Source organism: Papaver somniferum, chromosome 3, assembly GCF_003573695.1.
Source record: "Papaver somniferum cultivar HN1 chromosome 3, ASM357369v1, whole genome shotgun sequence".
Taxonomy (NCBI): Eukaryota; Viridiplantae; Streptophyta; class Magnoliopsida; order Ranunculales; family Papaveraceae; genus Papaver; species Papaver somniferum.
Window position 1 is genome coordinate 191695780 of NC_039360.1, and position 72089 is coordinate 191767868.

At 36.8% G+C, this 72089-nt stretch overlaps 2 protein-coding genes across 7 annotated transcripts; one reads left to right on the forward strand and one right to left on the reverse strand.

The window, feature by feature from the left end:
- The first annotated feature begins 36133 nt into the window (after nt 1-36133).
- On the forward strand, nt 36134-36973 carry LOC113360462 (uncharacterized mitochondrial protein AtMg00310-like). Its single transcript, XM_026603970.1, has one exon. It carries the CDS (start codon nt 36134-36136, stop codon nt 36971-36973), a length of 840 nt encoding a protein of 279 aa, XP_026459755.1.
- Nucleotides 36974-38261: 1288 nt separating this feature from the next.
- Nucleotides 38262-44382, reverse strand: LOC113358316. 6 transcript variants are annotated; one of them, XM_026601850.1, is made up of 10 exons: nt 44211-44382; nt 43844-44053; nt 43228-43539; nt 42912-43134; nt 42564-42710; nt 42351-42475; nt 41503-41707; nt 41045-41298; nt 40287-40428; nt 38262-38684 (listed from the first exon to the last, which is right to left on the reverse strand). In XM_026601850.1, the coding sequence occupies exons 2-10, from the start codon at nt 43957-43959 to the stop codon at nt 38505-38507; spliced, it is 1704 nt and encodes a 567-aa protein (XP_026457635.1). In that variant the 5' UTR covers nt 43960-44053; nt 44211-44382; the 3' UTR covers nt 38262-38504. The 6 variants fall into 6 exon arrangements, with proteins under 6 accessions (XP_026457635.1, XP_026457633.1, XP_026457632.1 ...); XM_026601848.1 differs by having other exon boundaries at nt 43832-44053; XM_026601847.1 differs by having other exon boundaries at nt 38263-38684; nt 43228-43542; nt 43832-44050.
- Nucleotides 44383-72089: the final 27707 nt, after the last annotated feature.

Genomic DNA, 72089 nt, shown 5'->3' on the forward strand with positions numbered 1-72089 from the left:
ACCGCCATACAGGTATTGGCGTGTTCACCACTGGCCCAATATGGGTCCTACACGATCGACCTCTCTAGATGAGGAGTGTAGGGTGCATTTTCGGTCGGCCAAACTAGCATGCACGCAACCGTCCGGAAACCCTAATTAGGGTTTGTGACATGCATATGTCGCAAATTGATCGCGAGCGTCCATTTTCGCCAGCTTGGATGAAGGGTCCAGGAATAGACTAAGCAGGTCCGGAGAGTATCAACATGATCAATGTGGACCCATCTATCTCCATGTCCGACCGACCAAGACAAACCATGGCTAGGTGTCTCGATTCGTGCGCCCAAACTAGGCATGGTCGCGCGGTTTTCTATTGCAAACTGATCTCGACCACTCAAATTTACTGGACAAATGAAGTGGCTTAGATCACATATCCATGGGACAGCGAGGTACGGACGTGTACACCGGCATGCCGTCTGCATGCATGACCAACCGGTCTTGCCAAAAACGCTTCCCATGCTTGGATTCGACCAAGCTAAAGGTTGGTGTTTGAGAACCTCTTAAACCCTAATCCAACGGTCGCAGATGTGGTTCGCAAGTCATCTTGTCCGTCCAACTTCGCCAGCTTGGATGGTCAGCCTAAGACAGGAGTTAGGCGACCAGTGAGGCATCACCACGATCACCGTCCACCACTCTTCCACACAGAGTGATCGTCCAAGTCAGGGCTTACCTGTACAGCCTCCAAACGATCACTCGAAGATGGTCGAACGTGATGCTATTTTAAGACGCTTAATCGTGACTTACTCCATTAAGCCTTAAATAGCGATGCTTCATACGTACTAAATATATTCGATGCATTACATGCATAGAATACACACGATATTTCATAAATATCGACTTCCTAAATAACTTAGTTATTTAATCTAGCATCACATGCTACCTTTTGTGGGTCTCATGATCCACACACTCGAGACATTAATCATGTCACAAACTGGGGGATACTTACTGGGGTACTGGTCTGGCGGTTTACAGCGTGCAGCGCACAACGCGCCATCATAAGAACGTGTCAGGAAGTCATGGACGGTTAGTGATGATGGGAGAAGTGGGATTTACCTGATCGTGTAACAATTACCACGACTCCACTACTCCATCACTCCACTTCCCATGAGAAACATGGGTTAGGCGCAATGACTTGTATGAATAGGTTCTCCTCCCTATTTCCGAACAGGAGACGAGACAGAAGCCAAGTGTTGACACAATCGTATTCCAACACCAGAACTGATAGCTTTCATTCTGCAAGCCAGTTCAGCTTTCTGATACAAGTCATACACAGCCAACACCTTCACAATCTCAACACCTTCTTCGCTTCCCTCCCGAAGATCAACCCCATCTCCTTCACTTTGTGACCGAAGCAAGTCTGGAACGACCATTTCTTGGTTTAGGCCAGAGTTGTACAGATTGATTTCTCGAATCACAAGCACTCCCGTGCAGTGCATTTGTTTAGGGTTTAGATTCATTTCTCATCCACACACCCCAAATTACCAAAACCGGCAGAAATAGTTTTCACCCATAAACAACATGTAATTCAAGCGAAGATTCTAACTGGGCACAAAAAAGGGGAGACCGTGTTGCTACCGCGAATATCGTTTCAACCATCAATTTCGGAGTTGAATATAAACATGACAAGACGTCAGTTTCCCGTTCGGGTAGCCTATGCGATGACAATTAATAAATCACAGGGGAAATCAACAAAGTACGTCTGGATCGATTTAAAAACTTCTGTATTTAGTCATGGCCAACTTTACGTAGCTTTGTCAAGATGCACCGCTGCCAGTAGAATAACCGTATTGCTAGAAGACAGTGTCGAAGAACTCGAAACAACAAACATAGTATATCCAGAAGTTTTATTGTAGGTATTTAAACCATTAGTTCGTGATAATCTGGGAATTAAATAACTAACAATCGTCTCATATGATATCCTCCGTAATTAGCTTTTTTTAAGTTGAAATACTATATGATTTTTGGATGTTTGAGCTTTATCCTACTATCAAAAACCCGACACCAACTATTCCAAACCGCATCTGTGCATATTTTGGTGTTACCATCTTTCTGTCTTCTGATGTTGTAGATGTCTTAATTAATCCGGATTGCTGATTGCATTATATTATTGTGTTACCATTTTTTGTCAAGGCACTAAGACATAATCTCATCACACTTGAGACAAATAATTTGTGTTCATTGATATGGATTTTCAGTGTGAGCAGTGATCAGGCTACATTTTTATTTTCAAACCACTTGGGTATTTATTTTTGTTTTCAATCCATTGCCATTCTCTCGATCACATGGGTTATCTGCTGGATCCTATGCAATTGTTGAAAGTGGTGGTCATATTTTTTGAGGTGGATTAGGTCTTTTATATGGTCTTACTTAGTTGTTGGCAATTTTATTGATGCGATTCCAATCAATGCTAATGGGCGTAACAAATGCCTTCTATAATCTGACCAAAAATGGAGGAAGGCTACCAAGAAAATGAAGTACCCAAGCAAGTCTAATTCTTTCTCTTCAATTTATCGCCTATGCTTTAATTTCCATCACTAAATTTTGGAACTTGGAAGTAATTGAGACTACAGAACGGACAGAAAAAAAAAAAGGCACATGACAATTCCAACGGCAGTTAACAATTGTCCAACAAACACTAAATCATATCACTGTTTCACCTTGAAATCATCGACATCACCAGCTTTACAAATGAAGACTTCCTCACTATTAAATTTAACACATTGCCTAATACAACACATAACTGGTCAGCAACAATATTAATGGGAGACAAATCACCATGCTACTTTAAGACCCAGACACCATTCTTAACATGAACAGCACTCTGTTTGAACATTGATCCCATTTTTCATGCCCAAAAAGTATTAATAGAGGTTGAGCCCCGGCCGTAGGCCGGGATGATACCTAGTTATAAAATAATTTTTACATTTTTTTTGTTGTCTTTTGCTATAGTCTGAATGGAGATTTATTATTTTTAATGACACACATGTGCATTGCACGTGCTCCTTTAACTGAGCAGTCATCGCACATCCTGATTAAAGGGGTTTTTACCTATTAGCAATTTAAAAAAGGATATGCAAAATAGGTATCTTTTTTGAGGGGGAAATGCAAAATCCCCCTTTTAGTATAGAATGTATGTACTCAGTAATTCTTATATTGCATACCCATCTATTTATTTGTGAAAAAAATACTTTCAAATATTCGACCCAATCTAGTGTCATTACTCTGCAACCTCCATCCGCCGGGAAGAAGATGAAAGTAATGTTGGTTTCACGTATCATTTTATTTATGCTTAGGGGTATTTATTGTATTTTATAAATAAAAATTTAACCATTATTTTGTTTTAAACACACGCGTGTGGAAAATGATTTTATAAGCAGGATATAACGGCAAAGTTAACAGAAGGCAGGTTTTACCAATTACGAATTGATAAGGGAGGTAATGCAAATTAGCATATTATTCAAAGGGGGTAATGCTAAATCCCCAAAACATTAAGCAATAACATGGACCTATAATATATCAATTGAATTCTTTGATTGTTATTTATTTTATTTTAGGAGTGGACAGAATGGAGTGGACACATCATTTCTTTCAGGAGCGACTCTCAACCCACTTTCCCTGTTGATGATAGTGCGGTTTTTGTAAATACAACAAAGTTCATTGTAGATGGGGAAAAACGATTTGCTGGCTTTTAAGGAATTGAGGAGATGACCGTACGGAGGAGACTCCTCGAACCGAGCAAAATGTTAAACCTCACACAGATGCACCGCTGTAAAGGGGGTGCTTTAGATTCGATAGATCAATCTGTAGTACTCCGGCCTAAATCAAGACAATGACCGTTCCAGAGTAAATTCGGTCACAAGAGAGGATGGGTTGATCTGTAGGAGGGAAGCTGAGAAATGTGTGGAATCAATGGTAATCAAAGATTGTGGGTGTGCGAATTCTGAATATGATAAGCTCTGAATGATTGAGTTGCTCAATTGAGAGTAGTTTCTCAATTGATGAGTTGATGATCTCGTGTTGTCAGTTTGACGTGAGATTGATGATACTGATGATGCTGATGATTCAATCATGATTCAGAGACTTGTTTATATTGCTGGAATTTTAGACACCATGATCCCATGAAGTGTGACATTTGATGGAATCAAGGAGTGGGGAAGTGGAGATCGTGTTCGAAACCAATTGCTCAATCGTGTGGAGACTTGGTCGATTTTCCACCCACTACCTCGTGAATTCCTTCAACTGATTGCGACTTGCTCACATTCCATCGTGTGTTTGAACACACGTGCCGTAGACCTCCAGACTTAAGTGATATCTCCCAAAGTGACACGATTGACGTCTCGTGGTTTGTTAGTCAATTGATGACTTCGTGGTTTGATGGGACGATGAGTCCATGTGGTTGCTGAGTTGAACATGATGTTCTGAAACTCATGAATTGAACATGTCATGAGACAGAGGTATAGTTCTTACGATGAAGTGAGCGAGTATTGCTCATTCGATGGATCGTTGAATATTGATTGTTGAACCAATATTCCTTGGTTTGAGAAAATATTTATCATCTGAGCAGTGTTGCTCATGTGATGAATTGTTGAATATTTGATCGTCTGAGCATGTGTTGCTCATCTGATGGATTACTGGCAGCGTACCAAAAATATTAATTAGAATACTGGTCGTTGAACCGAGCATAATTAATAAAATTAATGACCATGAGGTCGTCGTAAAATTATTAAGGTTGGAATCTGGAATGATGATCCTTGGATTCAGAAACCCTAATTTGATCAATTGATGATCAATTCATGGTTCGTCAGAATTTCAACCTTGGGACGAAGGAGGGAGCGACTATATGGGACCGTGGATCAACCATGTAGTGTCCATATGCTCACCTGAGAAAATACGAAGAACTCCTGAAGTGTTGACGATTTGTTGGTGGAAGAATGATTAAATGCTGGCTTAATCATTTATTCAAAATGCTCGTCTGAGCCTTAGGAGAGAAAACCTAATTAATTATGACGAGGCGAGGGACCGACCATGGAGTCATGAAACCGGCCCTGGGTTGTCACGTGACTGCCTGACGATCACTTCATGAAAATCCAAAGTGTTTGGAAGATTTTTGGACCTAATACGAGCAATTGTGCAAATTAGGTCAAAATTGTGAAAATTGATGGGACCGGCTTCCGTGAGCCAAAGATCCAATCTTGATCGGTCAAGATAGCGTGATCGTGTCCCCAAGGCGTCCACGTCTCAGTTCTGAGAATTTTGATATTTTCTGGCGTGCAATTGAGCATCCATTCGAGAAAATATGCCAAAATTAGGGTTTCGACGAAACTGAGGAAAACACCATGAGATGATAAAAAAATAATTATAAAATAAGGAATGAGGAGGCGTGGGACCGCCGAGGTCAAGGCATAGTCATCCGGTCGTGATCACGGTCCCGTGGTGCCTTTTCCTTAATTTTATAATATTTTGATGATTTTATAAAAAATTCATGAATTTTTAGAAATTTGATGAATTTAGGGAATTTCCATGAATTAAAGGAGTTTTCATGAGTTCAGGGAAGCAAAAAATATTAAAATAATAAAAACAAGGGCGTGTGGGACCGTGGAGGCGCAGCCGGTCGGCTAGGGCCCAGTCCCACGAGTTTCCCTAATTTTTTAATATTTTTAGGTATTTTTGATGATTTGAGGGAATTTTTCTTAATTTGAGAGAAATACCATAAAATCAAGGAATTTGATGAATTCAAGGAAAAATATGATAAATAATAATAAAATAATAATGCAAAAGGCATGTGGGACCGTCTAGGGCATGGCCGGCCGGCTAGTGGCCTGATCCCACAAGTTTGTCATAATTTTATTTTATTTATTATTATATGATGATTTGTGCAAAATACCATGAAATCAAGGAGTTTTTTCATGAAATTAGAGAAATAATAATAAAATAATAAAGAACCGTGGGGTGTGGGGCCGGTTGGGACCAAGGCATGGCCGGTTGGCCAATGGTCACGCCCCACACTCCTTTTCTTAATTTTATATTATTTTTTATGGATTTATGGAAGTACCATGAAACCGAGGAGTTTCCTCGAGACGAAGGAGATTTGATAAAATGAGAGAATTTTCATCAAATCATGGAAAATAATAAAAATGCATTAAAAATATAAAACTGGCGTGGAATTGACCATGACACGGTCGGTCGGTCGTGTGTCCGTGCTCCCAGCACCCTGGTCAATATTTTTAATTTTTTATTATTTTCTTCTCTATTTTGCATAGGTTCATCGTTTCGTTGTATTTTTTGAAATACTCGTTCGTGCGGTGACTGTTAGTGTATCGTCGTTGAATACACCTTCACCATTTGAATCGGGGCTTACTTAGAGGTATCTCAGACGCCCGGTTGTTGATTATTTATTACTAATTGTGGAATTCGCTGGAGAATAATCCACAAAACTGATCAATAAGATGTTTATTATTAATTCATAAAATCAGCTGAGGATTGACTACGAATTCAGAATAATAAAGTGATCATTACCATTCCACGGGATCGTAGATTCGACCATAGAATCAGAGTAATTAATATTTATCTATTACCATTTATGAGACCAGTTGTGGATTCGATCATGAAATCGGAGTAATGAGATAATATAGTTATTGCTATTCTATGAGATCAAGCTGTGGATTCGATCATAGAATCAGAACAATTGTTTATTGCCATTCCGTGGGACCAGTTGTGGATTCGACCATGGGATAGGAGCAATTTTTATTTCCATTCCGTGGGACCAGCCGTGGATTCGACCATGGAATAGGAGCAATTTGTTATTGTCATTCCATGGGACCAGTCGTGGATTCGACCATGGAATATGAGCAATAATAGATTATTCTGAGAATTCAGTAGTGAATGTCACGGGAGAATTAATCTTAATTAGGAATAATTAACTTTGTGGCTCTATACTAGCAGAGCAAGCTGTCTAGGAGCATAATTATCCCGATATGAGCTTGTCGGTAAGTCATATCCTTTATATAGTCAGGGTAAACTTGTTGTTTGTTCCTGAAGACGTTATCGCTCTATACTAGCAGAGCAAGTTGTCTAGGAGCCTTCCATCTCGTGATACTATATAGAAATAATCACCGAAAGTATTCAGTATTCATGAGATATGTCGTTGTCCAGTCGTGAGACTACATATCTACATGTACTCTGAGAGAAAATACTCTCCGTTGAGAATTCGATGAGAGACCCGTGTCTCGATACACACTTCTGATTGCTGAATCATAGCTTCGTATAATTATGAGTTTAAGATTTTAGCCTTTGTCGAAAATCCACCATCTACATTAAGTCCCCTGCTTACTGAGGAAAGCTGTGTTCCTCAGTCAGCATTAAATGGTGATTTTCCGGCCATAAATAATAATACCAATAATTGAACTTAGTCGTAAGTTGAGACGTTACCGGATTTAGAGAGCATGATCAAACCACGACTTGATAAAGGCTTCAATGTCATGATTGGAGCATCGTTTGATGAGCATAAATTGGTGTTGAACCACTGGTTTGGACGATGGGACCTTGGTCGTTTAGGATTCGCGGGCCGGGCCCAAGAAAGGAATCCTTTTTAGCGCAAACGCTCGTTCGTTCATTTTTGCAGACGCTGATGCGAGCATCTTTATTCCATGATTCATTGTTTTGCTGAATCCTGCGCTTTGTATAAATGATGCACTGAATGTTATGCATCTGTCACAGCCACTTTTCAAGAATGACTGACTCCCATGATGACACTTTCAAAGACGATGTTTCCAGGGATGACATCTCTGTGGGTGTAACTTCAAGAAATGGTACTTCTGGGACCTCTGAGTGATGGTGAGAGATCCTTCATACTGAGTTGTACTCCTGGTTATTTCATCAACTATACCACAGGATGATCATGTAGTGAGGTTTCAGATCAACGTAGACTCCTCGGAAATGGAAGAAAGTCTTCGGGGCGGAGCACCCAGAAGTAAGGACTGCAGGATGTTAGCAAATGACGTGCAGTCCCCAGCCGTTTCTTTGGTGAGTTGTTAGCGCTCCTTGTGTCATGACTTTTTCCTGCCCGTGCAATTAGGATCACGAGACCAAGGTTTTGTTATTTCTTTTCAGACCTTTTCTCCATCGATTGACGGTCTTCAACTTGTTCCCAGGCGAACAATCCAGGAATCCAGTACTGATGAAGAAGTCGATGTAAATATCTCTTTCGTGCAGGTGATCGCGGCATCTCCTTGAATGAAATAATAATAATTTTTGTTGATGAATCCAGGAATAAATCATTTTAGATAAGAATCATTTTGATGAAGCGCACTCTTCTTTGGGAGATGGGAATATGGAGAATTCCCGAAATCCCGAACCGAATGGAGATAGCAGTGTTGTCAACAGAGATTCTGGCATCGTCGAGCCTTCAAATGATTTAGGGACTCCCTTAGTAAGCATATCTCCTGTAATTTCTTCAAAGAAGTATTATATCGCTGATTCGTGAATGAATGAATGAAAATCCATGTGAATTTATGGATAACTTTGCCGAAATACGTCACCTGAAAATTTCAGACTTCATATTTTACTAGAGACGCTGTATAATCTTCGTCCGAAGTCGGATTTTCGAGGTTTGCATATGTATCTTCAATCCCAGGAAATTTCCAAGCTTTAGAGAAGAATCTCTTTGAAGTTTGAGCATGTTTAGGGCCTGAAAAAGGCGAAATAGTGAACTTCCAGGAGACTTTCAGAACTTTTTCAGATGGCATGTTGCTCCATGTTTTAGCCACATCTCTTTTCTCGTTCATCATGTTGTCATGAAATTTTGATAAGTTGTAGAGGATATCCATACGAAGAGAATGGTATATAACTCATCTACAGTTCCTCGTAGATTGCCCCCAGTTCGTCTTTTAGTACAGGGCAGAGTACAGTTTCTTCAGACGAGGTTACCGTAAAACGTATTTTCATGACTTTCATGCTATTTGCTCGTTCCTTGAGTGTATAATGATTAATATTGATAATGTTGGATTGCTTGTATGATGTATTTTATGATCTCATTTGGTTTCAAGCTTAAATGACTCTAACCTCATGTAATTTTCGTATTAGGTGCCAAATACCGAAGTTGAGGATATTGAAACCAATGAGGATAACTCAAAATTCCCTGGAGTTGTTGATGAAGAGACAACCATCTCTGAACTTCAAGGCCATGAGAAGTTTGTCATTGAAGTCTTGGAAACTCAGATTATTGATGCTTCAGTAATAGAAGAAACCGAAACACCAGTAGAGAATACTGAAGAAACTGTTTCCCTGGAGGATGCTCCAGTAATTGAGAACCGTATAGTGGTGCATGAATATACAAGTGCAGGAGTTGCTTTTGGTCCTCCGTTCGATGCTTCACTCCTGTATCATGAACTAGTTGGCGGATTCAGTGTTCCCATTGGATATGCAGGCTTGTACGAGAAACCGTGGAAGATGTATGGGCACATCGTCGTTACCAAGGATCCCGAGCATAGTTATTTCTTGACGAGGAAAGTGGAAGCCGTATTGCGTGTTATAAATGATATCCGCATCACAACTGGAAATACTGTCACCCGGGATGTACTTTTTGATTGGGAGTACAACTTGAAGAAAGCTGAAGAACTTAGCTTCAATCTGAAGTGGCTTCGTCAAAAGATTGATGCTATAAGGAAAGCGGTGGAAGGTGACACTTCTTTCACCACCAGTGATGACGTGTTGAAGAAGATGGATGAAGAAAAGCAGAAATCCTATTTTGCTGACTTTCTTTAGTTTTCTTTCCATGATATCTTGAACCTTGGACTTCTGAGAGATGTGAGGTTTTATTCTGGTCTTGATTTCTTGATCGGTTTTGGATTGTGAAATCGATCGTCTTGAAAAGTGGACCGTCAGTCCCCAGTATTTTGTTAAGTATCTCCCTTTCGTTTTCCCTTCTTCTGGTGAGACCTAGATAGAGGACCCAGGTAGAAAAATTGATGTAAAAAACCTAGGCGGTCGAAGTTGGAGGTACCTTGATGAAGGATTTAGCGGAAGGAACTGGTGGAGACCGATCGACTGTGGAAGTTATGAATCCCGTCTAAGAATTGCTGCATGCATGTTTTATGCTCTGGAAGCTGTAGGAACCTCATACGACGTCGGAATTTGATGTTTGACCCCAACTTTTGAAGCTAAGAGACTGAGTTGTATAATGAGACAAGAATCACTCAATTTGGAGTTGTAGAGGTAATCCAGCGAAGCATGCACATTTGTAATTTGTAATCCCGTACAAATTTTTTAGATTTCGTAGACCTGACGGTAAAGGCCATATCTTTCATCTCGTATGTGCGATTGACGCACCCTTTTGGTATGTTGTAGAAGAGACATAGACGAACATCTTTCGTTGAGGAAACATTGTCCCATTCCTCACCCATTGGTACTTTTTTGAAAACCCATGGCCTGAAGTGTGTTGTATCTCATTTGTAGAGGTGATGAGAACATCTTGTAGAAGACTTTGGATTATGCCCACCAGTCGTGCCAGCTTTGGGAAGACTTTCATGTGAGCATGTTATCAGGTCTACACATCTTGATATGAATCATTGGTCTTAGAGAAGTCTGCTTCATGTGTAACACTTCAGAGAATGATTAGTTGATGAAGCCCTGAGGATGTTGCTCCTGAGACCGTTGTTGGTGCTGAAACCATGAATGATTACGCTCCAGAGATCCTTGTCGATGCTAAGATCATGGATGGTGCTCCTCTGGAGATTATTGTTGATGTTGATACCATGGTTGAAGTTGCTCCAAAGACCGAAAAGGCTAGAACCATGATTATAGATATAAACTTTGCTCCTTCATCCAGTGAGCCTTTTACATTCATGAACTAGTTGATGAGTTGAGCGTCCGTAAGATGAAGGTGTACTGAGAGTTCAACCTGAATGCTCCTGAAATCATAACTTTACCACGATCTGGCTTTGTCAGTGAGGCAACATTGTTGCGGTAGATAGCATCAATAATTTTCATACTGGATGTGATTGGTGAAGAGAGAAAGTTCCTCAATCATGCAGGGGCTTGTGATATAGAGAAAACCCGTTGATGAAGTTTCACGGAATCACCTCAGGTTTCCCAGTATATATATTGAAGGAGTTAGTGTCATCCATGTATGAATGATGTTGCATATGCTTCAAAAGTCTTATCATGGGATAATGAAGACTTATTGTTTAGTTACACTTTGATCGTGCTGGTGTTGAATCAATGTGTCATCATCGAGATATTTGTGCTGAAGTTGTACTCTTTGATTGGGAGTACAATTTGATAGCTTTTTTAGATGCTTGAGTGTTGAAGCGTATATTCCTTAAGCATCGAATATCTTAAGGGTTTGATCGTCTCGGCCCTGGAGTATCTTCTGTTGATTCAGCATCCCTTTCGTTGCAGTAGTGGGATTCGACACTTGTGCAGACATTAGAGCTTTCTGATTTTGTGGAACACATGGACTAGCAGGAGAAACGCCCAGAGTGTTCTTTGCCATGTTTGGACGTCAGTAATGAATATTTCAGTGCTTGATTCGGAGAAACGTCAGATTCAACCACTTGGTAAAATACTAATGCGGTGAAGCTACCATTCATAACGTCTTGTAGAGTTGCTAGCAAAATTAAGTCCCCATGCTAGGATAGCATGTGGGTAAATAAATGACATATACATGGAATGAGACTTTCCTGAGCGCGGAACCTCTTGATGAATGTCTATGCATATTTTGCAGGTTCTTGCTTCAACCTCGTCGAAATTCCTCAAAGTACTCTGATGATGGAATGTCCGTCAAATCTTCTGGATCAGAACTTTCTTCGTTGGAGAGATGTGTAACCAAAGGCGCTTTGTAAGTACCCATCTTTTCAGCGTGGATCCACGCTCGTCTGAAGGACATGTCATATCCTGGATCTTCCTGATTATGTGAAACTTGGTTTCTATCCAGGTTGAACTTATGTTCACTTTGAGAATGATGTAGCCATAAGTATTTCTGAGCGCTCCTTCAGGGTCTCTGATTGAGATGGAGCATGAGTATCTTCTTGTCGAGCGATGCATGTGGATCCGATGGTTTTCGGTGGAATGTTGTTGATGGCGGTGTAAGCATCGATCAACGTTCTTCCAAATTTATTTCTTATGAGATTAATTGTGGTAAGAAGTCCCCAGTCGTACATCTCTTGGTCCATGGCTGGAGGCTCAAGAAGTATTTTCGGAATGGACTTCTTGACACGATGTGGTTCAGTACTGTGAGCATGTCTCTCCTTTGTGCCTTCGATAGATAACGAATTCACGTTCGACCAAGGATTGAACTACCGTTTTGATAGGTTGTTCAGAGAGTGTAAAGGTTCTGACTGGGAGAGGATTCTTGTGTACTCCTTCAGTCCCCAGTTTAAGATATTATGGATCAACCTTCTCTTTGAAAATGTGCTTTAAAACTCCGCAGTCGCTTGTGGGATGATTGACGAACCTGTGGAAGTCACCTCTTCAATGGATAAAGGAAATTCAGGTGCTTCTTGATCAGGAACTCTTGTGAGTTGGTCAGAGGCTTGTGCATCTTGATTATCATTCCTTTGTGCTTTTGAAGGAGCTAAGGTATGCTTGCGCGGCGGTTTGGCTTTCCGTTTGCTCCCTTATGCAACAGTGTTTTTGGAAGGCTGGAGGTTTTACTGATTCTTGATCAGACGTCTGCTACCTCGAGTGTCTCACGGCTCTTCAGCCTTTGTAGCTTTGCTCTTTCCAAAAGAGCGGGTGCAGTGGTTGCTGACCTCTTCGCAGCTTCGTGAAGCTCTGAGAAAGTCTGGAATCAAAGGTTCTCCAGCAAGGCCCTGTAGACCGGGAGCATGCCATCGATGCAAAATTCCACCACTTGTTGCTCCGTGACGTTTGGGTCATGAAAATCCAGGGCTTGGACTCTGAACCTTTTCACATAATCATTGGGATTTTCACTGACCCTCTGAAACATTCTTCCAAGGTCGGAGAGGGTGACTTGCTCTGACACGAAGAAGTATTTCCTGTAGAATGCGTTAACCATTTCTCCCCAATTGTTGATAGTCCCTAGTGCGATGTTGTTATACCAGGTGTATGCTCTTCCTTTCAGAGACGTTGAGAATTCCTTGAGACTAACAACATGATTATGTTCATATTCTCTCAGGGCTTCGAGAAAATGAGAGACATGTTCCCAAGCATTGCCAGTTCCATCATATAAGGTGAAGGTTGGAGAAACGTAACCTTTGGGGAGTGGAATCCTCTGCGTAGCGGCAGGATAAGGAGGTTGATGACAATGGACATGCGATGTTTTGTCTTTTCCACGGTTCTCCAAGAGGTGCTCCAGATCCTCGCGAATGATGAAATTCGATGATCCCTTCACTGATGAGTTGTCTGCAGCAGTTTTGCGTACTTCGTCGTCTTCTACTGTATGGATTGGAATTACTTCAGGATCGTCGTCTGAGGATTTCTCCTTCTCCTTTCCCTTCTCTTGAGTTTTCCCTGACATCTTGTCAGTAAGAGTTTTGAGATAATTACACAGCTCATTCTGTGTAGCAGCCATGTCAGTCTGATTTTTTGCAAGAGTCTCCTGCACTTTGATAAGATCAGCAATGGTAGGTGGTGGATATCCTCTGACTTCTTCAGGGTGTCGTCCGGACAGTGGATGACCTTCGACGTGAGGAGGAGTAATGTTACCACCATCAGTGTTGGAGGTCGAAATTTTCTCCGGGAGATTCTGATTGTTGTTGTTGCTAGTGCTAGCACGGTTTGTGTTAGGATTCGTAACTGAACCTGACCTGAGATCAACCATCTTGTGAAAATGTGAGATTGCAACAGAGAGAATGATCTCCCACTATGGTCGCCAATATGTAAATGGGGAAAAACGATTTGCTGGTTTTTAAGGAATTGAGAAGACGACCGTACGGAGGAGACTCCTCGAACCGAGCGAAATATTAAACCTCACACAGATGCACCGCTGCAAAGGGGGTGCTTTAGATTCAAGAGATCAATCTGTAGCACTCCGGCCTAGATCAAGATAATGACTGTTCCAGAGTAAATTCGGTCACAAGAGAGGATGGGTTGATCCGTAGGAGGGAAGCTGAGAAATGTGTGGAATCAATGGTAATCAAAGATTGTGGGTGTGCGAATTCTGAATATGATAAGATCTGAATGATTGAATTGCTCAATTGAGAGTAGTTGCTCAATTTATGAGTTGATGATCTCGTGTTGTCAGTTTGACTTGAGATTGACGATACTGATGATGCCGATGATTCAATCATGATTCAGAGACTTATTTATATTGCTGTAATTTTAGAAACCATGATCCCATAAAGTGTGACAGTTGATGGAATCAAGGAGTGGGGAAGTGGAGATCGTGTTCGAAACCAATTGCTAAATCGTGTGGAGACTTGGTCGATTTTCCACCCACTACCTCGTGAATTCCTTCAACTGATTGCACGACTTGCTCACATTCCATCGTGTGTTTGAACACACGTGTCGTAGACCGCCAGACCAAAACCCTAAGTGATATCCCCCAAAGTGACACGATTGACGTATCGTGGTTTGTTAGTCAATTGATGACTTCGTGGTTTGATGGGACGATGAGTCCATGTGGTTGCTGAGTTGAACATGATGTTCTGAAACTCATGAATTGAACATGTCATGAGACAGAGGTATAGTTCTTACGATGAAATGAGCAAGTATTGCTCATTCGATGGAACTTTGAATATTGATTGTTGAACCAATATTCCTTGGTTTGAGCAAATATTTATCATCTAAGCAAGTGTTGCTCATGTGATGAATTGTTGAATATTTGATCGTATGAGCATGTGTTGCTCATCTGATGGATTATTGGCAGCGTACCAAAAATATTAATTAGAATAGTGGTCGTTGAACCGAGCATAATTAATAAAATTAATGACCATGAGGTCTTCGTAAAATTATTAAGGTTGGAATCTGGAATGATGATCATTGGATTCAGAAACCCTAATTTGATCAATTGATGATCAATTCATGGTTCGTCAGAATTTCAACCATGGGACGAAGGAGGGAGCGACTACATGGGACCGTGGATCAACCATGTAGTTTCCATATGCTCACGTGAGCAAATACGAAGAACTCCTGAAGAGTTGACGATTTGTTGGTGGAAGAATGGTTAAATGCTGGCTTAATCATTTATTCAAAATGCTCGTCTCAGCCTTAGGCGAGAAAACCTAATTAATTATGACGAGGCGAGGGACCGACCATGGACTCATGAAACTGGCCCTGGGTTGTCACTTGACCGCCTGATGATCACTTCATCAAAATCCAAAGTGTTTGGAAGAGTTTTGGACCTAATACGAGCAATTGTGCAAATTAGGTCAAAACTGTGAAAATTGATGGGACCGGCTTCCGTGATCAAAAGAGCCAATCTTGATCGGTCAATATAGCGTGCTCATGTCCCCAAGGCATCCGCGTCTCAGTCCTGAGAATTTTGATATTTTCTGGCGTGCAATTGAGCATACATTCGAGAAAATATGCCAAAATTAGGGTTTCGACGAAACTGAGGGAAACACCATGAGATGATGAAAAATAATTATAAAATAAGGAATGAGGATGCGTGGGACCTCCGTGGTCAAGGCATGGACGGTCGGTCGTGATCACGGTCCCGTGGTGCGTTTTCCTTAATTTTATAATATTTTGATGATTTTATGAAAAATTCATGAATTTTGAGAAATTTGATGAATTTAGGGAGTTTCCATGAATTGAAGGAGTTTTCATGAGTTCAGGGAAGCAAAAAATATTAAAATAATAAAAACAAGGACGTGTGGGACTGTGGAAGCGCAGCCGGCCGGCTAGGGCCCGGTCCCACGAGTTTCCCTAATTTTTTAATATTTTTAGGTATTTTTGATGATTTGAGGGAATTTTTCTTAATTTGAGAGAAATACCATAAAATCAAGGAATTTGATGAATTCAAGGAAAAATATGATAAATAATAATAAAATAATAAAACAAAGGGCGTGCGGGACCGGCTAGGGCATGGCCGGACGGCTAGTGGCCCGATCCCACAAGTTTTTCATAATTTTATTTTATTTATTATTATATGATGATTTGTGCAAAATACCATGAAATCAAGGAGTTTTTTCATGAAATTAGAGAAATAATAATAATAATAATAATATAATAAGGAACCGTGGGGTGTGGGGCCGGTTGGGACCAAGGCATGGCCGGTTGGCCAATGGTCACGCCCCACTCCTTTTCTTAATTTTATATTATTTTTTATGGATTTATGGAAGTACCATGAAACCGAGGAGTTTCCTCGAGACGAAGGAGATTTGATAAAATGAGAGAATTTTCATCAAATCATGGAAAATAATAAAAATGCATTAAAAATATAAAACTGGCGAGGGATTGACCACGACACGGTCGCTCGGTCGTGTGTTCGTGCTCCCAGCACCCTGGTCAATATTTTTAATTTTTTATTATTTTCTTCTCTATTTTGCATAGGTTCATCGTTTCGTTGTATTTTTTGAAATACTCGTTCGTGCGGTGACTGTTAGTGTATCGTCGTTGAATACACCTTCACCATTTGAATCGGGGCTTACTTAGAGGTAGCTCAGACGCCTTGTTGTTGATTATTTATTACTAATTGTGGAATTCGGTGGAGAATAATCCACAAAACTAAGCAATAAGATGTTTATTATTAATTCATAAGATTAGTCGAGGATTCGACTACGAATTCAGAATAATAAAGTGAGCATTACCATTCCATGGGATCGTAGATTCGACCGGAGAATTGGAGTAATTAAGATTTATCTATTACTATTTATGAGACCAGTTGTGGATTCGATCATGAAATCGGAGTAATGAGATAATATAGTTATTGTTATTCTATGAGATCAAGTTGTGGATTCGATCATAGAATCAGAACAATTGTTTATTGCCATTCCATGGGACCAATCGTGGATTCGACCATGGAATAGGAGCAATTGTTATTGCCATTCCATGGGACCATTTGTGGATTCGACCATGAAATAGGAGCAATAATAGATTATTCTGGGAATTCAGTAGTGAATGTCACGGCAGAATTAATCTTAATTAGGAATAATTAACTTTGTGGCTCTATACTAGCAGAGCAAGCTGTCTAGGAGCATAATTATCCCGATATGAGCTTGTCGGTAAGTCATATCCTTTATATAGTCAGGGCAAACTTGTTGTTTGTTACTGAAGATTACAAGAGCTAATGTATCAACAAGAAATGCTCGTTTAATTTTATACCTTCAAATGTGATGTGACAAATTTGTCTGCAATCATATCCATTAAACCGCGGACTCAAAGATGGAGAAGCAGAAAACCTAATCGATGATAAGTAATTGTTGTTACTAAATATTTTTATTGATGAATCCTAAGATTCAATTGTTGTTGGTGATTTCATTTACTATCCACATCACTATCAAGCTAATTCTTTGAGAATAGATGTCGATGATGTCGGATTCAGGCTTGCTGAATCAATTGCTAACTGACAATCAGACTTTGGTAGCAAATAGAAATCTGTGATTCTTTATCAAATACAAGGATAATAAACTTGGATGGTACCAAAGACCAATATCCAAGGATCAATCAATTTCCAATCAACAACCAAAGGTTGGATTTCACAATTGATCGATACAAACGCACAACCTGTCATTTTTCAATTATATAACAAAATATAATGCGGAATAGAAATAACACAGACACCAGAAATTTTGTTAACGAGGAAACCGCAAATGCAGAAAAACCCCGGGACCTAGTCCAGATTGAACACCACATTGTATTGAGTCGCTACAAACACTAGCCTACTAAAAACTAACTTCGGTCTGGACCGTAGTTGAACCCTAATCAATCTCACATTGATTCAAGGTACAGTTGCGCTCCTTACGTCTCTGATCCCAGCAGGATACTACGCACTTGATTCCCTTAGTTCATCTCACCCACAACCAAGAGTTGCTACGACCCAAAGTCGAAGACTTTAGTAAACAAATTTGTATCATACAGAAAAGTCTACAAGGATAGATAAATATGTCTCCCAAAGATAAACCTAAAAGTTTTGTTCTGTCTTTTGATAAAAATCAAGGTGAACATGAACCAATTGATAAACCGGACTTATATTCCCGAAGAACAGCCTAGTATTATCAATCACCTCATAATAATCTAAATCCTAAGGTAGCGAAACTAAATATTGCGGGATCACAAACGATAAGACGAAGATGTTTGTGATTTCTTTTTATCTTTCCCTATCGGAGATATAATCTCAAGTCAATTATTCAATTGAACTCGTATGATAGAAAATGGCAAGATCAGATCGCTCAACTACAAGAGAAGTAGTTTCGTTTGGCTTCAAAATCCCAATGAAGTATTTCATTTGTTAATCGACAGGGTCTCGAGAAGAAACCTACGATTAAAGGAGAATCGACTCTAGCAAACCAACTAGTATCACACAGGAGGTGTGGGGATTAGTTTTGCATAGTTGCTAGACGTCTCCTTATATAGTTTTCAAATCAGGGTTTGCAATCTAGGTTACCTTGGTAACAAAGCATCCAATAATCACCGTTAGATGAAAAACCTGGTTTATCCAAGCTAATAACTTTCAACCGTTAGATCGAAACTTAGCTTGTCACACACAAATGAAATGTATTTATTTAGGTTTGAGTGACCGTACCTAAACGTGTATATTGGTTGGTTAACAAATGGTTGACGAATGGTTAGCCATATGAGTGCTTTCATATTAACTGCATTCATCTTTCTCATAACTAATTCAAAATGACTCATAATAACTGGTTCAAGAGTTGTTCAATTGCTTAGGTCTTTATAAATAAACACAATTGAAAAAAATCAGTTTGATTCATTTGAATCAATTCATGAAAAATATACCCACGGTTTGCAAAGATTGCATTCCTTATAATTTATTGTTTTAAGTCCATGAACTACCGATTTGAGAAATAACTAGCTTGGGTACGCGTACGGGTATGCGTACCTTAACTACCGGATTTTGAGTTGGTTTTTTCCAAACTCAACAGACTTTTTCAAGTGAAAAAGTTCTGCCAGTACGTGTACGGGTACGCATACCTAAGGTGACTGATTTTTGATTTCGTAAACTTCAAACTCAGCAGAATTTCACGGACGTGAATTTCCTCCAGTACGCGTACCCAACCTGTCTCCTTCACCAATACCGCATGCACACATATGCACGCACTTGGTTTCCGATACATGGATTTATACACTAATGTGCGAACACACTATATGCTTACATCTATAGGTGGTTACATATTCTCAACTCTACATTTCAATCATTGAAACATTCTTTTATAATGTTATAACACTCGTTAGACATAAAGAATCGACTATCGTCATCAAAGCTATTTTCAAGATTGAAACGTCATCATGACTTTCGTCATGGGTAAAGATGAAAATGGTTAAAGAAAAAGCTTACCAACACGTATTTCGAGAAAAAGATAGGCGAGTAAACTCGGCTCAAAATAACAAATGTGTATGTATGAAAACTATCATACTTATACGACTTTTTCCTCAGGAGTAGGAGATAGAGTAGATAGACTTTTGAGTGACAAGATGAGTTCAAGTCTCCACATACCTTTTGGTCGGATGAAGTTCCACTGGTTCCTTGAGTAGTTCTTCGTCTTTGCAAGATAATCGACATGGAGTATGGAGATCAACTATTCCTAACTATCCTAGACCGAGACTTAGTCATAAGTATACTAGAAATCAAGACATATAGTTTTGATCACTAATATTGACAAACATGCTTGAGATAGCAACGCATGCGAGTTCGACCGAGCAATGCTTTAACAATCTCCCCCTTTGTCAATTTTAGTGACAAAACTATCAATACATATGGATTACAAAAAAATAAAACTTTGTAGCTTCTCGTTCACATGCTTGATCTCCTTGGTGCTTCAATGTTACTTGAAAACTTCGTCTTTTCCAAGTACTCCCATGATTCCATAGATGTTCAATTCATCATCATAGTTGTTGAAGTTTCGTAGCCATAACAATGAGAAAATAAAAGTTCTCGATCATTGTTATACAATGTCATAGTATTATTACACAGCGTCAAAGTTATCATATCACAACTTCCAACAATACTATGGTGATATGTATCACTCCCCCTTAGTCAATACTTTCGTATCAACATGAAAACCACTCCCCCTTACATAATGACCCGTAAAGCACGTAGATCATATGTATTTGTAGTGTGAACTACACATTAATTCTCCCCCTTTTTGTCAATAAAATTGGCAAAGGTACGAAAACGGGATCCTAATGAAATTTCCACGAAGACGCTTCAACACCAAAGAAAAGTACATATCAACTTGTTTAGATGCAATCATAAAGCCGAGGCTAAATGCATTCATCAAGGAGTTTATAAAGATACAAGATAACCCCTAAATAATTTCACAGACGCACTCCCCACAAAGATATGGAAATTAAGTGCAAGTTCAAAATAACTCTCCCCCATTTGATGTCATTCCCAAGAGAACAACATGAGCGACCTTACTTTTACAAGAAAAGAAGGATTTTATTGGACCCAAAAACCATAAGGAATGATTTTCTATATCCAAAAAGAGAACCCATGACTAATTTAATCGGAATACACAACCAAAATAACCACAAACTAATCTATGATTAATCTAGTTGGAAATGATCGACATAAGAGAGCTTACGGAGCTACGACTAAGTTCACCATAATAGAATGATTAAATCAATCGTCTTATGCTCAACACAATAAAAACTTATGGAGCATTGCAGTATACACATAAGATATGGATCAGGGAATGATCAATACTGCGGCATATACAAGGATTCATTCTATTTTCCATCACATTTGCACAATGACATACAATAGACACAATCCTTGTAAACAAAAGATTTAACCTATCTTCCATCAATAATTGACATAATAGGCTTAAATTTTGTTTGTCAAAAGTTCATCGATCTTGTATCAATACTTGCATATCGACATATAAAAGAGATAACTTTTGACATCGTATGGGACAATAATAGTTCACGGACGCAAACACACATATCCCATAACATATTGCAATATATAAAACCAAAAAGATTAAAATCGCAATCATCATCTTCCAAACAATTTTTAGAATTTAAATAAATAAACCTAAAAAATAAAGATAAAAACAAAATGATGGACATAGCTATGTGTACTCACAATAATGGTTATTCCAAACTCTAGTTATTCTTCTAAACAAGAAAAAAAAAATATTTACTAGACATAAATAATTTAAACACCAATATAAAGAAATACAAGAGGCTACTCATCATCTTCATCTTCGGAGATCACGAATGAGGAACGAACTTTGTCCATGTCTTCTTTAATATCGGGATACTTGGTAGCAATCACAAGTAATTTTTCTTGAACACAACTTACTTTGGTATTCGATTTACAAACACCTTTGTAAATTTGGCGAAGAAGCTTCGTAGAAGAATCACTCGAGCCATTAGTTGTGTCACACCATTGCCTCTTGCAAGCATATTCCCTCATTCGACCAAAAGTACATGGCCGAACAAGCTTGGGAGTTACGATGGAATTTCCAATGGGCTCAATGGAGAAATTGCGGAAAATACGCTCAATCAAGCAAGGGTAGCCCAACTTCTTGTCGATGGAAGTCATATCCAACATTTGACAAACAATAAATCCACAAATGTCAAGATTAATGGTTTCCTTCTCAAGGTAATATACCAATTCCGCAAACTCACGGATCCAACGAGAATTTTCAATTGTTGAAGGACAAAGGTTAGAAATCCCCAATTTTCCAAAAGCTTTCAAGGGAAAATTTAATTGACTAGTGGGAAATTTTCCTTTATTCCACACAACACTTTTTCCGCAAAGCTCCTTTGAAATGACTTCTTGTGAAGGTCGTTAATCGCTTGGTCTAGGGAGGCGAAAATCACCCAAAGGAATTTCGGTAATTTTTGAAATCAATTCTCTATTAACTAGAATCCTTTTTCTATTGACCATGGTCTTGAATTCCATGTCTTCACGAACAATATCATAAATGTTGGCATAAAAAATTCTAGTAAGAGTATCAAAACCTTCACCAAGGCCATCAAAGATGTTTCCAAGCTTGAATTTTTCAAAACAAGATAAATCCTCCTTATACCCACTTGTATCATCCAATTTCTTTTCTAAAATAAACCCAGTAGAAGAAATCTTTTCAAATACTTTGCTTCAGGATTCATCCACAAATTTAATCCTAATAGAATTTTGTTCAATAGGAAGATCCATGGAAGAGGATGAAAAATTTAGGTTATTTGAAAAACCTTTTGAACCCCTAACACTCTTCATAATTCTGGAAGAAAACAAGGGAGTGGGTAAGAAAATACTTGCTTGACTTTTTATCTTGAAGAATCCCTTAACTATTGTTCTTCAACAAGCTTTAATGGAGAGAAAACATGAACCCTAGAATAGTTCACGTACGCGTACTGTTTGGGGAGGAAGAAGAGTACGCGTACTTCAAACTTCTTTTATACCCACTCATGGGCTTGGACCCGTACACGAACCGCGACCCACTAAAGGTAAGTAGGTTTTTGAAGGTACAAGCATTATTTAGGAAAGTACCTACTGAAAAGCTTCTTATAAAAAAAAGAATTAAATCAAAATCAACCCGTTACTTGCCCCATCTCAAGTTATGTACACATGGGGTGTAGCCAAAACTCACATCAGGTGTTTGGAAACTGCAGAGAATTTCTCATGCGAGTTTTTCGGTTGACATTTGTAGCCAGAATCAGAAGTATACTGATAATACTTAGAATCATCTGGGCTCCTTTCCTTATGACCAGGAATTGACCTTTTCTGATAAATGGTTCCTTTGTCAATTACATATGAACTCTTATTGACTTCACATGAATTGGTGTTGGGAACAGTTTGTTCATAATCAAAAGATTTGACAGGCACAGGACTTTTATCAGAGCAATTCAAATTTTCCAGGGAATTTAGATTTTCTAAGAATTTTAAAACATTTTCAAACGCTCTAAACAGATCTTTGTCAATTGATCCTTTATGGTAGTATTCCTCAAAGAGATTAAGAGTAATTCTTGTGAGAGTCCATACTATTGAACGTTGACTATGTTTTCTTTGATAATTCTTTTTAATTTTTTCCTTAGATTGTTTTATCACATCTAGATTTTCCGACATACTAGATGGAATGTGATTATTATGAGGGACCGTAGGTCTAATAAATAATCTTTGAACAATCTTTAAGGAGCTCTGGTGTGCGTTACAGATGCCATGAGCAAGTCTCCCAAAAATATTTCCCATAGGGATAGACTTTTGAGGATCGAACAAACACAAACTTATAAGGTTTTAAGATGTTTGCCTGCTCTGATACCAATTGAAAATGCGGGGGTATAACAACCTCACCCAATATTTCGATTAGCAATCTGTATGGACTAACTCCAATATACTTTCTAGAGAATCAACTAGACAGTCATGCTCAATCTAGAGGAAAGTATATCGAGGAGTTAATATCTCTCTCTTGATTTGATTTTACTCAAGCAAATAGAAATCTGCGAGTCTTTATCAAATACAAGGATAATAAACTTGGATGGTACCAAAGACCAATATCCAAGGATCAATCAATTTCCAATCAACAACCAAAGGTTGGATTTCACAATTGATCGATACAAACGCACAACCTGTGATATTTCAATTATATAACAAAATATAATGCGGAATAAAAATAACACAGACACCAGAAATTTTGTTAACGAGGAAACCGCAAATGCCGAAAAACCCCGGGACCTAGTCCAGATTGAACACCACACTGTATTAAGCCTATAGACACTAGCCTACTACAAACTAACTTCGTTCTGAACTGTAGTTGAACCCTAATCAATCTCATACTGATTCAAGGTACAGTTGCGCTTCTTACGTCTCTGATCCCAGCAGGATACTACGCACTTGATTCCGTTAGCTGATCTCACCCACAACCAAGAGTTGCTACGACCCAAAGTCGAAGACTTTAGTAAACAAATTTGTATCACACAGAAAAGTCTACAAGGATAGATAAATCCGTCTCCCACAGATAAACCTAAAAGTTTTGTTTTGTCTTTTGATAAAAATCAAGGTGAACAAGAACCAATTGATAAACCGGACTTATATTCCCGAATAACAACCTAGTATTACCTCACAATAATCTAAATCGTGTGGTTGCGAAACTAGATATTGTGGAATCACAAACGATGAGACGAAGATGTTTGTGATTTCTTTTTATCTTGCCCTATCGGAGATATAATCTCAAGTCAATTATTCAATTGAACTCGTACGATAGAAAATGGCAAGATCAGATCGCTCAACTACAAGAGAAGTATTTTCGTCTGGCTTCACAATCCTAATGAAGTATTTCAGTCGTTAATCGACAGGGTCTCGAGAAGAAACCTACGATTAAAGGAGAATCGACTCTAGCAAACCAACTAGTATCACACAGGAGGTGTGGGGATTAGTTTTGCACAGTTTCTAGACGTCTCCTTGTATAGTTATCAAATCAGGGTTTTCAATCTAGGTTACCTTGGTAACAAAGCATTCAATAATCACCGTTAGATGAAAAACCTGATTTATCCAAGCTAATATCTTTCAACCGTTAGATCGAAACTTAGCTTGTCATACACAAATGAAATGTATTCATTTAGGTTTGAGTAACCGTACCTAAATGTGTACATTGGTTGGTTCACAAATAGTTGACCAATGGTTAGCCATATGAGTGCTTTCGTATTAACCGTATTCATCTTTCTCATAACTAGTTCAAATGACTCATAAGAACTAGTTCAAGAGTTGTTCAATTGCTTAGGTCTTTATACATAGACACAATTGAAACAAAATCGGTTTGATTCATTTGAATCAATTCATGAACAATATTCCCATAGTTTGCAAAGATTGCATTCCTTATAATTTATTGTTTTAAGTCCATGAACTACCTATTTGAGAAATAACTAGCTTGGGTACGCATACGGGTATGCGTACCTTAGCTACCGGATTTTGAGTTGGTTTTTTCCAAACTCAGCATACTTTTTCGGGTGAAAAAGTTCCGCCAGTACGCGTACAGGTACACGTACCTAAGGTGACTGGTTTTTGAGTTCATAAACATCAAACTCATCAGAATTTTACGGACGTGAATTTCCACCAGTACGGGTATGCGTACCCAACCTCTCTCCTTCACCAATACCGCATGTACACATATGCACGCACTTGGTTTCCGGCACATGGATTTATACACTAATGTGCGAACATACTATATGCTTACATCCATAGGTAGTTACATATACTCAACTCTACATTTCAATCATTGAAACATTCTTCTATAATGTTATAACAATCGTTAGACATAAAGAATCCACTATCGTCATCAAAGCTATTTTCAAGATTGAAACGTTATCATGACTTTCGTCATGGGTAAAGATGAAAATTGTTAAAGAAAAATCTTACCAACACGTATTTCGAGAAAAAGATAGGCGAGTAAACTCGGCTCAAAATAACAAATGTGTATGTATGAAAACTATCATACTTATACGACTTTTGTCTCAAGAGTAGGAGATAGAGTAGATAGACTTTTGAGTGACAAGATGAGTTCAAGTCTCCACATACCTTTTGGTCGTATGAAGTTCCACTGGTTCCTTGAGTAATTCTTCGTCTTTGCAAGATAATCGCCATGGAGTCTGGAGCTCAAATATTCCTAACTATCCTAGACCGAGACTTATTCATAAGTATACTAGAAATCAAGACATATAGTTTTGATCACTAATATTGAAAAACATGCTTGAGATAGCAACGCATGCGAGTTCGACCGAGCAATGCTCTAACAAATATATTATTAAACATGATAACTGGGTAAGCTACGGTTTAAGAACTATGTTAATTTATCTAAACATTCAAAATTAGAATGAAGATGTAATGATGTGCCGAAATTCCACTTATGAAATATATGGTACTTTTCTATCGATGCATGATGATGGGTTTGTTTGCAAAATTCATAATTTCGAGGAATTAATAATTCTATGGGATTAAAAATTCTGGCATTCATGTAAATTCCTCATGTATTTGGTAACTCGGTTAAGATTCTTAGGATTTGTAGAGTTTTCTTTTTTTAAAGTCTATGTACTGTTTGGTACTTCCCTTAGAATCTTTTTTATACACATATAAGATTTAGAATTGAGGATTTAAATCCCTTGATAAGTGGGTCTATAAATTCTTTGATAAGTTTCCCAACAAATCTTAAGGGGAGGAGTCGGACTCCATATTGAGGATTTGGTGGAAAGTGATTCTCATAGGAAACGTGATTCCAGGAATTTAGACAACTAAAATACCAAAGGAAACATAATTCCACCAAATTCCATTGACCCATAAATCCCATCTTTAAAATTCTGCATCCAAACGCACCGTCTGAGAAATCTCTTTTAAAGCAAAGGAGTTCAGTTAGTAAAATGTTGCTACTGTCCTATCTATTTAATAGTCAAATACCCTGATGTGACCCGGGAGATTCTGTTAACTACCCGTGTTTGTATTTTTATATGCTTCAAGCCTTCTAGCACCCCTGGGCCCTGGCACCTCAATGACCTTCATAACAGCTTCCACTCATTCAGTGCCGCATGAATATGGGGTGAATCTGCTATCCATTGTTTGAGTTCAAGTGTAGCCATCTGAGGTTCTAAGAGCATCTCTAACGGGGTGCTAAAAATCTTACGTGGAATTTTTATGTAGATCCTTATTTATGGGGTTTTGTATATGTGGTAAAAATAGCAATGCTTTGCTCATGTACCATCTCCAATGGTGAAGGGTCTTATTTTTAAGATTAGTTGTTTGGATAAATAATAAAAGTGATTTCTTTTTTTCTATTGGTTTAGAAAAATTTATTTGGAAATAATAATTAAAAAAGTTGTTCAATTGATGACATGGAGGTCATTTTCAAGGTCTAAATAAGACTTTCTATATGACCTTCTTATTTATTTTCACACCCTTCCTTTTCGTAGGACCTATTATTAGAGATGAATTTGTGGAAAATGGGTGTGTAAAATTTTATGTGTCATGAAAAATAAATAATTTCACCCACTATTGGAGATGCTCTAATGGTCGAATCTAGTCAAACTATAGACTGGAATAAAAAAATGATAGTAATTCTTTCCAGAAATACAAGGAATGTTTACAAAGAATTGGTAAGGTATAAATTAATCAAATATGGAATCCCTAAAGCTTCCTAAATGGCTAAATCTATACCAACAAAAGTAATAGATTATGCCAAAGTTTAGGGATATTTTGTGTTTCTTCCCCTGTAAAGATAGCATTACCTTCTCTAAAAATTTAATTAGATACCTTCCGTCGTCACTTTTTTCATCCAATTCTCTTTAGTTGACTCAGCAATAATGCATGTGTGGCAAGTATAAAAATATTTTCGACGAACTACCTAAAATACCCATGTATTCATATATTGCGATTACTAACTAATAAGATGAGGATAGTTTGGAAAAATTCACCGAATTATTTTTATATTTACCACGTGTGCACCATTGCTGAGTCAGACTAATTATAATTGGATAGAAAAACTAACAAGAGAGAAGGTATCACTAATTAAATCTCTCTAGGGGAGGTAATACAAAATCTTTAAGGGAGGAAACACAAAATACCACAAAAATTTATTAGGGTCTAGAATTTGGAAACCGGTCCTCACATAAAGTAGAAACTTTAAGCATATTTCTCAGACACTTTATTTTCATGTTAATGGAGGTGATTAAGCCTATTTCTCAAACACTTCTTTTTCATATTAATGGAGGTGAATTTGGCACGTATTGTTTTCGGGAAAATCATACATATACAAACAAAGCTTATCTAATAAAAATGGCAGTTCTTGATTTTGAAAGAGTTGGAACGATGAAAATTAAGATAATATAATATTAATAAAAATTAAGTAAAAATAGCTAAGCCATGTAAATATTTGGAGTATTGTACTCTGCAGAAACATCTTGGCATGGTATCTCTTTGCCGACCTAGTCACCTCTTTTCTTCTCTCGATAATACAGCCTAGAGCTTCTCCAATAGAATGTACAGTAGAATTTTTCTAATTAATACTCGATTATTTAATAAACTCTCTTAAATAATATTTTTGGTTGGTCCCGAGTCGGGGACAACGTGCTAAATTAATAATTCGCTAAAATTATAAGATAATACTTTTTTTATTACCTATGTAGGCCCCATATGAAATATAAATTAATAATGCATTATATATATATATCTATTCAATACATTAATGATTTACAAAGACTTTTTGAAAAATGATTTAATTGTCTTCTGTTTTTTGCTAAAATCAATATCGCATTGAATTTCATCTCTAATTTGTCTTGTCATTGCAAGAATTTTTGGTGTTGTTGGATTATCCTTCTTGTGCTTGAATAATGCTCTACGAATTTCATCGATCATTGTTGTTTTTGTATTTTTTTTTTTGATAAGTCAAAATTTGTATTAATAGATAACAAATTTACAAAGAAGAGTTTACAAGAAAAGACGTCAAAGCAACCCCAAAAACTTGTAAACTACTTGAAACGATAATAAGAAACATTTTGATATTCAACTGAAGTTAAAAAATGAGGTCTTCCATCATAATGCAATCCCACTTCATTAGCCAATAAACATCCACGCTTAGCCATTTTATCCGCAGAAAAATTCACCTCCCGAAAAGTGTGAATGAATCTAATAGACTCACAATATCTACAAATTTGCATCCATCTCCTCCTTGAGAACCAAGGGATGGTAGAATGTTTGAAAGCTTGAACAACATCAAAAGAGTCTGAATGTACACAAATTCGCCCAAAACCCGAACGCATAGCCCACTCTAATCCAACAATAATTCCATATAGCTCCGCTAAGTAATTTGAAGTAACCCCAAGGCCGATACTCATAGCTCCAAGGACTGAACAATTTGCATCTCTGGCCACCACTCCAGCTCCGGCAATGCCTGGATTTCCTCGCACCGCGCCATCACAACAAATCTGGAGTTCATTGTCATCCGAAGGTTCCCAAAACACTTCAACAGGTTGTTGATGCTTGACACTTCTATGGACCACTCGGAAATAATCAAGTAGCAGCACATCATCCACAAAGTTATGCATATGACTCCTTAGCCGGACTGAATAGTCTTGAATCATCTTCAGCACTCGCTTATAAAACAGGTTCCAGTTAGCTTTCTTGTGTTCAAATAAGCATTTTTTACGCATGGCCAAAGTTCCGACCTGACGACCAGATTTGCAACCAACCACAAGTCATGGACCATTTTACTTCTACTCTTGGCTGCCTTGAATGAAACAACAAGATTATAATTAGCTGAAAGACCAAAAATATTTGAAATCCAAAGTCAAGCACGAGCTGCAAAAGTACACTGAAAAAGAATACGCTCCAGCGATTCTTCCTCAGTGCCACACAACACATTGTTGATTTTGTAACACATTTAAGATGAGAAGCCATATTTGTGTGTATGATTTGTTTGTGTTAATAATATGATTTCATATTGTAGTTCTATATGAAATATTATTCTTTTTGATAAAAATTTATTTAGAAAACATGATTTTATATTGTGTTTATTTTTGTAGGGCCTACGGCCCAACCAGAAGCCTAAGGGTTTCTCTTTACATGTATATAAAGGATACTTTACCTATGTAATAGGCTAATCAATAGAAATCCTTCTCTTCTCTGCCTATTCCTTTTTCCCCTATTATTCTACTACAACACGTTATCATGCACGAAGCTATACCGCGGAGCTATATTGGATCAGTTGATTTTTTTTTTTTGGATGCGTTTCCAGGTATTTCTTTTGAACAAAGAAATTTCGTGTCATAGTATATATTAGGGTTCCACGAAAGCATGATTATCAAACTATAGATTTGACCATTAGATTTTAATGAAAATTTAGTATGTTCAACCCAATTAGTCTCTATTTTCTCTGTTAAAATTCCTATCAAATCGGAATATGATGCAATCTCCAAATTATGATTTTAGTAGAACTGTCTTCGTTTTGAAAACCCTAATTATAACAGCGTCGAAAAACCTAAGTTTCGTATAGTTTTAACCGTTGGATTATTTTGTAATTTTTATATGTGGTATATGTTATCCTCATGGAGATACTGTAAAAATTTCATAAAGATCCAGCCATGGAAAGTAGTCCTAAGTACGTGATATTTGCTTCTGTGTCCACATAAACGTGAATTGGAACAATTATACAGCGTCATAAATATCTTTTTATCTAGCCATTGGATGTCTTTGAAATTTTAATATGTTTGTCGAAATATTGTAGTAAATCTACATTAAAAACTGCATCATGGATTCATGATCGGACTATGATGCATTTGTCTGTCTATCAGAACAGTTGAAAGAAGAATTTTTTTCAATTTTTTGGGTTAACGATATGTTTTGGGCTCATATGCTAATAGTTTCACACTTATTAGTATTTCATATGTAATGGACCATATATCTTTAGTTGTTTATATTCATTAAACATGACCTTGTCAACCCAATGGACCGGGTCTTGACCAAATAGTTGACCAGACTTTGACTAAACCAATTCGACTCTAATTTGACCATTTGAACTCAGAAGTACTTGAGTACCACTAAAGAGTCTATGATGTCGAAGTTTGTGTACATAAGTACAATACTTTCTTCATAAAATTCTTCAACTTATAAAGATACACCTTTCAAAGAGGAATCCATACCTTCAACATTTCCAAGGCGACATATTAACTTCAAACGATGTATTGCTTTGAAGGAAGTTTGTCGAAACATTCATTTTCCCCGAAACTTGAATGTTAAGTGGGATGTAATCCACCTGTTAGACTATAATGAGTCAATAACTTTGACAATGATATGTTGTAATTAAAAGCACACCTCATGTTTTGTGGAAAGAAACTCACAAAAGTTTCCATGAGTCAGAGATGTAATTCTGTCTCCAGTAGTAATGATACAAAGTAAATGTATCTACCTATAATGGGACAAAGATGTAATTCTGACTCATACCAATGAAAGTTTCAAATCTTGGTATAAGCATTTTACTGAGAATGATTCAAGCGTTGTAATGCAAGTATCATATATTAATAGTCAACTACAAGAGATATAGGGAGTTTAAAGGAAAACGAACACATTATATTCTTGGAGAAGGTCATGCCCTAGACATCAACATTAATGGAAACAAGAAATTTTCCAAGTCAATACACTTACCCATCTTTTTCCTTACCTTTATTCAATCGAAATCGTATGGTTAGATTCTACATTTTGATCCTAAATTGTTGTCTACATGATAGTTTGACATATATTTCATTAGCTAAAATAAAGAATTTTTTTTTGCGAAGAATTAAATTCATTTTCTTCACTTATGGAATGAAAAGTATATCATTTTCATGAGACTTAAATACTCTAAAGAACTTGAGATATACTCAAAAGTACTTGAGTTATAAGGATCATTCATACATTATGATGAAAAGTATATCATCTTCATGAAGGGTGACACTCTAAAGTAAATGAGATATATTTTCCTTTGTTATGTAATAAGGTCACACCACTTATTACACGAAACTCTTAAGGAATTTAAATTAGTTGTTGAACTATTTAATGTGACTACGATGATTGGATCATCCAACGAAGCGATGCTCAAATTTTGTTTCCAACATGGAACAAAGATTAAAAGTCACAAAATCTCTACATATACTGAGAACTAATCTAATCACCTTGTTAAATTCCAAAGAAACCCATGCAAGTGGATATCATATGGAAACTCACAATGATGAGAATGTAATTGATTGCATCTTTTGTAGTCTCTAATATATTTGGAAGGAAATATATCTTAGAGAAACTAATGAGTCAATCTAGTGAAATGTAAATCACTATAATATTTGGATTGAATCCATATTGACTTCGACGATGAAATATTTGGAATTGACTCATACAGACTTTGACATAACCATAAAGGCACTTTGGTTGTGACATGATGTTTCGTTTTGAAAGGACTCATACGTACATCACTGTGTTTGAGTGGACGAGACAAGGGGAAAAAGATTGACAGGATGTACAGTAACAACATATCTCTCAATAAGTGTTCTCTAAAGAACTAGATGCAAAACCCCCCTTCCCGTTATGCTTTTAAGTAAGAGAGCATATCACTCGTTTCACAAAACCTTCAGTAAAATAGGATCGAGACCATCCTAAGATGCAAATGGTAAACAATCCATATTACAAAGAAAACGAGGTGATATTTAGAAAAATATCCATGCAGAATGCGGACCATTAAAGTGACTTATGGCTCTCGTGGATTTTTGACATTTTGGACTAGTTATAGTTCCCAAATAATGTTGCGTTTGGAAAACTACTAGCAAACATTATACACGTAAGGACTCACCATCCCTTGTAAATGCTAGAGAGTATACATCAAAAGGACTTGATGTTTATTGCATGTTTAATAGGATCAATGTAGAGCATCATATACCCTATGGTCTCGCAAAGTCTATCATCAAAGGTTACATATGGTGCCTACGTCATGGTTATGCGTACAAACCTACCTTTAACTTATTGGGGAATATGCTATATTACACGCATCTTCACTTATTCGTTTTATACTCACAATTGGTCAACCGTTCTTTGTGTACCAGTTGGTAACTGGATATCAGCCTGACATTTTGTGTTCTTACACATTTTTGGTTGCACTATATATGTGCCCTTACGACTCCACATCGTACTATGATGGGTCATCGAAATGATTAAGTGATTATGTTGGACAAGAATTTCCAATAATTATCCGCATTTTAAAACCTTTGGCAGGAGATCTTTTAACGCTAGATTTGCGGGTTATCACTTTAATGAGACAGTCTTCTGGTCGTTAGGGGGAGATACGAAAAAGTATTTTCTAAGGGAACGACAGGAATTGTCGTGGTGTGTTCCCACTGTGTCTCATATTTATTCTTGTACTCCACAAATATAAATGCGAAGTGAAAGAATAATCGATTTTCAGAAAGTACATTGATTTCGCTAAAGTGATGAGATCACACATACCAGCTGCAAACCTACCTGCAAGGTTACAAATCCTCAATAAGGGATATACACCATAGACTAAGGTGTTCAACTACACTTAGTGGAAGTGTGGTTGAGGTCGTATCTCCATAAAGGAAGTTGGAGAGACCACTTGGTTCAATCAATCCTCACCTAGAAAGGAAGTAGGTGAGGAAGGCACAACTTACTTATATCATAATAAATCATTTCATAAGATTGTCTCTGAATATGTCCATGAATCAAACTGGAGGACGCTCCGAAGTTTACTGATTTTCGAGAACAATGACATCCCAAGTGGATTATGAGAATGTGCACGAGTCAATGGAAAGATCATGCGAGCATCTTGATGATTAATTTCATATACACTTGCTTAAGGAAATAGAGCAAGATGAGATCGAACCCCTTGTTGCTTAATGTCAACAAATAGCATATTTGGCCTATACAATCCAGGTAGAACTTGGTTCTTTGACAAATACATAGGTATTTGGTGTGGTAGTGCTAACCAATCAAGTGTAAAGTTTATTGAACATACATGATTAATTTTTCATAAAGCATAATGAGAAGAAAGAAGTCTTAAAGTATAAAGACTCGCCTTGTGGCACGAGGTTTCTCACAAAGCCCTGGAATTGTTTTGTAATGAACTTTATAGTTTTCGGCTACTCAATTAGCTTGGTAATTTCAAAAGGACTTGAAATGCGGCATATGTATGTGGTTGTTACGTATCTCTGAAAGAATCAAGAGATAGAAGATATTTACAAAAGTGCTTGATAGCCTTATGGATATTTACCACATAGAGCGTTTACAGTTAGATGGAACGCTCACTTATGGATAGAAGCAATCAGGCGGATGTGGTATACCCGTCTAAGTGGCTATTTGATTTGGAGGGGATAGACAAGTAAGTTATTTTTCCTTGCGTATTCACAAGAAAGTTCCTGATTTGGAATTGTAGCTACCTATGTCGATGGTACAGACATGATGGGTACTCTTGATGTAATAAGAGACCTTAAAATCTATTTGAAATCCGAATTTGAGATTAAAAATATGGGAAAGCTCGACTGAATACTGAGCTTGTGGTATATCATTCCACCAGTTTGCATATGTCTAAAGTTGTCAGGCAATTTAATAAAGACATGCATCCTGATAGCACTCCCATGATTAGTCGAGGTTCAAATGTAAGTAAGTGACCATTTTGTCTAAAGGAAGATGACGAAGATGTGTTGGGGATGAAATTCCCATATATAAGTATAATATACGCATTGTTGTACTTAATATAGTAATATACTCGATTAAATTTTACATCCTCATGGAACTTGTTAGCTAGATATAGCTCAGCGCCAATGCAACGTCATTGGAGGTACAATGAATGTAATCATGTACTTAAAAGTAACCACTGACATGAGTTTGTTTTATCCCAGCAAAGACATAAAAATGAATGCTAAAGGAACTATAATCCAAAGGTTGTTGATTATGAAGGAACAATGATCTCTTCTCCAACAAAAGTAATCGTGGGGAGATATCGTAGACTATTTTCTAAGTCATTACCGATATTCAGTTTCGAAAAGTACATGACTAAAGAAACTGTCTGGAACAACTCTGAAAGTAATCAGGGGAGATGCCGACATCAGGGGGAGGATCCAAGGATATGATGTCAACATATTTTACTTCGAAATTGAAGCTGTGTTGTACTATTTTTCCCTTCGATCGAGAATAGTTTTTCCCAAAGGGTTTTGTTACTCGACAGGTTTTTAGCGAGACGACACTAAAAACATCAAGTATGTTGAACGTTGAAGACATAGAGATCGCGTTGATGTTACTGAAAATATCTGAATCAAAGAAATGAAACGCGATACTCTCTTAAGCAAACATAACTTCCAGAATCAACAACATGGTCTTATAAACATTAAAGTCACCAAAGTAAAGTGTGATAAACTCCTTTTGAATGCATTAGACTAATGAAAATTATCGGACATCAGGGGGAGCATCTAATGGTGTGTTCAACTATTTTCCTTCACCGAGGTTGCATTTTCCCACAGGGTTTTGTTACTCGGCAAGGTTTTTAATGAGGCAACATATTTGAGTCCATCTATGTTCTAAGTTTGCTTAATATTGTACTCTTTTTCTTTAGTTCAGGTTTTGTCATTCTGGGTTTTCCTGACGAAGTTTTAACGAGGCAATTAACTTAGACTCTTCGATCTTTGAAAATTGTATTGCATGTGATGAACTACATGTAAAGTACGTGACAACATGTGAAGTATTACATGTGAAGAGTTTTACCAAGGTTTTATCCCACTGGATTTTTCCTTGTCAATGTTTTAATGAGGCGATTGATTTCGGCACAAGTCATCAAGAAGAGGACGACATTTGAAGACCTACATTCGAAGCACTATACGTGAAGCACTATAAACGGAGTTCTACTGGACTACACAAGGGGGAGTGTTGTAGGGCCTACGGCCCATTGATGTGCGGCCCAACTAGAAGCCTAAGGGTTTCTCTTTACATGTATATAAAGGATACTTTACCTATGTAATAGGCTAATCAATAGAAATCCTTCTCTTCTTTGCCTATTCCTTTTTCCCCTATTATTCTACTAAAACATTTATAAAAAAATACGATTTAATATTGATATTGTGTCTATATAAGAAATTAAAAATATGATTGGATATTGATTAGTAAACCTAGTGATGAATGAGTGATAGTAATCAATTACACTTAGTTTTTTCTTACTATTTTTGTCAAAGTTAAGAAACCCCATTAATTTTTATCACCTCAAATCATGTAATCAGCCCCACATTACAAACAACGTTATTAATTTCTATGTGTGCCTTGATCATGAAATGGTCGTCAGCATATCGATTAGAATAAGTTGAAGAAATCATATATATGATTAAGCTGTATTCACTTTTTACATGTTGCCAATTTCTAAGTGGTTTACTTAAAGTCAGAGAACTAAGTATCAGTGAGGAAAAGTATCTTGGTTTGCCTTTCTTTGTGGGAAGAAATAAAAAATTTCCTTTCTCTAATCTTGCAGATAAGATGGAAAATAAAATGACAAAATGGTGCTCTATAAATATGGCAGAGGCAGGGAGGTCTGTAATGGTGAGAAATGTTACAAATGCCATCCCAGTCTATCATATGCTGAGTTTCAAACTCCCAGATGTTACCATTAAGAAGATGAATTCCATACAACAAACTTTTTGGAGGAAGAAGAAGACAAATAAAGGAAGGCCACCAATATCTTGGAAAAATGCTAACAAACCAAAGGAAGAGGGAGGTCTTGGTTTTAAAGATCTCAAACTGTTTAATAGAGCATTACTGGCAAAATCTGCTTGGAGGATATGCACAGATAACACTTCTATTTGTGCACAATCCTTAAAAGCTAAATATTTCTCAGATGGAAGGATATTTGATTCAAAAGAAAACTCAAACTTTACAGGGTCCTGGAAGAGTATTCGTTCTGAATTACCCTTCATCAAAAATAATACTTGTTGGTGTATTGGTAATGGGAAGACCATCTTAATATGGAGCTACAAATGGATTCCCGAGCTATCTACTCGTCCTTCTCCTAAACAAGGTTGTAGTAACTTTCAAGACTATAATTATGTATACCAACTCTTCTCAGATTCTGGGGGGTGGAATCAGACTCTCATATTTGCTCTCTTTGAAGCTCCAGTGGAAAGACTTGTTCTAAATACTTCAATTCATATGAATCACCCAGATAGACTGGTATGGACTCCAGAAAGAAATAGGAGTTTCTCAGTAAAATCTGCATATAGAAAAATGTATGAAGAGCAGAATACAGATCAGTCTATTGGCCAAAGAATGCAATCTATCTTCAAGAGATTATGGAAGTTGCCTATTCTACCTAGGATTTCACAATTCATCTGGAAGTGCTTGAAGGATATTCTTTAAACAAAGGATAAATTGTATTATGTTATACAAAATGGAGACTACAGCTGTCCTCTTTGTTCAGGAAATTTGGAAACTTCTTCACATAGTATCCTCCACTGCAATCTCTCAAAAGCAGTCTGGTTTGCAGTATTAGGTATTTATATACAAGATAATGCAACTTTGGTGGATTGGTTCTCTGATTGGTTTGATAAGCTTCAAGCCAAGCAGATTCAGGAAGATCAACTCTATAGAATAACTATTACAGTTTGGTGTATTTGGAATGCAAGATGTGATAATGTCTTCAAAGGGAAGAAGATAACTCCAGATTCAGTCATCATGAGGAGTAAATTAGAAATAGATCTCTTGAAACCTAGAAGATCGAGTTAGCATTCCAACTAATCCTATCAGACAAAACAGGATGAATCTGCATTGGAATCCACCTAGTATAGGCACTTTTAAAATAAATGTTGATGGTTCTTTCAATTATACTACTAAATTAGGCGACATAGGACTAATATTGCGTGATTTTGCAGGGAAGCACAGGGGATCCAAATGTTTCTTCCTAGACAATGCGCTGAGTCCAGAGCAGGTGGAATGCAAAGGTTTGTGGAAAGCTTTACAATGGGCAGAGGATATGCAACTTGACAAGGTGGTATTTGAGCTGGACTCGCAATTAGTAGTTGATGCAGTGAACTGAGAGAACTTCAATTCAGACTGGAGGATTCACAATTTGATTTTAGATATAAAAAGTATGCTTAAGAATAAAACGTTCTGGCATTGTTACTATGGTTTACAAGGTCAGTTTTTCAAAAACATTAGATAAGATGCTAGCTTTTTCAACTTTTTGAGTTAACTGAGTCGACATTTGCTGGAGTTTCTTAACTCTTGCTTCCTTTGCGACGAAGTCTGCTGCAGAATTATATTTCCTGGCAATAAAGTTGACTCGTGCTTGAGGGAGATCCTTCAAAATCGTCTTAACTGCCTGCATTGAGTTTTCTACTATCCAAGAGATATCGGCGCTAACCTTATTAATTGAGTCCGTCAGAGTCTTACAGTCGGTGATTATTGAGACACTAGATAAGATATTATTTACTATCTTAAATATGGTCGAGTATCGTGACAAACAAAACCTGTACTCCCTATTTCATTAAATTAGGGGATATTTATAAAAAAATATGTATAATTTGATAATCTTTATACTCGTACCTCCTCATTGTCTTAAAATATGTGCAAACTTGAATTATGTCATCTATTTAGGAACATTGAAATCATATCATGGTGTCAATTAGCGCACAATGTTCTGCAAAACTGACTTAACTAACTCAAGCTATAGTGTTATCATTTTAAACTGCAAAGAGAATTATAGAATTGCAGATTACAATGTAACTTGAAACCTTCCTTCCCACCTGTTTATATGAACTCACTCCTAATTTATCAGATAGCCTTGAAGAAATTCTACACTCCTAATTTATCAGATAGCCTTGAAGAAATTCTACGAGGACAAATGCAGAATTCTTTAACTATAAAATTTTCCTGAGTCATCAATGGGCTATTATATGCGCCGCTTACTTTCTGTATGCAGTTTGATGTAGTATATTATCCTAATTAAAGTACAGAATATGTTAACATTTCCTCTATATAATTTTGTTCCTCTGGACCACGGGTCGTTGGACACTGCTGCTACTTGACTTTGTCGAGTTGAACGATCTTCAAAATTAGACTTAGCCATGCCCTGCATCTTACCGAAGCTATGGTAATTATCCTTGGCTAGTATATAAACAATAATTGCTACAGTAAAAGAGTTTTTGACGATTATGTCGAAATAATCAGCAGAAAAATCTCAAACTTACAAGCATTCGTCGATTTCAGTAATGGAAGTTCTGGTGTTACTATAATGCTAACTCCCTTATTAATTAAAAGGAGAAAAGATTGCCGTAAGAGACACGAGACATCAAACTACTGTTACGAAATAGCTTCTTGAAATGTTGACGCACATATTATATTATCATTTTAGAGTGCAAAAAAAAATGTTGTTTTTAAGAGGAAATGTTTTACTTTACAGAAAGGTGTGGACACCATGAAATGGTTATAGAGAACGATAGGGTACAAAAAAATGTAAGAGGATCTTATGAAAATAGAGTTTTGCTTTTTCTAATCTTTTTTATGAAAAAGTAATGTGCCTGTCATTTTCTTTATTGTTTTTGTGTTCCCATTTCCACAGGAGACTAAGTTAAAAAAGCAGACGAACAAAATGACTTAATGACATAAAAATAATAGGAGTACTTTGTAAGGTTTTCCTAGATCAACAAACTTTGATTGTAAGAGTCTACAGAATTTTCAAATATTACTGTGAATTACGCCCCAAACACACCCCTAAAATATTGAAGGTGACTGAAAACAGATATAAGATAATTGGGCACATGGGTGTCATTGTTATATCAGAAATGTTTAAAGCTGGATGACACAGAAGATGGCCAATTTGTTTCAAAGAAGTCAAAGGGTGATATGCAAATATAATGAAAATGCCAGGTGCTCTGCTGATTCGGCCAGTTAACTACGGACAAGAAAAAACAGTAAACATAATCTGAATCGACGGACAATAATAAATGGAAAACCACCTTTACCCAAGTATACTTGACCTTTTCCTTTCCGGTGGACGCGACTCTTAAATTTTTATCTAGTTGAATCATACTAACATAGAAAGCCCGGGAAACGAAATTGTAAGTTATAACTACAATTAACAGTATACCTTGCATCACATAAAGTGCAGGCGACATTTTCAGCTCAAGTCTGAATGCAGTTTAAGTAAAAGAATTTTCAAATGTTGTGAAAAAAGGAGAGGGAATTTTATAGTTTTAACGTTTAAGCTTTGTGCTAGTTTACAAAATGAACACTGTTCATTTATCTATCATACAAATTATGATCTTTCAGTATGACTGATAACTAGTATGTTTGTTCATCTGTGATGGAAATGTTATTCAGTTCCTACATGCCAAGCCAGTGATTCACTTGTGTTGCTTCCAATTATCTTTTAAGCAAATATTAGGAAGCATAACTTTAGCTCTTACTTCTTATTGATATAATAAACTAGTTGCTGAAAAAAATTATGTGGTAGACTAGTACTGCACAGGACAATGCATAAATAAATAGTCTAATATGGTAAACAGAAGTCAACAAAAAAGAATAAACTTGGAACGAAGTTGTTCATCCTGACAGGTTTACATGTTGATCTGACAAAATTAGACGTCAACTTTCACTAATTTATCAAAAAGAAATATCCAACACATGATAAGCAAAGAAATCTAATGAAACAAGCAAGCAGGTGAATAGTTACCTCCACCCAAGGGACTGCCTTATCCCGCGGTAGATAAGTCCTAGGGACCTCCCAATTAAGGAAACCAGCAAAAATGAAATAGCACTGCTGACTTTCCCAAGAAATATCAGAGAACTCAAGAAATAAGCTGAAATAATATCTCCTGTAAAACATAAACAACCATTTTGAGTCGGCTGCATATCCTACCATTAAGAAGTACTATCATTTGGGCAGCTGGAGTAATGCATCACATAAGTTCACATTTCCACATATTATATTACTTAAAAGATGAGAGAATTGTTACTATGTGAACCTTTGGGGATCAAACCGGAACACATTGAAGTTCTTCGGGTCTTGCACAGTAAAAAAGTGCAATTTTTATGAGTTTCATAAATTGAATCTTGGCCTTAACCAATATTTCATTAAAGGAGAAGGGAAAGACTGAAAAAGAAGGGATTCGGATAGCTTGGTTAAGGTTTTCATTTCAGGATAGTATGAATATAGTATGATTCTTGGCTGTCGTGCTTCTGAGATCATAATTCTTTTATTCTTTGCTTGCCCATGCCACACTTGCATCGATATCTATTTTGAAAGCAACAACAAGCACCGGAAATGCAAATAGCGCACGGCTAGAAGATATAAAAAACACCTCTCACCTAAACTTGCTTAGAATGCCAGGCAGAATAATGTGGTTGTGCATGTCTATACTATCTTCATAAGTATTAACAAACGTACGCAAAAGATAAGAGTTAGTATGGGCCAGACTGAAAGAAATATACCATCCAGTCAAGGCCCTAAGTTCCTCGGTTCGTTTTACAGCCATGGACAGTTGGCTTATCACAACATAGTGCAACATGGATATTGGACGGGCAGGTTTCTTGAGGGGAAGCTTCTGCCACCAGTGCAGATTCTTTGCCTCACTACTGTCTGAATCCTCAGGAAGACGGACACTAAATGTTGACAAGTCAAAACGGTCCTCATACATTAATATTATTGAGTCCATATTTTGGTGCATCCACTTATTCAATGCTACCTGCCATAAGAAAGTGAGATTCGGGTGAGTGCCTTCACATTGAAGCAAATTTCGGCATTGACTTGGCTTATACGATATCACCTGCAGTTTATTACCATCATGACACATGCAGAAAAACTAAACCTAGTACATCGCAATCTATTGTAGAGAAGTGGTAAAACAGAGATCCTTATGCAAAGGAACTGGAGAAGCAAAACACTTTACCTCATTGCGCAATTTTTGAAGTTCTCGAGTACACATAGAACACAAGATCAAACCCAGGCGATTCATATCCTTGGACATATTACTGTCAACTGAAATCAGTTCCAAATAATTACTCGTAATCCCATCTGCCAAATTAATCACCAGATCTTCTAAGATGTCAACCCCAAACAGGACAAACAAGTTTACATCATAGCGGCAACCAACTCTGGTACAAGGCAAATAAAAACAGGTTAAAGTGGCGGGCATCATTGCATAAAATAAAGGTTGTATCATTCAGACACTTTTTCATGAAATACTAACAGATACAAAAGAATAAGTGACAACAATAAGCCCAATTATACAAATAAGAGCAGTAATAATAGCAAGCACGGAAAAGAAAAAAGTGGAAAAAGACCAGATGTGTTTAAGGTTAGCTATGCCATTTTGAAACCCCGTAGCATTTAGATTCTAGCCCATAAGCATTATGTAAATGTCACAGTACTAATGGCTCAGAGCCACAAACCGACAGGGCATCTCTAAAAGAACATGCCAAAGCTGGGTTTGGAGATGAATTCGTCAGCAATCAAATTTATTGGATAAAGCTTGGAAAACTATTTGGTGCATGTACATTGTTGTACCTTAATAATCTATGCCTAGACAGGAGATTAGTCTTTATGTACAATTACATGGAGAAATTAGATGCACGTCAAAGTAACCATAAATCATGAAGCGCTTTGCTGGCTTCTACAGACCATTTACCAGTGTGACACCAGTTGCCCACATAATATTAGACTACCAGATACACTAAAACGTGCAGAATAGTTTGCTTAGTTTCCAAAAGCACGAGCAACTAGGAGAAATAAGAATACCCGAGGGAGCCATATCTGAGAAAGAATAAGAATTCTGCATAGAGATCTTCCTTGCCAGAATTTTCAATGTTACGTAGAATACTTTCATCTCCTTCCAACTTTTTGTACATTGTCGGAAATATATCCTGGAGAAAATTTAAATTAATGATTTTTAATTAACATTTCAATCTATGGCTTTAAGCAAACATTAAACTTTCCCAGCAGACTACATACCTTATTGTGCTTCCTATTTTCCAGAGAGAGTTCATGCTCTAGCCATGTATCAAAAATTACTGGAGTGGATTTTTGTATAATTCTTGATACTTCTGCTAATCGATCATCTCTTCCAATATCTCCACAGCCACCTGAGATGCAATTGACCTGGAAATACATGAAACTTTTAGTTAGACGGAGAACAATAAAAATAGAAATGGACTCAAAAGCATCAGAGCTGCTTTCTGCCTTTATCAACAGCTTATCTACATTAGCAAGACATGGTATTCAATAAACGTCGAAATCAGAATGGACAAGCAAACTGAGATGTGAAAAAGAGACATAAATGGATAAAGAGACAGTGCCTGCCTCTTTCTCGAGTTGTTGCAAGGTAATGAAAAGCAGGCGTAACCTGGGAGCTTCACCGAGGGCATATAAACTTAATGGGTGTTTCGCATTCTGATTATTGCGCTCAGCAATTCTACTATCCAGATTACCATCATATTGAGCAGCATCAAGGGCACCAATAAGCTTCTTTTTCACTGCATCCCAAGCATACTCTACATTTACCTGGCGATCACTCTTCGCTGTACTGCAAACGGAAAATTAATTAGTAATACAATATTTCATTATTTAGATTTTTACACACTTCCATTCATGCCCTGCTCAAGTTGCTTACCCTTACCTACCAAAAGAGGTAGAGTCAGGAACGACATCACAATCTGAGACATTCTTTCTAAAAGTAAAATAACCATTCTTCGAAGGCACTACCACTCCAGCCATATATGCAAGGATTATAGTGGCCGTTAAAAGTACTTGATCGACAATGAATACACCACTGAAAGGTGTAATCTCCGAGTTTATCATCCCAAGGCAACAACACCTAACTGACCTCTCTTTTACATGAAAATGTCCCGTCAAAATGGAAGGACCACTTAGCCCATATGCTTCCCATGCCGGAGAATGAGATGTTACTCCACGGTTCTTATATGAGGACCTTCTACAACCATAGAAACAAAATATGCTTTATTATTGATTTTCCTATCATCATTCCACATCTTATGGTAGTCAACATTTCTACATCTTGCACTTAATTTGTACTTGTATAGTATACTTTAAAGGTTTAAAATCATAAAAGTAAATAGAGATAAATGTATTTGTTGATTTTCAAAAAAAAATGGTTCACTAATTTGCATCTGGACCTATGTGGTGGAGAATGTTAAGCAAATACTGCAAACTACAAGATAGGTTAAAAACAAATAGATGTTAGTAAGTTAGAAAAGGTATACCGAGATGAGGACCTTTCCACTGTTGTGAAACAAGAATTTCTAGGTATAAGTTGGCTCAGTCTATAATAGCTTGTCTGCTGCTGTAGCTTAGCAAATGACGGTATAACTGCAACTGCATATCCCGCCATTTAACAATATCTAGCATTCCGTTTCTCGATGTATCAAACCATGGTTTACCAGTACATAATCGCCACTTTTATTTTTTCCCGTTAATCGCCCCTTCTGAAACAGGAAAGGGTTAACATCACTGAGACTGTTAAAGATGAAAATCTAGGTCAGGGCTATTCTAACCAAAAAAAAAAAAAAGAGTCGGATCATTTAAATTTTTTTCCTTCCTTCTACTAACAAGACTGTCTACTAACAAGATGAGAAACCATACCTTCTTCTTCTTCTTTTTTTCCTTTGTTGCCCTAGATTAGAAACCAAATAAGTCTAAGAGAGAGTTGCGACAATACTCAGGGGAAAACAAACGGTATCAACAACCAGCCAACCACCACCATTCGAAATCCTCTTTTCTTATTTCTGGGCGCATCGTTTCAAAGTAAAGCAGTGCTATCCCGCACGACTGACTTTACTTTTTTTTTTCTTTTTTTTTTAACGAGAATCCTGCCTGTGTTGTAGGGCCTACGGACCAAGTAGGATTTGCCTTTCCATGTATGTATATGATACTGTATCCATGTAATCCTATTATTGTTACTCTCGATTTTTTTTCGTTTTGTTTTTTTGTTTTTATGAACAGAAACTCTCTATCTCTTTATCTTTTCCTATTATTCTATTACAACACGTTATCATGCACGAAGCTATGTCGCAGAGCTAGATTGGATCGGCTGATTTTTTGTTTCCATGGATGCGTTACCAGGTATTTCTTTTGAACAAAAAATATTCGTTTCATAGTACATATTAGGGTATTATGAAAGCATGATTATCAAACATAGAGATTTGACCGTTAGATTTTCATGCAAATTTAGTATATTCAACCGACTTAGTCTTTATTTACTCGTTAAAATTTCAATCAAATCGGAATATGATGCAATCTCAAAATTCTGATTTTAGTAGAACTGTTTTCGTTCAGAAAACCTAATTATAACAACGTCGAAAAACCTATGTTTACTATAATTTTAACCGTTGGATTATTCTGTAAATTTTATATGTTGTATATGTTATCCTCAAAGAGATACTATAAAAATGTCATAAAGATCCAACCATGGAAAGTACTCCAAAGTACGTGATATTTCCTGTTGTATCCACAAAAACGTGAATTGGAACAGTCATACGGCATCATAAATATCTTTTTATCTAGCCGTTGGATGTCTCTGAAATTCGGATATGTTTGTCTAGACATGATGTTGTATCTACTGTAAAACTTTTATCATGATCGGACGATGATGCAGTTGTCTATAGATCAGAACAGTTGAAAGAAGAATTTTATCAATTTTTAGGGTTAACCTTTGGTCTCATATGCTAATAGTTTCAAACTTATTATCAATGGGCCTAAATATTTCATATATAATGGATCATATATGTTTATATTCATTAACCATGACCTTGTCAACCCAATGGACCGGGTCTTGACCATACTTTGACTAAACCAATTCGACTCTAATTTGACCTTTTGAACTCAAAAGTACTTGAGCACCATTAAAGAGTCTATGATGTGGAAGTTTGTGTGCACAAATATAATACTTTCGTCATAAAAATCTTCAACTTGTAAAGATACATCTTTCAAAGAGGAAGCCATACCTTCAACATTTCCAAGGCGACATATTAACTTCAGACGATGTAATACTTTGAAGGAAGTTTGTCGAAACATTCATTTTCCCCCAAACTTGAATGTTCAGTGGGATGTAATCCACTTGTTAGACTATAATGAGTCAATAACTTTGACAATGATATGTTGTAATTAAAAGTACACCTCACGCTTTGTGGAAAGAAACTCACAAAAGTTTCCATGAGTCAGAGATGTAATTCTGGCTCCGGTAGTAATGATACAAAGTAAATGTATCTACCTATAATGGGACAAAGATGTAATTCTGACTCATGCCAAAGAGAGTTGCAAATCTTGGTATAAGCATTTTACTGAGAATGATACAAGCGTTGTAATGCAAGTATCATTATTAGTAGTCAACTACAAGAGATATAGGGAGTTTAAAGGGAAACGAACACACTATATTCTTGGAGAAAGTCATGCCCTAGATATCAACATTAATGGCAACAAGAAATTTGCCAAGTCAATACACTTACCCATTTTTTTCTTACATTTATTCAATCGAATTCGTATGGTTAGATCATATATTTTGATCTTAAACTGTTGTCTACATGATAGTTTGACATATATTTCATTAGCTAAAATAAAGAAATTGTTTTTGCGAAGAATTAAATTCATTGTCTGCACTTATGGAATGAAAAGTATATCATTTTCATGAGATTGAAATACTCTAAAGAACATACTCTAAAGAACTTGAGATATACTCAAAAGTACTTGAGTTACATTATGATGAAAAGTATATCATCTTCATGAACGATAACACTTTAAAGTAAATAAGATAGATTTTCTTTTGTTACGTAATAAGGTCACACCACTTATTACACGAAACTCTTAAGGAATTTAAATTAGTTGTTGAACTATTTACTTATAATGTGACTACAAGGATTGGATAATCGGGCGTAGCATTGCTCAAAATTTGTTTTCAAGATAGAACAAAGACGTCACAAAATCTCTACATGTACCTAGCGATAATCACACCTTGTTAAATTCCAAAGAAACATATGCAAGTGAATATCATGTGGAAACTCACAATGATGATAATGTAATTGATTGCATGTTTATAGCCTCTAATGTATTTGGAAGGAAACATACTTTAGAGAAATTAATGAGTCAATCTAGTGAAATGTAAATCACTATAGTGGCCTTAAAATTGAGTTTTTCTCTCTCCTAGTTTGCTCTGGCGATTTTTTTTCTTCTTTTTATCTAGGGTTTCTTTTTTTTACGTTTCTCCATTGCTTTGTTCATATTTGGATGATCGGCAATGGGTGATAACCATGCTACGAGTTCAAGGACCGCAGCTAATATGTCTGCATCTTTTGCCGACATGGTTAAAGGTAAAAAAACGATGAATCCTACCACTATTGATATTGGCAGTCTGTCAAACCCCATTTTTCAAGATGATAAACCCTCCATGGAACTTCCTTTAGATTTTTTTCAAGAGGGGTGTGGGGCCTGGAGTTTCAGTCTTATTAGACTGGATTTTAGGGCTAAAAGTTTTATCGATGTTAAAAGATCTTTGGAAGAACAATGGAATTTTGGTCCGGGAAAGGTCAGGTTCACGCCTATGAACAAGGGTTTTTTCATTATAAATTTTTCAACTGAAGAGGATAAACTCAAAGTCCGTGAAAAAACTTGGAAACTAGATCAACAAGAGTTACGACTTCAAGTTTGGTTTTCATGGTTTGATCCGGACAAGGAAAGCTCATCCCATGTTGCTGTTTGGGTCAATTTTTCTGGCTTATATGTGGAATTATGGACGGAAAAAGTTTTTCTATCTCTTGGAAAAAATCTGGGTACTCCTATTTTGGTAGACAAGAAGACGTTGAATCATGAATACGGATGTTATGCAGCTGTGTTAGTTGATATTGATTTCGCAAAGAAAGTACCAGATTCCATTCATGTAACAGTGGATGAAAGAAGTTTCTATCAGTTTGTAGAACTTCAAAAAATTCCTAAATTTTGCTCATGTTGCAAAATTGTTGGACATGTTGAATCTGAATGTAGGAGGAAAACTAAAAAGAATCCTTCGGTTAATCCTATAAAGAGTAGTCAAAAGTGGCAGCCAGTTAAAGATAAGATGATGCAAGGAGCTACTACTGTGCCTGGAGATAATCCGAGTATGGTTGATAATAATTCAGTTCTATTGATTTTTATTGGTGGTGGGGTGGATTTTACTGCCTCTATAGCTAACAACAATTCTCAAAACACATAATGGAAGTTGGTTAGTGGAAAGACAAAGAAGAGCACTCTTGTGGATGAGTTACTAACGACTGAAGTTGTTATGCACCAAAATAAATTTGATATCCTTGAGTGTGAGTTAGGTCTGGATACCAAAGACACTGCTAGTCATGTGATCATTGAGAAAGAGGAAGACAGTGAGATGGAACAACTTTTAAATGATGGAGCTGTGGACGCTGATATTTTGGCAAGTTGGGAAGCAAAAAGAATAGTTCGAAGGGCTGCAAAAGTTCTTGTTGAGCGTAATTTACAGTCTGACCTAGTTGATAATGGTCGGGATTTTTTAGAGAGCAAAGATGCGGAATGATCTGAAAGTGTTTTGGTGGAGGATAAGTCTAGGCCGAGTCCTAGTTTGAAGAATACAGAGCCGAACAAGGTAATTGGGCCTTCAACAAGCTCTATGGAACAGGATTTAGAAAAGGAAAAACGTGAAAAAAATTTGGAGCAACGAGGTTTTTCTTTACACGCCAAGGCAAGCATTAGAGGAAGATCTCCGGGTAGGTCTGGAATACAGCTGCGCACAATGTTATGCGGCAACAACATAAAGCTTTGAGTACTAATATGGAGCATACAAGACATAACAGTGACCATGAAGGTGAAAAAATTGGGCATTTACACAAGCCCAACAACAATCTTGTTACGGACAGTGATGCTGGGTCTGTGGAAATTCTTTTATCTAAAGAGGATCATGAGGTTCTTCTTACAATAACAAAATTTGATATTCAACAGAAGTTTCTGAAAGATTTATCTTTTCGAAAGGAGTATTGCAAGGAAATACAAGATCAATCAACTCCAAAGAGGAAAAATAAGAACAAAGGAGGAGGTGGAGGCACTTAAAATCCTTTTCTCTTTCTTTTTGTTAGTTTTTTGAGTTTTAGGAGATTATTTTTGTTAGCTATTTTGTTGTTCTTTTTTCTCCCCTTTGGTATATGGGGGTGGGGAGGCCTTGTGCCTCTCTTTTTGTGATTCTTGTAATTACGTTTTCTTGCTTAATAAGCCATTTTTACCTAGCAAAAATAAAAATAAATCACTATAGTGTTTGGATTATTGAACCCATATTGATTCCGATGATGAAATGTTGGGAATTGACTCATATAGACTTTGACATAACCATAAAGGCACTTTGGTTGTGACATGATGTTTTGTTTTGAAAGGACTCATACGGACATCACTGTGTTTGAGTGGACGAGACAACGGAATTTTTTTTTGACAGAATGCGAAGTAACAACATATCTCTCAATAAGTGTTTTCTAAAGTACTAGATGCACAACCCCCTTACCTCTCCCATTATGCTTTTAAGTAAGAGAGCATATCACTCATTTTACAAAGTCATTCTTTACTAAAAAATATTGAGACCATCCTAAGATGCAAATGGTAAACAACCCATTCTTTCAAAATAAACAAGGTGATATTTGTGAACATATCCATGCAGAATGCAGACCATTCAAGTGATTTATGGCTCTGGTGGATGATTCGAAATGTTGAATTAATTATTGTTCACAAGAAATTATGCGTTTTTGAAATAATCCTAGCACTTATTATATAATTTAAGGGCTCACCGACCTTGTCAATGCTAGATATTTAAATCAAAAGGACTTGATGAATATTGCATGTTTAATAGGATCAGTTTAGAACATCCTCACCCCATGGTCCCGCAGAGGCTACCATCAAAGGTTACAGATGGTATCTAAGGATAGGTTATGCATAACAACCTTCCTATAAATTCTTCGGAGATATGCAATATTACACGCGTATTCACTTATTCATTTTAGAATCCACAATTAGTCAATTATCTGCATTTGAAACCTTTAGCAGGCAATCTCTTATCCGTTATATTTACGGATCGTCACTTTGATGAGACTGTCTTCCCGTCGCTTGGGGGAGATAAGAAAAGGGATTTCCTAAAGGAACGACTAGAATTGTCGTGGTGTGTTCCCACTTTGTCTCATATTGATAATAATCGATTTTCAGAAAGTACACTGATATCGGTAATGTGACAAGATCATACATACCAGCTGCAAATATGCCTGCAAGGTTAGAAATCCTCAGTATGGGGTACACCATAAACTAAGGTGTTGCAACTACAATTGGTGGAAGTGTAGTTAAGGTCGTGGATCCATAAAGGAAGATGGAGATGCCACTAGGTTCGATCAATGTTCACCTAGAAAGGAAGTAGATGAGTAAGGCACAACCTAATTTGTATCATTAATAAAATCATCTCATTCGATTGTCTCTGACTATGTCCATGAATCAATACTATAGGACGCTCCAAAGTTTAATGATTTCAGAGAACAATGGCATCCCAAGTGGATTATGAGAACACACACGAGTCAATAAAAAGATCGTGCGAGGATATTAATGATTATTATTTTCGTATACAGTTGGTAAAGGAAATTGAGCACGATGAGATCGAACCACTCTTCTTATTGTTTGAATATCAACAATAAAGAGCATATCTGGCCTACACAATCCAGGTAGAATTTGATTATTTGACGAATATATATGTATTTGGTGTGGTAGTGCTAACCAACCAAGTGTAAAGCCTGTGGACATACATGGTTATTTGTCACAAAGCGCAGTGAGAATAATGAAGTCGTAATGGTATAAAGACTCTCCTTGTGGCGCGAGGTATCTCACAAATCCCTAGAATTGTTTAATTTATAGCATTTTGCTACTTAGTTAGCTTGGTAGTTTCAAAAGGACTTGAAATGCAGCATATGTATGTGGTTGTTACGTATCTCTGAAAGCATCAAGAGATAGAAGATATTTACAAAAGTACTTGATAGTATTTTGTTGCCCAAATCAAGTGACTCTAAACCACTGAGTGCGTTAACAGTTAGATAGAACGCTCACTTATAGATTAAAGCAATCAGGCGGATGTGGTATACCCGTCTAAGTGACTATTTGATTAGGAGGGAATAGACAAGTAAGTTATTTTTCCTTGCGTATTCACAAGAAAGTTCCTGATTTCGAATTGTAGCTATCTATGTCGATGGTACAGACATGATGGGTACTCTTGATATAATAAGAGACCTTAAAAGATATTTGAAATCCGAATTTGAGATGAAAAATCTGGGAAAAGCTCGACCGAATACTGAGCTTGTGGTATATTATCCCACCAGTTTGCATTTGTCTAAAGTTGTCATGCAATTTAACAAACACATGCATCCTGATAGCACTCTCATGATTAGTCGTGGTTCAAATGTAAGTAAGTATCCATTTCATCTAAATGAAGATGACGAAGATGTGTTGAGAGATGAAATTCCCATATATGAGTACAATAGACGCATTGTTGTACTTAATATGATAATGTACTCGATTAAATTTTACATCCTCGGAGAAATGGTTAGCTAGATATAGCTCAGCGCCAACGCAACGTCATTGGAATGGTATATTAAATGTAATCATGTACTTAAAAGTAACAATTGACATAAATTTGTTTTATCCCTGCAAAGACACTAAAAGGAATGCTAATGAAATTGCAATCCAAAAGTTGTTGATTATGAAAGAACAATAATCTCTTCTGCGACGAAAGTAATCAAGGGGAGATATGGTAGACTATTTTCTAAGTCATTACCGAAATTCAGTTTCGAAAAGTACATGACTAAAGGAACTGTCTGGAAAAACTCTGAAAGTAATCAGGAGGAGATGCCGACATCAGGGGGAGGATCCAAGGATATGATGTCGACATATTTTACTTCGAAATTGAAGTTGTGTTGTACTTTTTTCCCTTCGATCGAGAATAGTTTTTCCTAAAGGGTTTTGTTACTCGACAAGGTTTCTAGCGAGACAACACTAAAAACATCAAGTTTGTTGAACGTTGAAGACATAGAGACCGCGTTGATATTATTGAAAATATCTGAATCAAAGAAATGAAACGCGATATTCTCTTAAGCAACGTAACTTCCAGAATCAACAACATGGTCTTATAAACATTCAAGTCACCAAAGTAAAGTGTGATAAACTCCATTTGAATGCATTAGACTAATGAAAATTATCTGACATCGGGGGGGAGCATCTAATGGTGTGTTGAACTATTTTCCTTCACCGAGGTTGCTTTTTCCCACAGGGTTTTGTTACTCGGCAAGGTTTTTAATGAGACAACAACAAACACCGAGAATATAATTTCCAAACTAAGGTTATTGTCTTTCCCACGAGGATTGTCTGCCTTAAGAGTTGTGAAGCAACTAGTCAACGTCGACGGAGCAAAGTGATCATCTGTAACGGATTATCTTTACTTGCATCTTTCACGTTGTACTCTTTTCCCTTCGTCAAGATTTTATCCCACTGTGTTTTCCTTGTCAAGGTTTTAATGAGACAACATATTTGAGTCCATGTATGTTCTAAGTTTGCTTAATACTATACTTTTTTTCTTTAGTTCAGGTTTTGTCCCTCTGGGTTTTCCTGAAGAAGTTCTAACGAGGCAATTAACTTAGACTCGTCGATCTTTGAAAATCATATTGCATGTGATGAACTACATGTAAAATACGAGACAACATGTGAAGTACTACATGTGAAGAGTTGTACCATGGTTTTGTCCCACTGGGTTTTTCCTTGTCAAACTTTTAATGAGGCAATTGATTTCGGCACAAGTGATCAAGGAAAGAACGACATTTGAAGAACTACGTTCGAAGCACTATATGTGAAGCACGGCATGTGAAGTTCTGTTGGACCGCACAAGGGGGAGTGTTGTAGAGCCTACGACCCATAGATGTGTGGCCAAACTAGGGTTTGTCTTTCCATGTATGTATATGTTATTGTATCCATGTAATCCTATTACTGCTATGAATAGAAACTCTCTGTCTCTTTACCTTTCCCTATTATTCTACTACAACAACCTTTGCTTTTTTATAAGAAAAGTAAAATCTCAAGTAATACAAATAGGACCTGCAGAGCTGTGTGACTAGCAGTAAAGCCTAGTTTGGTATTGTTGTGAGTTTTACAAAAGCGCTTTTCTGTTGTACTGTGTTGTGCGTTGTTGTGATGTGCTTTAAAAGTAAAGTAGTCAGATGTTTGGTAAACTGTGAAATGTAAAGTGTTGTGGAACCAAAAAACTGTAAATTTTGTTTGGTAAATTATCATGTTGAAGTACTTGTAATGTGGCTAATGACAAAAATAGACATGATTTAACTTTTTTTCTAGTGACATCTATTAGTAATAAAATATTTTTTTTTTATTTTAGATATTATTTAAATAAATATATATATAAAATAATTCTTATTCATATTTTAATCATTTAATTTTTTATTTTAATTTTTAATTTTTACCTTTAAATACATTATTGTTATCATTGTTGTTGTCCAAATATAATAACAAAAATTAATAAAATTTGATTAGTGAAATAATTGTACATAAATAAATATATAAGGTAGATTTTGTCGTTTTAATATAATAACAAGGTTAAAATAGAGAATCAATTAATTAAAATTGAGTGAGTCCTTAACTTCTGTTTTTACTGCTTTTAAAAGCTACTCCTGAATAGATTTTAAAAGTTGGCCTAAAACAAAAGTGCTTTTGGAGAAAAGCGCTTTGAAAAGAGTTATTGTCTTGAAAAGTTTATTACAAGTTGGTTACAGAGTACTTTTATAGGAAAAAACAATCCCAAACGGCGCTTTAAGCTGTGTTTTTTTATAAGAAAAGTAAAATCTCAAGTAATACAAATAAGACCTGCAGAGCTGTGACCAGCAGTCTTAAGTAGAGATTTTGCTCAATCCCGCTTACATAGTTAATATAATATAATGGCTTTGTTAAGTTGGAACCTTTCAAATTCAAGTCGTCTAAATGACTAGTGCAAGAAATAAAACTAGCTAAATTTATCGTGATATTATAAGCTTAATGTTTTTGATCAACTTTCGAAGGACAAATAAAACTGCTTCAAAGTTTCCATTTTTCATGTAATGGAACCCTAGTTTGAATCTTCAAGCGTTAGATCAATTTTGTATGGTTTCACATCTTGTTAGGAGACATTGTAAACGATTTCCAAGGTATGGTTTCTCATCTACTAACCAATGGTTTCCGCTCAAGCGGCTTTTAAGACGTTAGATCAGTTGTGTCCCATATCTAAAACCCAGATATGGAAATCTTGAAACCTTTGGGGACCGTGGTGGGTCCTGAACTGAATGTAAACACTCCCCCGCTGGTTATTCGCATTCAGTCAAAGACTCACCGCGGGTCCCAAAGGGTTCAAGGCTTTAGATGTGTGACATAATTGATGTAACGTTATAGAAGCCGCTTGAGCGAAAAACTATCCTGTAAAGTCATGCGGGATAACACTACTCAAAAAAATATACAAATGCTCGCCAAACTGAGTTGATCCAGTAAAAGTCGTCCAAACTCTAAAGTAATAAAACCTAGGCGATTTTGTAACACATCTGTTCAGGATACTTTGAAGACAAATGCTATCCAGCACGACTTTGTGTGGTAGCTTCTCGCTCAAGCTGCTTTTAAGACGTTAGATCAATTGTGTCTCACATCTAAAACTAGATATGGAAGCCTTGAATCCTTTGGGACCCATGGTGGGTCCTGAACTGAATAACCAATGGGAGAGCGAATCCGACCGTTTATTTGATGATCCAACATCTTATAAGCAGCTGGAGCGGGAATCCATACCGCTAGCATTTGTCTTTTTTCTTCCCTGAAAACAAAGATTGTACCTCAGAGCATCTCCAACATTAGATTGAAAAAATCTATGTGGAGATCATTGTTAGACCTCCATTTGTGGGGGTTTTCATACTTGAGCCTAAATAAAACCGTATGTCTTAAATTTATCTCTAGTAATTAAGGTTGTACCCTGTATTTTAGATTGAGAATTTAGGCTAAGGCCCCACCCATGGGTTACCCATAATATCAAGCCATTAATTAAAACAAATTTAAATCCAGACCCCAAATCATTAAAAGGCATTCATACTCTTATGTATATTATGAAGCGTTTATTTTGACAAACCTTAAATTTAAGCCCAAAATTATCAAAATATTCTAAAATGATGTCCCGCCACCAACAATCACCACCTGCGACCACCAACACCACCAAATACCACCAACAACCACCACCTCTAACTACAACCACCGCCGCCCACCATCATCAATCACTACCTACGAAAACCACCACTTCCTACCACCACTAACAACCACCACCCACAACCATAGACGCCCACCACCATAACCACTGGCCACAAACACTTTCGGCCACCGCAGTCGTCGATAACCGTCAATATCGTCGATCATATGCATATGACACGTGTATTCGGAAGTTACATATGCATATGATGCGTGTATCTGGAAGTTACACGTGCATATGCCATGTGTAACTTCTCACCACCAACACATTGATGTGTACTTATCAACATGAAGACAGTTACACGTGCGTATGGCACGTGTATCCGGAAATTACACATGCATATGACACGTGTATCTTGAAGTTATATGTCCATATGGCATGAAACTATTACACATGTGTATCCAGAATTTACACATCCATATGGGATGTGTAGTGAGAAGTTACATATGACACGTGCATCAATAAGTTATACATTAGTTACACATCAAAAAGAAACGCACGAAAAATACTTGTAGTGATTTAATATTCATTTACAATAATTTCTCTGTTTATTGTACACATAAACGAGTTAAAACTCTATATATGTAAAACGAAATACTAAAAACAAGCAATGACATCCTATAATAGTATATATTCACTTCCTTTCATGTCTTCCTCGGTTCCGAAATGCTTACATATATGCAACAAAATAAACATCCATGGGATTAGGTTTGACAAAAAAAAAACAGAATTTTAAAATAATTACAAGGAGAATAACAAAGATCACAGAAATGCACTTGATAACTTACCTTAACATGTGTAATTAGGAGTTACACATGCGTCTATCTAGTGTAACTAGGTGTTAATCATGCATATCTCATGTATAATTAATAGTTACACGTGCATATGACTTGTGTACCTGGTATGTACACTATATAATATTTCAATCACTAACCAAAAGAGCTACTCCAACAACACCGCCACTACCATGATATGATGATACACATACAAAATGCATGTGTAACTAGTGTAATTGCATTTGTACTCGACATGAATACATATATTTTATAGAGGAATTTAAAGGAAATGCGAATATATCGTCTTAACATACTCATTGGTTTACAAAATTACCCCAACTGGCATATATACGGCATGAAAAATAATAAAATCAGTAACATACTAGTAAACTGAACTACACATCCAAAATTTTACATATTCAATTAGGGTGTATGACTAGCACTTACACATCCAGTTAGTACGTGTAACTAGTAGTTACACATACAATTAGGTTGTGTACTCAAAATTTACGAACGCATATGACATGTTGATCGTTGTCGTATGCGTGAAAACTGGGGAAACATCAGTTTCTCAGGATCTTGATCCAAACAAACATATCTCTTTTGCTGATTTAGTGAGGAGGGGAAAAGTCGTTGGTTAAAACAACTATTGATATTAATAACCTTCCTAACCCTAGCGTCAAAGATGGAAAACCATCCATGGAAATCCCTGCGGATTTCTTTCAAGAGGGTTGTGAAGCGTGGAATTTTAGCCTCATTGGTAGACTAGAGTTTAAGGGTTTAAAACTAAGTTTCGCCGAAGTTAAAAAGAGTCTTGAAGATCAATGGAAGCTCGGACCTGGTAGGGTTAGGTTTACGCCTTTAAACAAGGGCTTTTCATTATCAAACTAAATTCTGAAGAAGACAAAACTAGGATTCGGCCTGGAAAGTCATGGTTTGTGGATAAACAATAATTGCGTATACAAGATTGGTTTCCGTGGTTTGATCCTGATAAAACTACGTACATCCCATGCTACTGTATGGGTTAACTTTCCAGGTTTGTATGTTGAATTGTGGACAGAAAGAATTTTGCTATCTCTGGGCAAGACTCTAGGAACTCCAACTCTTGTTGATAAAAGAACTCTAGCACATGAATATGGCTATTTTGCTGATGTGTTAATTGATATCGATTTTGCGAAGGGTGTACCTGAATTCATTAACGTAATTGTGGAGTTTTAATCAATATTTGGAAATCCAAAAATCACCAAAGTTCTATTCTCATTGAAGTATCATTGGTCATGTTCTTACTGAATGCAAGGCAGTCCAAAAAAATTCTTAATGGTAAGGAGAAAAGAAATATTGTTCGTAATGATGCTAAGAAGAAAGATTGTTCCAGCGGACAATCACTCTACAAAGCAAGTTTGGCAGGCTAAAACCGGTAAAATTGATGAGGAAAAAGTAAATATTACTGAAGTTTCAGCTCATACAAGCGCTTATCAGTTGAAGAAAGAGCTTGCTAGCTTTGAGGTTGAGTTTCGTGAAGCACGGATGAAGATTATTAGGTGCAAAAATGCAATTGCATCTCAGGAAGCTCTTGATGCACATAATAAATCTGCTCATGCAGACCATGCAGATATCACGCCCTTGACCAAACCAATACAAACTCAGTCCGGGACTAAACCTAATTCCGTGTCCAACCTAAATACTTTGAAAGGCATGTCCGTGCAAAATCTGGAATCCGTATCTATGTTAAACTTATCCGTGCAAGGTACCCAGTCCATGACTAAAGCTAATTCCGTGTCCAAGCTAAATACTATGGAAGGCTTGTTCGTGCAGAACTTGGAAATTCAATCCATGCCCAAGACAAAGTCCGTGACCAAGACAAATACTGAAATTCAGTCCGTGCAAAATAAGTCTGGTACCGGAAAGGAAACTAACCCGTGACTAAGCCAACTGTTGAGGCTGGAAAGGCTGTTAGGGATTCAGAAATAACTGTGGGTAATTCTAAAGAAGATTGGACTCAAGTGAAGGGTAATAAATCCCCTAGTAAAGGTACTTATTTCTCTTTTACTCCTTTTTGTAGATGATTATACTCTTTTTGTGTATAAGCTATTACGAACTGAGGTAGTGGTTAACAATCAATATGACATTCTATCATATGAGCTAGGCCTTGCTAATGATATTAGTGAGGATATGGAGGAGGAGGAGGAACAAGATTTAGAAGACTCAACTGACTCTGATGATAATTTGGGTTCGAAAAAATGGGGGGAAGTTGATGCAAATATTTTAGCAAGGAAACAAGCTAGGAAAGTGGCCAAGCAAGCTGGAAAACTCATGGCTACGCGTTCTTTGCAATCTGATGCTAGCTTGGAATCATCTTTCATTAAGGATTCCAAGTCCAATGAGGAAACTCCAAGCCGTGACACTAATCATAATAAGGAAACTCAAACCGGGTTGGAGGAATAAGTTTTTGATATGAATAATATTTTGTCTAAGGAGGAACTAGAGGAGGCAAGCAACATTCAGAATGATGATGTACGTGCTATTTTTTATTCGAAATCCAGCCTTTAGAAAAGAATATTTCAAGGAAAAAAAGGAGCTAATGGATAAAATGTCAACTAAGAAAAAAGCTCAATCTCCTATTAAGCTTGTACCTAGTGGTAATTATGCTTCAGATGAATAGGAATATGATGATATTTATGAAGATGAATACAAGGAGCCTTATCGAGACCCTTATTTGACACAAATAATTGCTGGTCTTCTTCCCAAGAAGAGGAATTTTAGAGTTGGAAATAAGGGCGCAAACGATATTAATGTTCCTAGATTTCCTCTTTATGTTATTTATTTGTGTTTAGGAGCTTATTTTATGAGCTTTTAGCATTATTTTGTGGGATAATTGGAGTTTGGTACTCAGGTTTAGACCAACACTAGGCTTTGGTCTAACATTTGTCCAACGTTAGGGCTTGGTACATGGACCATACGTTGACTGTCATTGACTGTTTATAACCGGGATTCACTTAATTTTATAAAATAAAAATATTATAAAATTATTGGTTTACAAATGTACCCCTAAATTATTATAATTCACAAGTACCCCTAAACCAAAATTCTGGGTGCCTCAGTAATTTAGTTTTGGATAATACCCAAACAAGATCGAGGAGAAATGTTTTCTCTTCTATTCCTTCTTCCTTCTCACCGCGGCCACCATCAGCACTTTCCCTTCTTTTTTTCTCCCCACCGCTTCAATCGCTGTAACACCACTCAACCAACATAATCACTACCACCAGTTCGAACAAACAACAATATGGGTTTTAATTCAGTGAAATTTGGGTTTCGATTTAACGATTTGGGTTTCGACTTGAATCAGTAAATTGGGGTTTTGATTTGATTCGAAAAATAGGGTTTTGTTTGATTCAGAAGTTGTCTAGGTCGGAATTGATATAGGAGATGGGTAGACTCAGTTTATGCTAAAGTTGTTGTTGTTGTTTTTTGCTGTTAGAACTAGGAATTCGAATCAAGAAGAAGACAAGGAATAATTGAATTTGTGACTGGTTTTGGATAGGGTTTGACAGAGAAAACATAAATTAGTAATGGGTTCGTTCTAAATTGAGACAAGGAAGATAAATTGGTGGTGCAACTAGAGTTCTGGGTCGATTGAGAAATTATGGTTTGAATTGTTATTGTTGAGTTTTGAATCGAGAATTGACAGATAAGTAGGATCTGAAATGAGATGTTCTGTTAGGAATGAAGATGAATTTGAACAAGAAATAAACGAATCTTCTAATGTTGAATCTGTGTGCCATGGATTTTAGTCAAAGGAAGAGAGATTTGGGGTTTGAGATATTGCAGGTTGTTGTATTGGTTAAGGGTTTGTTGGCAGATATGAGAGACGGCATCTGTGGCATGTAGGAGAAAGATGTTGCTGTCATGGCCATGAGTTTGATGGTTAATCTCCAGTGGCGAAGAAAAGCGGTGTTTGCCGATACCTACGGTGGAGTTGGCTTGGTGTCTTAAATATAAAAAACAACGAATGAAGATAGTGATGTTTTTTTTTTGACCGGTAAAGAAATTTATTGATCAAAAAAGAGAGGGTACAAAAAGGCTTGTACCACCCGCAGAAAAAGATACAAATACAAAGAGAGAAAAGAGAAAGTAAGACTACTTCCTAATTAAGAGAAGAAAAATACAAATTTGGCCAATTAAGCATAGCATTTTCAAAAGTAGGATTCTCTAAATTCTTAAAAACAAGGCACCAAGTAAAGAGAGTATACTTGATTTTGTTCTGCACCCCAATTTCAGTGCACTCCTTATTTGCCATAGTTCTAGCATTTCTCTCCAACCAGATGCACCAGATAATTGCGACTGCAATCATGCTCCAAATCTGTGTTTCTTGACTGGAGTTAAGAGATAAGTTCCAGGAGTACAACATGGTAAACAAGTTATCCGGCATAGTAAATTCCCAGTTCAGCTTCTTTTGAAATTGAGACCGAATGTTCTTTGCAAAACGGGAGTGGAGAAATAGATGATTGGCAGTTTCCATCTCTTCACAGAAAGCACAAGGTTGATAAATAGTCATACCTCTTCTAGTGAGCATATCCTTAGTTGGAAGGCTATTGTGAGCCAAAGTCCAAAGAAAGAAACCTATTTTTGGAGGAATCTTGAGCTTCCAGATGTAGTTAAAAAGCTGTCTTTGATGATGCTCTACTTCTTCATGATTAAGCTTATCATAAGTTGATTTTGCTGAGAAAACACCTTTGATGTTAAGAGACCATTGTATTTCATCTGCAAGATCCCTGTTGCTGATAAAGCTTCCCAGAAGGATAATAAGATCATCAAACTCCCTTCTAATTGTGACATTCATTCTTCTTGGTGCTGCCAAATTCCAACTGTTATTTCCCTCAACAAAGACATCAACTACTGTCTTCTCTTTACTTCTTGAGAATATAATGATGTTGGTGGTGTTGTAAATATAAGATGGGTTATGATCGATGGCTTAAATGTTTACATGGGTTATGATAAAAAGAAATTCAGAATTTTGTAAATATTAAGAAAGCTGAAGGGTATTATAGTACATTCTTTAATAATTACATTTTATATAATTTTTTTAATAATTACTAAACAAAAGTTAGGAATTAACCTAGTCAACTTGGGTCAACGTCTGGTCCAGGTACCAAGCCCTAACGTTGGACAAATGGTAGACCCAAGCCTAGTGTTGGTCTAAACCTGACTACCAAACTCCAATATTGTTGTAATTTTTTGCCGCCTTGGTTTACGGGGTTGGGGAGGCCTCGAGCCTCCCGTTTTGTAATTCTTGTAATTACGTTTTTTTGCTCCAATAAACCATTTTGAGATAACAAAAAAAAAATGCATACACCACCAACATCACACTCTGGCCATACAATTCAGCTCAACACAGCTGCAACATCTTCAGCTCATCCATATCAACTTAATGGCACCGGTTCCATTTCTTAACTTCTGGTGTTCTCCAATTTCAACTCCATACACACACAATAACATCAAATGTTCTTCTCAAACTCAACTCCAATAACCTCCAAAACCATCACAGCAACGCAGCCTACCAGTTCCATTTTCTCAAACCCCCTATCTCTCGAATTCATTTGAGAAACAGCTGCAACTCATCTTCTTTATTGTCAAGACTGCCTCCTTATTCTTCACCTCCACAGATCTCCTCCATTTCGAAAACAACATTACAACCACCAGATTATTGCTTCACCAGTTACAATATCACTTACATGCAACTTGCTACTGCATCTCGTGCAAACCAGTCCACCTGCAGCTGCAACCATCCATTCATCTGAAACCAACAACAATACTAGAAACATAAACCCCTCTTCTATGTTCATTATCTCTCTGCCCACTCCAGATTCAACTCAAATTCCCTTCACAGTTCCATTACCGCTCTTCAATAATCAGTCACAGTTAAACCTAATCTTTCTCCATTGATCATTCATAATATCCCATGACAATCATCATTCTTCCTCTAAATTCTCAAAAAACAACACTAACATCTAGTTTTTCTTGTTTCTAACCCCACTTCAAATCCAGCAGAAAACCATCTTAATATCTAACAGATCATGGGGTTAAAACTCAATTCGAGTAAGACCCCTCTTCAATTTCATCTTGAATCAATCATCAAACCCATAAATTTACACAGTATCATCATCTTGACAAACCATAACTTCATTTTCTGCCAAAACCCAAATTTCTTCATTAATCTTCGTCCACGGTATCAGACTCGACTTTCTGAGATCTCCTTTCTCACAAAAACCCAAATTTACACATGTCTCAGTCTCACCAGAAAATGCATCTTATCCATCTTCCCTGTCCTAACATACATTTATATCTACAATTCATGTTCTCTGCAATTTCAAATCGATAAAACCCCAATTTCTTCTCTCTTCAAACTTTCAGCAGCAACACCTCCTTTTTCTCTCGACTAAAATAGCCAGCAGTCTCTGGATTTCATAGCAAATGATTGAGAGAAATCATTTGTCCAAATTTTTAGGGTTTTGGTAATGACCAGAATGACTAATGACACCCCGGGAGTTGACATGATCCACCAAAGAATGACAACCCCTTATCCTCCTCTATGCTCCGAACAGTACTTGCACCTGAAATGAAATTTTTGCCCTTTACGACAATAATTCTTCTTCTTTTTTCCTTCATATGACTCCATTGCACCTAATAAACTAAAAATTAATCATAAGATACATAATTTACAAGAAAAATCACAAAGAAAGCATAAACAATAGATAAATATCAAGGTGTTTTAGACACCTAACAAATTCCCCCACACTTAGACTTTTCTAGACCTCGAGCAAATCAAACTAAACTAATTCTAAAATATACAACTCCCCTTCGTTGAGGATACGATTACACTTAATGAGTGTAACAAGCCTTTGAACCCCTAGGTGTAGTGGACGAGTTATTGTCTTGTGATGGTTTACAAGAGGTATATTCAGAAAACCTATATTTCCAACTCCAGCTACCTGTGAAAAATTTAAGAACGACACTAAACAATCTTTTTAGTTCGCATACTCTCAATGACTACAGAAGGCAGTACCCTGATGCGAATCCAATTCATATATAAGTGACAGAGTTCTACTCAGAAAGTCGAACAAAACCCAAATACTCGGAATCTAACTAACCACAATCACATGAATATATAAGAAGACGGATATAAAGATAAATGGTTTGCGAATGTTGATTAAGGTTAACGGTGTTTCCCATACCTATCTAAAAGTCACTGCCAAGATGAAACCTATGAATCCTAATGGATTGAGATACTGGTCTGAACTCTAATATCAACTCAGCTGGCATATACAAGGGAACCAACGGTCGCCAATCTTAATTCTAGATCAACTCAGCTGGCATATATAAGGGAACCAACGGTCGGCAATGTTAATTCTAGATCAACTCAGCTGGCATATACAATCCCCCAGCGGTCGATTTTATTGAACAATAATAATAACTTTTTTTTTTTTCTTTTTCATTTTTTTTTGAATTGACAGCATGATTAGATCTTTCGAGTCCAAGCACATGCTTCTTGTCAGCAGATTACATGGTAATTCCCATGGATCCTGCATTCCACGCTTGTTTAGGCCACGGAGACAAGGAGAACACACACATATTTCTATCCAAGTGTCAATCTATTTTTATTTTTGTTTTTTCCGATTGGTATTGATTGGTCTAGTCTTTTTTTTTTTTTTTGAAGTAACTCAATCACTCTACTTCATCCTAGCGGTAATAACAATTCGATGATGGTGCTCCGCCAAATCACCTAGAGAAACAAATAAAATTTTGCAAAAATAAAAATAGAAGGTGATATGGTGACGACTCCGAGATATGGTGACAACTATCATGTTATTTCTAAAACCTGAGCTCTGTCCTTTTACGAATACACTCTATTAATAGGTCCCTCAACTCCTACAACCACGATGTTTCCATTAGCGTAAGGCACAAGTTTCTAGACTTAAGAGTTTCTTTTTTTTAATACACAAGGGAAAACTAACCAGACTAAAAACTCTATATGAGAAACACTCCCACACACTGAAAAAGCGGGGGTCTAACAACACCACCCAATATTTCGCTTAGCAATCTGTATGGACTAACTCCGAAATACTTTGCTAGAGAATCAACTAGACAGTCAGACTCAATCTATATAAAAGTATCTCAAGGAGTTAATATCTCTCTCTTGATTTGATTTTTACTCAAGCTAAAAACAATAGCGAGTCTTTATCAAATACAAGGAATAACTTGGATGGTACCAAAGACCAATGTCCAAGGATCAATCAATATCAATCAACAACCAAAGGTTGGATTTCCAATTGATGATCACGAACGCACAACCTGTATTATTTCAATTATATAAAATATAATGAGGAAAAAAAATAACACAGACACCAGGAGTTTTGTTAACGAGGAAACCGCAAATGCGGAAAACCCCGGGATCTAGTCCGGATTGAATACACACTGTATTAAGCCACTACAGACACTAGACTACTCCAAGCTAACTTCAGACTGGACTATAGTTGAACCCCAATCAGTCTCCCACCGATCCAAGGTACAGTTGTACTCCTACGCCTCTGATCCCAACAGGATACTGCGCACTTGATTCCCTTAGCTGATCTCACCCACAACCAAGAGTTTCTGCAACCCAAAATCGCAGACTTGATAATAAACAAATCTGTCTCACAGAGAAAAGTCTGTCAAAGGATAAATCTGTCTCCCACAGATAAACCCTAGGTTTTGTTCCGTCTTAAGATATGAAATCAAGGTGAACAGGAACCAATGATAATTCGGTCTTATATTCCCGAAGAACAGCCTAGATTAATCAATCACCTCTCTACAATCCTTCTTGACTACACAAGCAGTTTGTCGAGGAATCACAAACAGTGAGACGAAGATGTTTGTGACTTATTAATCTTTTCTATCGGAGAACTCTCACGATCTAAAACCAATCAAAGATTGTACTCGTACGATAGAAGATGCAAGATCAGATCACACAACTACGATAAAAGTAGTATTGGTCCGGCTTCACAATCCCAATGAAGTCTTTAAGTCGTTAACCTGGTTTTAGAGAAGAAAACCAAAAGTTAAAGGAGAATCGACTCTAGCGAGCGCACTAGTATCACACTGACGTGTGGAGATTAGTTTTGCACAATGCTAGATGTCTCCTTTATATAGTCTTCAAATCAGGGTTTTGCCTTAGTTACAAAGCAATCCATATTCACTGTTAGATGAAAACCTGATTTAGATTCAAGCTAATATTTCTCAACCGTTAGATCGAAACTTAAATTGTCACACACACTTGGGTAGACGTTTACTGGGTTTGTGAAAACCATGCCCAAACGTGTACGTGTACGTTGGTTCAACATAGTAATCCAAAAGGTTAACCATATGAGCATTTCATATTAACCTTGTTCTTCTTCACCATAACTAGTTCAATTGAATCAAATGAACTAGTTAAAGAGTTGTTCAATTGCTATGAGATCTTATGTAACTACACAAGACACAATTGAAACAAAGATGATTCGATTCGATTGAATCGGCTCATGAACTTTATAGCCACGGTTTGCATAAAGCATTCCTTAGTAATTTAAGTTTCATGTTCAGAGCACATCTTTAGATCATAACCACTTAAGCTCACAAACAAGTTCGCGGACTTAAGAAAACCGGTGGAACTTTCCAAACTCAGCAGAAAATCTCGGCAAAGAGACTTTCGCCAGTTCGCGGACTTACACGAAAATGAGTTTTTGGAAAATCTCAGCAAAAATTCTCGGTACAAGAACTTCCGTCAATTCGCGGACTGGGTTCGCGGATTTGGCAAAGCCAATTCTTCCGGTTTCTCTCAATCAACAAAGTTCGAAAACTTCGGATTAATGAATACATAGTTATATAATCTAAACTCCCATTCCAATCATTGAGACATTATCAGAGGACGTTATATATCCATTATTCACAGACCGTTTCGCGTCAGAGCAATGCTCAAAGTAATTGAAATTTTTCATGACTTTCGTCACTAGGTGAAGATAAACTTGATCAAAGCGAAACGCTTTACCAAGATTTCGAGATATAGATAGGCGAGATATACTCGGCTCGAAATACCAAATGTGTATGATCCAGTCTATATAGCATACGACTTTTGTCTAATAAGAAGTAGGAGATAGAAGAGATAGACTTTTGAGTAATAGATAGGTTTAAGTCTCCACATACCTTTTTGTTGATGAAGTTCCACGGTTCCTTGAGTAGATCTTCGTCGTTGTATGATGAATCTCCATGAAGTCCTTGAGCTCAACTACACTTTTCTATCCTAGTCCGAGACTTAGATATGTAGGCTAGAAATCAAGACTCATAGTTTTGATCACTAACATTGACAAACATGCTTGAGATAGCAACGCATGCGAGGTCGACCGAGCTATGCTCTAACAATCTCCCCCTTTGTCAATTTTTTTAGTGACAAAACTATTAATACATACGGAATACAAAAAAGATAAACTTTAGTGGCTTCTATTCCATAGTCTAATCTTCAACGTTCCCTGAAATATTCGACCTTCCAAGTACTCCAATGATCCCAAAGGTTGTAAGTTTAGTATCACCGTTGTTGAAGATCCGTAGCTATAACAATGAGAGAAATCGAGATTCTCGATCATTATTATACAGTGTCATAGTATTATTATGTAACATCAAAGTCCAATTGTATCACGAATTTAACAATAATACTATGGTGATATGTATCACTCCCCCTTAGTCAATACTCCATCTCGATCATGGAAACCACTCCCCCGTACACAATGATCCAAAAACCATATGTATTTGTAGTGTGAACTACAATATTTCTCCCCCTTTTTGTCAATAAAATTGGCAAAGGTACAAGAACGGGATCATAATGAAATTTCCACAAGAGACATTTCATAGACTAAAAGAAAAATACATACCAACTTAATTTAGATGCAGTCATAAAGCCGAAGCTAAATGCATTCATCAAGGAGTTTTAAGATACAAGATAACCCCTATAAAATTCCACAGCCGCACACCCCGCAAGATATTACCATTAAGCACAAGTTCAAAAGAACTCTCCCCCATTTGATGTCATTCCAGGAAGAACAACAAGAGCGACCTTAATTTCGAAAGAACAGAAGGATTTTTAAATTGGACACCAAAAACCATAGAAATTAATTTCTATATCCAGATTTCAACCAAATTAATCACAATAAAACCCATGATTAATTTAATTGGAATAAGAAACTAAATCAAACCACAAAAGTGATCAATTTAATTGAGGGTGCTCAACATAAGTAAACTTACGGAGCTACTACTAAGGTAATAATACGGAGATGACTAACTTAATCGCTCACATACTCAACATAAGGAAAAACCTTACGGAATATACGACTACATCAACCAATAGAACATGATTAGTATAACCGTTCATATACTCAACACAAGAACTTGTGGAATATATGAAAACTCAACTATACTAATTACAAGATAACTTATAATTAATCTAATTGGAATACAAACAACCAAACTAATCACAAAATTAATCAATTTAATTGTCAAAGGATTTGCTCGACAAAAGAAGACTTTCGGAGCAAATAACTAAATAACAAACCAAGATGATTAAATTAGTTCAAAATTCTCAACATATAGCATCTTATGGAACAACCAACAAAGCCAATAACAATAATCGACTTAGTTGTATCGTGCTCAACATAAGACACACAATGGAACCTTCACGGTAAAACATAACAAAATGGATCAATGAATATCAATATCGTGGATAACATACAAGGATCTATTCTATTTTCCATCATAACGACATAATAGACTTTATCCTTGTCAAACAAAAGATTTTATCCTATTTTCCATCAAATACATGATTGCATAGGCATAACTTTTGTAATTGTCAAAAGTCCATTCGTCCTTTCGTTAATATGAATACCAACATGAACGACTTTACTTTTGACAGCATATGGGACCTTCAAGTTCACGGACGCAAACAATACATATCCCATAATCAAATTGCAATATCACAAAATCATAACGATGCAATAACATCATCCTCCAAATATTTTTAGAATTTAAAAACCAATAAACCTAAAAAACATGAAGATGAAAAGTTGGACATAGCTATGTGTAATCACGATAATGGCTATTCCAAACTCTAGTAATCCTTCTCAAAAACAAGAATAAATTCTCATAAGAAGTTTCCTAGGCATCAAGACAAACTCGTAATGCACATATAAGATGATTTGTCCCTAGAGGGTAGAATCAATCTTTTCCGCCCGGATTTACACCAAGAATAGCTACCAAAGGCGTATAAAAAGATTTTCACAAAGAAGAACATACAAAGTCACGAACGACCATGAACCATAGTTCACAAAGGATGATTGTGAACATTCAAGAATCCTATAGCAATGCGTACTAATTTCCATTATTGAACTTCCTTCTTTGTGATTCACCAACAACATTCTATTAAAAGCTACAAATTATCTTAGAAGAGTATTAATCCAAGAATCCAAGTGTCCAAGTCCAAGAGAAGTGGAACAAGTGCGACGAAATGGAGCAAAACACTCAAAAACAATAGACAGGACAAATACCAATCTTAACTCATCCAAAATAAATAATTATCATCTCCATTTTGAAGAAAATTCAAAGAGGAACAGAATGCAAAAAGAATGAGGTTATTCCGAGTTTGGACGAAGAAGTTACGACCAAGACAAGTTTACCGAATATCGACGTCAAGTATGCATACAGGTTTGCAAACAAATTTTCATGACAAAAAAAAAGTTTGCAGACTGGGTTTGCGAACTTAAACCCCTGGATTTTGATTTTAAATGATGGTATGCATCCCTGGAATGTGTACCATGAAGTCCAGACATCCCGAACAGCTATTTTCAAACCTAAACATATAAGAACCTTAAACACGGATCAAGTTAGGTAGAAATGAACGATAAGCAAGATTATTATAAGTATTCTAAGAAAATAAAAGTATAAATCTTGCTCAAGTTTATAAACATACCTTTTTAAATGAATCCAATCGACTTCTACCGCCTTACCGAACATAATCTGTGTGCCCCAATTCTTGTGCTTCCCTCACCGTATACAAAGCAGGGCATTCTTTGGTGATGATGCACTTCCAACACAATCAAGTTGCGTTGGGTGAACAAAGTCTTGCTCACCACAAGTGACCTTTGGATTATCATGAAAGAGATCACTTTTAGAACCTTTCACATCCAATTCCATTTTTCCAAAAAACTTGTTAAGTTCCAACATCATGGATACTGCCTTTTCCATAGTCATGGATTTTTCTGGAAGATCATTCCTTTTCACACTCAAAACATCATTGTCTTTCTTCGGTATCCACTTCTGAGTGCGTTTAGGAACAGTCGGAACCTTCTTCCCATCACTCTCTTCTAGAATTCTTGGAAGAGAATTGGATTGACTATTCTTTTGCAAGTTAGTCTTTCTCCAATTGGGAGCATCGGATCTTGTCTTCGTCTTTACGAAGTTATCCTTTTGATAACCATTACGATTATGAAAAGGATTCGTACGACGTTTATAAGAAAATCTAGGTCTATCATAGCACTGATTCATTTTCCTAAAGGTTGGACAATTACAACCTGTAACGTTAAGAGGATCAGTATTAACATATGATCTTGGTTTCACAATTTCTTGTGATGCCCAAACAAGAACATCATGAAGTTTCTCATTCCTTATACGGAAACGACATCTCCTTTCCAGGTGACCTTTATTTTCGCAATAGTGGCAAACATAAGGAATGTTCTTACCTCGATCCGTGTGTGCTAACTTTGGAGGTTGATAAACTTTTCTCTTTTGAACCTAACTGCCGGAGAAGGTATTTCACTTTTGCCATCAGTGGAAACCTTTTGTTGAGAAGAATCACTAGCCTTGACAAATTTTACCTCTTTGCTAGTACTTGGAGCATCTATTCCCTTATAGCCCAATCCTCGTGTATCACGATGATTTTTACTTGCTCCTCGCATAGTGATTAATTTGCTTGAACTAGTATTGAACTTTTTCAAGTCATCTTCCAACATCTTGATTTTATCAAGAGCAGCAGCTAAATCAGCCTCAAGGTGTTTTTCTCGAGTGAGATAAGCGCTTTCTCTGTCGTCAAAACTTGTTTGTTGGGAGTTAAACCTTGCTTAAGATTCTACAAGTTTCTCTTCCAACAAAAATTACTTTTGATAAAGATTATCACATTCAAGTGACTTCATACGTAGGTTTTCCTCAGAATCCTTGAGGATCGATTCGGTAGAACGATTCGAAAAATAAACACCTGCGTAACATCTTCTCAATTTCTTGTTTTCTCGACAGAGAGGAGTCAGAAGAGGTGTGACATGAGAAGTTGTAATCTTCTTCATATTCCATGAATCCAAAAACTTAATGATAGAAACTTTTTTGTGTCTAATTTGATCTTAATACTATATATTGTTGGCACTCGATTTTGTACTAATTTTGGTGTTTTGTGTGTTTGTAGGTATTTTTGGGCAATAAATATTTTTGTGAAATTCGGCTAGAAAAGTTTATAAAGGCACCATCGGAGCACATTTGATAAACGGACCCCTACTTTGGATAAGGGGCACCTCAGTTGGGCACCTTCTATTCGCACCCCCAGTTTGGTTAGGGGGCACCATCTTTATCGTTCAAATTTCCAGTTTGGCGGGAAAACTGTCTGTGTGGTTCACCTTTTGGACGCGATTTTATGAGACTCAATAGCTGGTATTGCATGGGAAGACTTGATTGAGCATAACAAGCTTGGTTTGGGTCTCTGAGTCGATTGGATTTGGCTAGTTAACTCGTGTTGAAGTCAACAGGGGAGTACGTGAGCAGCTGAGATATTCACGGGATTTCAGCGTAGTTAGACGTGCGCTGCTCGCGTTTGGATATCACTTGGTCTCTGCAGAAGCGTGGAGAAGTTAAATAAGGAAGATTCAGAAGTTGTAGATGCGTGAGGATTTAAAACAGGGAAGAAAATTTCCGTATATTGCATGGGAGTATTCGTTATTGACTTCCAGGATTATTCGGAGTTATGAGGATATATTCTCGGTTAGAATGGGTATATATAGGCTTATGGGATCACATAGAAGGATTATGGAGTGATAGGGGCGCGAACAGAGAGTTGAGGATGGAGAAAAATCAAGTTGCAGAGACAAACGAGTTCTGCTGGTGAAGAAGAACACGAAGAACATAAGACCATAGAAGACAGTCGTATTTCAAAGTACCAGCGACACTTCATAGTTATCGTTCTCTGTAACAGTTTGGTTTGTAACAAATATAATTGTTACAAACCCGGTTTTTATTAATTTTCTCCTATTTTCATTATTGTGAACACCTTTTTGAGCAATGAAAAACTCCTTTGAGTGTGTTTCTATCATACGGAGCTAGAACCCATCTTTGGGACGACGGAGGAAGACGAATTTCATACATGGGTAAAATTATTTAATTCTTTTTAAGACCTTTGCATTGATTTTAATTGAAATATGATTTGAATTAATTGGTTGTCATTTAATTTGATGAGGTATGCTTAGCTTAAATGTTTTGATACATCATGCATAGGATTTACAACCAATCTTTTGAGAATCTACCTTGGCAAAACCAGAGTCCATTTTAATTTTATCTATTAAGCTTCATTTGTTGAGAATAAATAAATTGAACCCTATGTTATGAATTCGACGAAATCCTAGTCCCAGTAACTCTCTTCATCTTGTGACAAATATTTTGTACATATTTTCTTCTTTTTAGTATTTTTTATATGCAATCCTAGAATCAATCTCAATAAAGTCCGAGTGAACGACAACCTTTTTACCACTATCTAAAATTCGATCAATTTTTGGCGCCGCCGATGCGGATTTGTTTATAGATTTTTTTATAGGTTTTATTTTATTTGTTCTTTTTTATGCGTTTTGGTATTTTTGTTTGCTTTCAGATTTGGATCTAAGATAAAGAAAAAGAAAAAGTGTTGAAAGAAAAGCCTAAAAAGGAAAGAAAGAGAAATCCAAAAGGAGTGAAGAAGAAGATTTTGTATATTATTTTATTTTATTTTTATTTATTTTTTTTAGAAATTGTAATTAAGGTTTTTTTCGTAATCTTTTATTTTTGGACATTTTTTTTCGGACATTGAACATTGGACTTTATTTTTAAAACCCTAAGGAAGGGTTGGTTTAAATATAAACTGCACATGGAAGGACGAAAATTACGATACTGTCTCGGCCCCTCGGGTTCGTACACTGACATGGGAGTCGGTGGCCTGAGTCGACTTTAACGGTTCATCCCCCATCTGGAACGGGAGGTAAGAATTCTAAACACCCGTGAATCCCCTATCAGCGGGTTTACTGGATGATTTTGTATGCATATATGTTGAGGACCTGAAATCAGATTTAATTTTCTAGTAAA

Excerpts from the sequence above, each read along its gene's own strand:
- LOC113360462 (XM_026603970.1), top strand. The coding sequence starts at position 36,134 with ATGGCAGAGGCAGGGAGGTCTGTAATGGTGAGAAATGTTACAAATGCC.
- LOC113358316 (XM_026601847.1), bottom strand. The coding sequence starts at position 43,959 with ATGGCGGGATATGCAGTTGCAGTTATACCGTCATTTGCTAAGCTACAG. Across the intron at positions 41,708-42,350 it reads CTCAGATATGGCTCCCTCGG|AGTTGGTTGCCGCTATGATG; the intron begins GTATTCTTATTT and ends GCCTTGTACCAG. Across the intron at positions 40,429-41,044 it reads CTTAGGGCCTTGACTGGATG|GAGATATTATTTCAGCTTAT; the intron begins GTATATTTCTTT and ends TATGTTTTACAG.